At 44.4% G+C, this 70609-nt stretch overlaps 4 protein-coding genes across 22 annotated transcripts in view; 3 read left to right on the top strand and 1 right to left on the bottom strand.

The window, feature by feature from the left end:
* Positions 1-10450, top strand: part of accs (1-aminocyclopropane-1-carboxylate synthase homolog (Arabidopsis)(non-functional)) — a 13265-nt gene extending 2815 nt beyond the window's left edge. Inside the window, exons 2-19 of one of the 2 annotated variants that reach the window (XM_076991733.1) lie at positions 1-330; positions 594-653; positions 761-831; positions 1003-1072; positions 1260-1326; positions 1543-1640; positions 1741-1818; positions 2118-2218; positions 2473-2562; positions 2655-2700; positions 2795-2936; positions 3030-3172; positions 5850-6003; positions 6101-7150; positions 7582-7642; positions 7826-8029; positions 9044-9235; positions 9489-10450. The exon at positions 1-330 is cut by the window's left edge and continues 407 nt beyond it. In XM_076991733.1, coding sequence (XP_076847848.1) covers positions 1-330; positions 594-653; positions 761-831; positions 1003-1072; positions 1260-1326; positions 1543-1640; positions 1741-1818; positions 2118-2218; positions 2473-2562; positions 2655-2700; positions 2795-2936; positions 3030-3172; positions 5850-6003; positions 6101-6528 — 1878 coding nt within the window. In that variant the 3' untranslated portion in view covers positions 6529-7150; positions 7582-7642; positions 7826-8029; positions 9044-9235; positions 9489-10450. Of the gene's footprint in view, positions 331-593; positions 654-760; positions 832-1002; positions 1073-1259; positions 1327-1542; positions 1641-1740; positions 1819-2117; positions 2219-2472; positions 2563-2654; positions 2701-2794; positions 2937-3029; positions 3173-5849; positions 6004-6100; positions 7643-7825; positions 8030-9043; positions 9236-9488 lie in introns of both variants that reach the window. The other variant, XM_076991732.1, reaches the window with a different exon arrangement.
* Positions 10451-22622: 12172 nt separating this feature from the next.
* Positions 22623-29797, top strand: rag1 (recombination activating 1). 2 transcript variants are annotated; one of them, XM_076991702.1, is made up of 4 exons: positions 22623-22783; positions 23856-24197; positions 24346-25478; positions 26440-29797. In XM_076991702.1, the coding sequence occupies exons 2-4, from the start codon at positions 23878-23880 to the stop codon at positions 28188-28190; spliced, it is 3204 nt and encodes a 1067-aa protein (XP_076847817.1). In that variant the 5' UTR covers positions 22623-22783; positions 23856-23877; the 3' UTR covers positions 28191-29797. The 2 variants fall into 2 exon arrangements, with proteins under 2 accessions (XP_076847817.1, XP_076847818.1); XM_076991703.1 differs by lacking the exon at positions 22623-22783 and adding an exon at positions 22886-23025.
* rag2 (recombination activating gene 2) lies at positions 29748-32644 on the bottom strand. 2 transcript variants are annotated; one of them, XM_076991704.1, is made up of 2 exons: positions 32416-32644; positions 29748-31619 (listed from the first exon to the last, which is right to left on the bottom strand). In XM_076991704.1, the coding sequence occupies exon 2, from the start codon at positions 31603-31605 to the stop codon at positions 30010-30012; it is 1596 nt and encodes a 531-aa protein (XP_076847819.1). In that variant the 5' UTR covers positions 31606-31619; positions 32416-32644; the 3' UTR covers positions 29748-30009. The 2 variants fall into 2 exon arrangements, with proteins under 2 accessions (XP_076847819.1, XP_076847821.1); XM_076991706.1 differs by lacking the exon at positions 32416-32644 and adding an exon at positions 31805-31976.
* On the top strand, positions 31867-49710 carry iftap (intraflagellar transport associated protein). 16 transcript variants are annotated; one of them, XM_076991721.1, is made up of 10 exons: positions 32720-33687; positions 33979-34123; positions 34276-34445; positions 38200-38274; positions 38437-38497; positions 43758-43777; positions 44039-44172; positions 44505-44618; positions 45265-46373; positions 46467-49710. In XM_076991721.1, exons 1-7 carry the CDS (start codon positions 33646-33648, stop codon positions 44159-44161), a joined length of 636 nt encoding a protein of 211 aa, XP_076847836.1. In that variant the 5' UTR covers positions 32720-33645; the 3' UTR covers positions 44162-44172; positions 44505-44618; positions 45265-46373; positions 46467-49710. The 16 variants fall into 16 exon arrangements, with proteins under 16 accessions (XP_076847832.1, XP_076847833.1, XP_076847835.1 ...); XM_076991711.1 differs by lacking the exon at positions 43758-43777 and having other exon boundaries at positions 32744-33687; positions 45265-45390; positions 45926-46373; XM_076991709.1 differs by lacking the exon at positions 43758-43777 and having other exon boundaries at positions 32744-33687; positions 45265-45952; positions 46245-46373.
* The last annotated feature ends 20899 nt before the right edge of the window (positions 49711-70609 follow it).

Here is a 70609-nt window from a genome sequence, read left to right as displayed (position 1 = left end):
GGGGCCGCCACGCCCACGGCTGTCTCCGCCTCCCCGTTGGCCGACGCGGAGGAGGAGGAGGAGCCCGAGCTGGGCCCCGCCCCTGAGCTGGGCCCCGCCCCTGAGCTGGGCCCCGCCCCTGAGCCGTCCCCTCCAGGGCCAGAGCAGCGTCCGTCACCCGGCACGTCCGTACTCCCTCGTGCAGTGAGGATGGAGTGGAGCGATGTGGCAGCCCAGCCCAGCGCGTACCTGTCCCGCAGGGGGAACGGTGTCCTGCAGCACCTGGGCGTCCTGCAGGAGGGCTACGCGCTGTACCGTGACAACCAGTACGATGAGAGCAGCAACCCTGATGTAAGTCCTGCTGCCCGCGTGCTGCAGTGGGTTGTGATCCTGGCTCACGGGATTTCTGCTCGTGTGTTTAAATTTCATGCTCCAGGCTCACAGCCAAGAACACAGTACGCCTGTGTGTGTGCGTGTGTGTGCGTGTGTGTGTGTGCGCGTGTGTGTGCGCGTGTGTGTGCGTGTGTGTGCGTGTGTGCGCCTTATTGGGAGTGATATCCAGGGTTATTTTTATAACGTCCATAAGTCTCTGTTGTTATGTCCTTTTCTTTCAGGGCATAATAAATATGGGAACAAGTGAGAACAAACTATGCTTTGACCTACTGAAGGAACGGGTGAGGCGTTATTAAAGTTCATATGATATTTAATAGATATTTGCTCTTATTGTACAAGGAGCAAAGCGGTGTGCTGTGCTCTGATTGGTTGTTGGTTCGTGCCCTAGCTGACCCAACCAGACATGCTCCACACAGAACCAGCACTCCTGCAGTACCCAGACTGGAAAGGGCATCGCTTGTATGAAAACTTTCAGTCTTTTCAAAACTTTTCATGTGCTAATGCCTATAAAATTGTGCACCAAACTGGATTTGACTGGATATAAATTGCTGAGTTTGTCAGATGTCCCCTTCCCTTCGAATTCACAGTAGTGATGTTATTAATGTAGCAAATGACTTCTGGTTTCCACAGCCTGAGAGAGGAAGTGGCCACGTTCCTGTCAGAGCTGTGCTGTTCCCCAAGGCCACTGGACGCCGACAACGTGAGTTCTTCTGATTGGTTCAGTCGTATCAGCAAAAAGTGCTATTGTTATGCTTATATTTCCTCTTTCTTCAAACTTTTCTGTGTGTGTGTGTGTGTGTGTGTGTGTGTGTGTGTGTGTGTGTGTGTGTGTGTGTGTGTGTGTGTGTGTGTGTGTGTGCGTGTGTGTGTGTGTGTGTGTGTGTTAGGTTGTTGTAATGAATGGCTGTGGGTCTCTCTTCTGTGCGTTGGCAGCTGTGCTCTGTGATCCTGATGGTAAGAGCACATGTGGCCAGATTCTTTATCCACACTCTTATAGGAGCATATATAAAACTCTGCTGGTCCAGTCTCTATATTTGTTCAAAATCCAGACCAACGAGTTTGTGAATTTACCTAGTGTGTGTGTGTGTGTGTGTGTGTGTGTGTGTGTGTGTGTGTGTGTGTGTGTGTGTGTGTGTGTGTGTGTGTGTGTGTGTCCTGGGTCTTTTGCAGATGCAATCCTCATCCCAACCCCCTTTTATGGTGCGATCACCGAGGATGTTGCTTTGTACAGTGGTGTTAATCTCTATCATGTTCCTCTTGACAGTAAGGTAGTCATCAAGAGTTCTTTGTATAGTCATTGTATAATCACCACTCAGCGTGCCTTCTTTGTGGAATTGTATATGATTTTTATGCAACGTTTTTCTTTAGCCTCTAGAAAATGACGATAGACCATTTCACCTCACTGCTGAGAAACTAGAACAAGCCCTTCAAAGGGCCAAACATCAGGTGATGCACGAGAGAACCGACATGCTGCTTACACACTCACATGTTCACGTGTCAGAGAACCGACATGCTGCTTACACACTCACATGTTCTCGTGTCAGAGAACCGACATGCTGCTTTCACACTTACATGTTCACGTGTCAGAGAACCGACATGCTGCTTACACACTCACATGTTCACGTGTCAGAGAACCGACATGCTGCTTACACACTCACATGTTCACGTGTCAGAGAACCGACATGCTGCTTACACACTCACATGTTCACGTGTAAAGACAATATGGCTTCTCTCGTTTTCTGCAGGGAGTGAATGTGAAAGCGCTTATCCTGATGAACCCCCACAATCCTCTGGGAGAGATCTACTCTTCTGAAGACATGAACAGCTTTCTGAAATTTGCTAAAGAGTTAGTTTATTGAGTCCAGAACTGAGCAACACTTGCCTGACTACCTGGTCTTAGATCCTGTTTGAAACAGGAAACTTTTGATATTATGGCAACACTTTTTCCAAATGGAATGTTAAAATAACTTGGGAGTTGTGCTGTGGTTGGCCATTCATTTAGATTTTTGTAGTCTGATAGTCACAGTCTGATGGTTGTGGTCTGATCCTTTCTTGTTCAAATCCTCCATTGTATTCATTTGTTTGTTGTGTATGTCACAGACATGTACTACATGTTATCGTGGACGAGATCTACATGCTGTCCGTGTTTGGGGAGGACGATTCCTTTCACAGTGTCCTCAGTCTGGACAGGTAACATGGACACATGACAAGTAGATTGTTCAATCTTTTGTCTTTCACGCTGGAGTGTCGAGACCCTTCATAATAACCCTGTCTCCTGGCAGGCTCCCAGACCCTCTGAGAACTCATGTGATTTGGGGGTTTAGCAAGGTGAGACTCTGTGTCCTGTGTTGTGGGATTCACTCTACAGCAGAAACGCTGAACCACATCTCACTGTGTTTTGTGGCTTTTGCGCTGTCTGCAGGACTTTGCCATGAGTGGTTTGCGGGTGGGCGTGGTCTACTCTGAGAACAGGGATCTGGTGCAGGCCCTGGACCAACTGGGCTGCCTTCATGGTGTCTCAGGACCTACACAGTACCAGGTGGCCCAGCTGCTGAGGGACCACGGTACTGAGTATCTGCATGTCCAGTCTAATCCACATGCGTTCTCCGATTCCCTGTGGGAGGCGGATGTCTAACAGTGTGTGCTGATGGTTCCAGAGTGGATCCACGGTGTGTTCCTGCCGGAGAACAGGCGGCGACTGCGTGAGGCCCATCGCTGTGTGTCGGGTCAGCTGGGCAGGCTGGGAATCCCTCACCTGAACAGGGGCGCTGGTTTCTTTATCTGGGCTGACTTCAGCAAGGTGAGCAGTCCGGGCATCACAGGATCAGCTGAGCTGCAGCGTGCCATCTGAAGGTTATGACAACCCACCTTTGGGTCAGAGGGTGGGGGGTGGAGGAGGGGTGGAGGGGTGGAGGAGGGGTGGAGGAGTGGAGGAGTGGAGGGGTGGAGGGGTGGAGGAGGGGTGGAGGAGTGGAGGAGTGGAGGGGTGGAGGGGTGGAGGAGTGGAGGAGTGGAGGATGAGTGGAGGGGTGGAGGAGCGAGGAGGGGTGGAGGAGGGGTGGAGGAGTGGAGGAGCGAGGAGGAGTGGAGGAGTGAGTCTTATTCTGCGTTCTGTATATGAATCGCATCATTCAGGAAGTAATGTTAAAGGAACTGATTCAACTGGACCACAATAAACCACGACACACATGACTAATGCTTCTAGATTTGGGATAAGGGCTCTTGTAGAAGGCATCATATTGCCACCAGTGTTTCATCCACCTCTCCTTCACTCCTCCACCCCTCCACCCCATTCCTCCATCCCTCTCTCTTTTTCCTTGACTGTTCCTTGCCCCTGTCTTGTGTGAGGGGGTGTCTTGTGTGAGGGGGTGTATTGTGTGAGGGGGTGTCTTGTGTGAGGGGGTGTCTTGTGTGAGGGGGTGTCTTGTGTGAGGGGGTGTATTGAGTGAGGGGGTGTATTGTGTGAGGGGGTGTCTTGTGGGAGGGGGTGTCTTGTGGGAGGGGGTGTCTTGTGGGAGGGGGTGTCTTGTGGGAGGGGGTGTATTGAGTGAGGGGGTGTCTTGTGGGAGGGGGTGTCTTGTGGGAGGGGGTGTCTTGTGGGAGGGCGTGTCTTGTGGGAGGGCGTGTCTTGTGGGAGGGCGTGTATTGTGTGAGGGCGTGTCTTGTGGGAGGGGGTGTCTTGTGGGAGGGGGTGTCTTGTGGGAGGGGGTGTCTTGTGTGAGGGGGTGTCTTGTGGGAGGGGGTGTCTTGTGGGAGGGGGTGTATTGTGTGAGGGCGTGTATTGTGGGAGGGCGTGTATTGTGGGAGGGGGTGTATTGTGGGAGGGGGTGTATTGTGTGAGGGGGTGTATCGTGGGAGGGGGTGTCTTGTGGGAGGGGGTGTCTTGTGGGAGGGGGTGTATTGAGTGAGGGCGTGTATTGTGTGAGGGGGTGTATTGTGTGAGGGCGTGTATTGTGGGAGGGGGTGTATTGTGTGAGGGGGTGTATCGTGGGAGGGGGTGTCTTGTGGGAGGGGGTGTATTGAGCTCCTCTCCTCAGGGGTCCCCACTGCGTGTGCTAGCCGTGAGCAAAACATCCTCCTCTTCTTCCTCTTCTTCGTCCCGCTCCTCCTCTTCCTCCTCCTCCTCTTCTTCCTCTTCTTCTTCTTCCTCCTCCTCTTCCTCTTCCTCTTCCTCCTCCTCCATTGAATGTGCTACTTTCTCCCGTTGCTCCTCTTACCCATTACAGCATGTCTCTCCTTGCAGTCTCTCTGTCCTCAGTCCCTCTGTCCTCAGTCCTGTCTGTCCCACTTCACTATCAGACACTTTTTTCTCAGAACACACTTGTCAGACCTCCTGTACATCTCCCAGTACATTCAGACATCTCCTTCCTCTCCTTTGTCACACTCTTCCTCTGATGATGATGTGTTCTGGCTATTTTTGGACTTGCTGTCTAGGGCCTAGATTGTTTGCTGTCTACTAGTGAGTTTATATTAGTCTCTTTGCATTTAATTCTTTGGCAAATAGTGGATTTGTGAGAATAGTGTCTGCAGTACTATTCTTATTTTATTTAGTATCTTATTTTTTCTATTTTGCCTTTACTAAATATAGCTATAACATCCAGGCTATTGACCCAGAATAAGTATGAGCCGGTAAACCGACGCTCTACCTCGCATGGTCGCCATGACCTCTGGAGTTCTCATTCGTCCTTCACTGAGAACATTTGGCATTGGGTTTGTCTCCAGCGTCTTTGGGTTTCGGTGTTCCTCTTTTATGTTCTGACAGGAGTAGTTGTCCATCTGGGCCCTCATCCTCATAGTGAGCCATGTGACTTTTCTTCTCCACGTTGTTGTCTTTCTCTGGGTCAGACACATCCTGATTCATCCTGACGAGTCCTCACGAGTCTCCCAGGCTTCCTAGCTGCGTCACACTCCGTACGACGTGTCCGTGTTAGTTTGGGTCAGTTGCTGATCCTGTTATCACACAGTTCACAGACTGGAGTTCACAGACTATGAGCTACAATCATGGACAAAAACAAGGATGAAATTAATGGTTTAAAATGGCTGCCTGTTTTTTCAGTTATGAAACATACTCTTCTTCATTTGCATAGAGGGCTTTAAGGGCTTTAGCTGGAGTGTCAGTGTTCCTGTTTCTTTTAATTAATAAAAATAAATAAATTAATTTTGTTTGTTTACAATAAACAAATCAATGTTAAGTACCAGTGCAATGAATATAAATAGTTTTTATTACATCTTGTATGTAATCAGTAACGTAATCTGTAACTAACAAATGCAAATAACAATGTTTTGAATCAGTTCTGTATGGTTCATTTGTAAGCTTTACTATCATAAAATTAATTTGAAAGGCTTGGTTTGGTTAGTACTGACTTCAGAAAGATCCTACAGTACTCTGTGTGTGTGTGTGTGTGTGTGTGTGTGTGTGTGTGTGTGTGTGTGTGGGTGCGTGCGTGCGTGCGTGGGTGTGTGCGTGCGTGCGTCAGTGTCTTAAGGAGCACACCTTCACAGAGGAGCTACGTATGTGGAGGTGTTTTCTGAAGCACAGGGTTCTGCTGAGCTGTGGACGGGCCTTTAGCTGTTCTGTGCCGGGCTGGTTCCGTGTCGTCTTCTCAGAGCAGCAGCACCGTCTCCAGCTTGGTCCGTTCACACTTTTTGTTGTTGTTGGTTCTTATGAACACTGTGGCTCTTCGTAACCTGTTGTTGGGTGGGTGTTATCTGTGTGCTGCTCTCTCAGGCCTGGAGAGGATCAGAGAGACTTTAGAGGAGCTTCGGGGCTCCAGCATCGTGCCTGACCGTGAGGACAGTGAAGGAGACCCAGGACAGGGCTGCAGACAAACAGAGAGGATCACAGAGACAAAGGACAAAAGCCATGGGGACAAAACCAAAGACGCAACAAGTGAGACCTTCAGTACGCCAACAAAAGGGCCCTGTGTTGGAAATGGTGGCGTGCCAAAAACAACATCATTGGTTGATGAAGACTTTGTGGTTTTCAATGGCCAATCCTCATCCAACTCTAATAGCCTGGAGTCCCTGATTGGTGTCTTGCGACACCAGATCCACTCCTCTGATTGGCTGGACAAGAACAAGCCAGAACTGTCTTCTGGAGAAGATCCCACACACGTGACTGTTTTTAAAGATCTGTTGGACAGAGCCAGGATGTGATGGCACCGTACAGTGCAGCGTTCTTCAGTGCCAAGGCCTGTGTGTTTGTAGATCTTTTTATCTTTTTACATGTAATAAACAATGAATCTGATTTTGCAGATTTATGTCTAAATGAACTATATACTTGAGGTACAGGTGATTGTTTTTTTCTTTTAATGTTTTGGTTTATGACTCTTAGGACCTGGAGGTCTTCTAGATATCCTGGAGGTCTTCTAGATATTCTGGAGGTTTTCTAGATATCCCACAGATGTCTTCCAGAATGAAATTGCTTTAAATGATTTGTTTGTACCCTTTACATGGGACTCTTGTATTTCATGAATTTGTGTGATTTGCGTCATATGTCACGTTAGGATACAAATGCTTCAATATCTGTTTAAATTAAAGTGTAGCTCTTTCTAAAATGTGTGTTTTTATGACGTTTCTATTTGTCCTGTTGCGTCCATACTGAGTGTTAGTGTTAACCCTACAGGAAGTAAGTGTGGGTTTCCTGCAAGCCCACTTTCAGAATTTAGAGTGGGCTATTCTTTCCTGTGTAGGTACGCTTCTTGCCATGATGACAAGGCAGCTTACCTCACTGCTTACAAAGTTGTGGCTCACGCCCTTAACCCAACTCATCTCTGCTGTAAGTAATACCATCACACATGGAGGACTGATAAGATAGAGAGTGTGGGTAGTTATACAGTCAAGTGCAGGTAAGTGTGGCTACAGCGTGTGCTGGACTCCACAGAGCAGGTAAGTGTTCCTACAGTCTCCATGTACAGTTGCTTTTCTGAGGCACTTTCTCCCCTTCACAACTACCAAGATGAGGTGAAATATTAGATCTCAGTTGACTCAGATGGGCTTTTGGGGAAAATCAAACCATTGGTGGGTTGGTGGTTGAGTTGGGGAGTTTCCACTCACCGTAGGCTGGGATCTCCACTCTCTGGTGTCTTATTACAGTCATGTGAGGGGGAAGTGAGATCGGTATGAATGATGAGTGTCTGTCATTACCTCACTGTTTCACTCTCATTATCTAAGTGTCACCTTCACTGTACTGTTGCTCTCTGTCGCTAGAGCGTGTAGACACCATACCAGTTCACTATCATCATTTTACTTCACCTGTTTTCAAATTAAGGTAGGAAGTCTTTCATTGTTTTTTGTCATTACAGTAAAATGTGATGTTGACCGATATAGCCATAATCATTTTTTATATGATATAATAGAGCTATTGCACTGGCTGTCTTAACCTATGTTATTTGTGCGGAATATTTATAAAATGATTTCTTATGCAGATCTCTGCTAATCTCCATTATTTTAGTTTTTGTTTGTCCTGCCGTGATGAAAGGACCACAGCTGGTAGATTCCACGAGCCGATTTCGATTCGCTGAATCCTGCCTGGGCTTGGTGGGCTGTGTGTGCATCAGCTACGCCGTGTGGACACCTGACTGGCTGGACCGGCAGGGACTGTGGGGACACAAGAATGTTTCTGCTGTCAGCTGGCCCGAGGAGAACACCATTCAAGGTGAGGGGCTGGTTCTCATCTCCCAGCTGGACAACATATTGTCTGGGTTTGGTGAAGTGTGACCACATCTATCTGTATATCATTGGTTTTGCTGTTTGATAGATTTGATTGATGTGTAGTGTCATGCATAACATAAAGAATACGGTCATGATGGTATAAATGGTGAGAAATTCCAGAAGCTGTATTGAAAGCACTAAATATCATGGGAAGTTTGAAACATGCAGGTTCTGGCTTGTTGAACCACAAAGAGCCGTTAGATACTTCAGGCAGATTAGGAATACATCGCTCTTGATTAAGTGTTTTTCTTCAGTATTTATTTTATAATTTTTTACACATTTGGGGAATGCACTTACCCAGAGCGACTGAACATTTTTCAGTCAGGTTGGCATGTGCAGGGCTGGGAGTCTCCCCCGAGGGCTCTTACTGGTATAGCATAAATCTCCTGCCTGGACGGGACTCGGACCCCAGTTCCCCATGGGGAGGAGGGTGTGTAGCTTCATTACCCACTACACCAGACCATCTTCATAATGCACCACTAAACTATGTTAGTAATATTAGCATGCATGTGAAAGCCTTAGGAAGCCATTTGTTTTCCCGTTACTGTGGCTGCTTTGAACCTTGCGTCTGTGTGTAGAGTTAGGGAAGGTTGGTCTGCACTCACGGACAAGCTCAGGCATGCTGCTACACTCAGGACTTTTGGCGGGACGTCCCGTCTCCACATAGAAAGCAGTAATGTTGACTTTCAGAAACCAGAGTTTTGTTCTGAGTTCTCAATATACTAATGCAGAACTCAACTGGAGGCTTAATTACAGGAGTAATTACAAGGTAATTACTGTCATTTGTAACGAGTCTCACACAGTGAAGATCTATGTGGATCTATGTAGTTTCTTTGATGTATTGTGTTTATACAGGTGTGAATGTCTGACTATAATAACTTTCACTGTAATGTACACAGTGTTTCAGTTGTTTTAGGTAGATGTACCAATACTTCAGGTGATATCTTGTGATTAACAGGTTTGGGGGCTCAGAGAATTTTTGCTGCCCTTTCGTTCCTCATGGCCGTAAGCTCCGGAGTTCTGTGTCTCGTGTTTGCCCTCTGCTGGACATCTCGGACAGTGCAGTCATATTCCAACATGCGCTCCCTGCTGATAGCAGGACAAGGGCTCTACCCCACCACCCTCCTCCTCCTCACCCTCGCACCTACAGGTCAGTATTAACACACCGACCCCTGACCCTGTCTCTCCTAACCTCTCCATGACACTCCCTTGCAAAAGTGAAATTTAAAACAACAGTAGAAACATTTGTGCTTTCCCAGTTCAACTTTCTAAAGTGAAACTTGGTGTTTGTTTAATGCACTGATCCTTCACTCAGAGTACCCATAATGCCCTCCAGAGCTGAAGCTTGACTCCTCACGTCTCCTCACATCTCCTCACGTCTCCTCACGTCTACCTCTTTTCAGGGTTCTTTTTTCTGCTCAGCTGGGCACTCTTCACCCATGAGCACGTTGCTGACATCCGGGATGACATCACACGCCTGGGCTCCTCCTACTGGTTAGGGGCCGTCGGCTGGACGCTGCTATTGGCTGCGATTCCCACCGTGTTCCTGGTGGAACAGTGTGTGGTGACCGACACCCTGCCGGACCTGATGAGGGCAGCTGACGGGTGGTGGAAGGGTGGGGTGGGTGGGGTGGGTGGGCTACCCGAGGTCATGTACTCTCGCTCATTCATGGACAGCCGCCATCATGGGGGCAGGAATAATGACGCGGGGATCAGGCGGCTGATGTCTGCGCTCTGAGCTGAACGACGGAGAGACGTGCTGTGTCAGATTATTACTACTGCTCCAATACCTGCACCTCCCACAGGCACTAGATGGACTGAGTGGGTGTTTGACAGCAGGTAGTCGTGGGGTCAGGGGTCACCTGGGCTTGTTCATGGAGATGATGATGGTCTGGAAGCTCTCAACACTGTGGATGGGCTATTGCACTTTACTGAGGAACCAGAAGCCTGAAGAACAAAATGAATGAAATGTATTTGTGAACTGACATTAAGATACTTATAGAAAACATTCAAACTAAGGGGCTAAAGGTCGTACTGAATACTTGGGTCAATACATTTCCCACTTATCAGTAATAACGCTTCTCTGAATCACTTAGTAAATGGTGAAAACTAAGTTGATCATTTTGAAACTACATTTTGTAAGTAATACAGTACATGTGTACATTAGATTAGACATCAGCATTGTTAGGTATTTCCATGATGGGGGATATTTCTGTCAGGTGAGGCAATGCATTAAACAGCGACCTCATCTGGTTATTTTTGGTTACAACAAGTCCTATTTTTGTTTTTTTACTAGTAACAGAATGCTTTATATTTTATTTGCACAATGATTAAACCAACGAAATAAAGTATCATAGGAACCTTTGCTAAGTCACTCTTATGGTTTTGTCTAACTATTTGATCTATTTCTATTTAAATCTCCTTGAGCAGTGACCCTGTAAGGTGTGTGCTGTATAGTGTTGGGGTCCTGCTCCCTGGATTTAGACCACAACATCTCACTCATCTCCTCAGCTAATTAAAGCTGAGCAGGAAAGACAACAGACCCGTTCCCCAATGGCTCCCCCTGCACTGGGGGCCACTGGCCCAGACAGTGTGTGCCAAACTCCTTCCCAAGGACAGAATGGCTACACCCCCCCCCCCCTCCCAGAGGCATTTCTCTTATCCTATAAACTCATATTTAGAGCAGCACTTTGAAGTAGATACGCAGGACGCCTGCCGTGTGTCACCGCACCGCTCCCAGCTACCACCAGCTGGGACAGAGGGAGGAGACAGGAGACAGGAGACGGGTAGGAACTGGGGGTAGGGAGACAGGCAGGGAGGGAGAGAGGGAGGGAGGGAGGGAGAGAGGGAGGGAGAGAGGGAGGGAGAGGGAGAGAGAGGGAGGGAGAGAGAGAGGCAGGGAGAGAGAGGGAGAGAGGCAGGGAGAGAGAGAGAGAGAGGCAGGGAGAGAGAGAGAGAGAGAGAGGGAGAGAGGGAGGGAGGGAGGGAGAGAGAGAGAGAGAGGGAGGGGGAGGGAGGGAGGGAGAGAGAGAGAGAGGGAGGGAGAGAGAGAGAGAGAGAGAGGGAGGGAGAGAGGCAGGGAGAGAGAGAGAGGGAGGGAGAGAGAGAGAGAGGGAGAGGGAGAGAGGCAGGAAGTCACTGAGCCCATGTTTACTTTTTGATCCTGCCAAAATGGTGAAGAACGAACCGTCTCAGCTAATTCTGCATTAATCAGGTACTCCACTAATTAAAAGGCAGTTCCGCCTTGTTAGCGGTGGCTAATGAGTTTGTTATTAAATCCACTGAGGACCTTTTTTTATTTTATAAATTTACCAACAGGATAACACTTAATTGGGGTTTGAATGGGAGTGGAGTGTCCTTGAAGGTCATGACAGCAGGGTGGTTTAGTGTGTACAGAATGACAACCCAACTGCCCTCTAAATGAGGATCAGAGCCATTCTGTCTGTGCACACAGACAGGACATAAACTACCATCCGTGATTTTAATACGAGGGCAATTTTTGGCGTGACAATTGCCAGAGAGGAATCACTTAAACATAATATCACCCTCTGCATTCACTCATTTATTTGAATAATTTCTGGTTTAGACTGGTGTACCCTCCGCTCAGTCCTCCACAGCACAGCTGTGAAATGTTCTTCCTTGTCCTCTATACCTTTACGAAGACGTTAAGACTCACTGAAGGGTCTTGGACTACTGTACAACCACATGAAACCCTTTGAAGAACAAACATGGTCTGGCTGGCATCACTGTTTCTATGGCCATGTTTGTCTCAGGAGTCCCGGGAGTGCAGGTCGCTGCTGTCCTGTTGCAGGGATAACTCCACCGCACTCCCGATTCTGCTCGTGAAAAACGGAATAATTGTCCGAGATAAAGCAGACATGTTTGAACAGAGCAAAAACCCCCTCCTGGTCCTCGGAAGACTGTGGATATAGATGCTGTTGTTGCAGAAATATGAAGGTTCGCTGGAAATGTGCTGGATAAATATCATATTGAAAGGCAGAGAAAAAAACCTATGCTGATATATGTTGCTCATTACCATAGTAATTAGGGGGTGGGGTCTTCCATTATGACCATCTGTCAGCTTTGACACTGTGATTGAATGGCAGTGAGGCCACACCCACTCACAGTAGGTGTTGCTGAACAATGTCTGGGCTCTGTCGAACTCTTCATATCAATTATAGGCCAATTAGGGAGCCACATCCCTATAATTATTCTGCTAATTTGCATCTCCCAAGAAAAAGAGCTTGTATTTACTGATCGACGTAAATAAAGACACAGACTGGCCTTAATCATTAATGTTGGGGGAGACATAAGTGCATTCTCTTGTGTATCCATTTGGTGGTGCTGTTGTAACTTGTCGAGTAGAAATGTATGAAACGTGAAAAAAGCAGCCCTCCCAATTTCTATCCATTTGACAAATAATGAAATCAGAGTGGGTTGGTTCAAGCCTAAGGCAAATGTATATTCGTTTATATGTGCCTCTGGGTATATGTATATGTTTGTGTGTGTGCATGCATGCATGTATATGTTAGTAACTGTGTGTGAACTGGTTCATCTGTCCAGGCAAATTCAGACAAAATATTCTCACTCATAAAAAGCAGGACAGGATCCAGGAATATGATGAATTATGGGATAAGTTTGCACGCAGACTTGACACTGTTGTATAAACGTAATTGGACTAAAAACGTAACAGCTTGGCTGACATGCCCCTTTGGTTTGGAACACAGAGTGGGACAGACTGAGACTGCAAGCTTTAGCTCATAAATAGAAACACTGATAGGAAGATGAGTGAGGAGAAACTGCAGGTTAGTGGAGAAGAGGGCTGATCTGGGGCTGCTTTCCGGCCCGTGTGTGACCCGTGTGCAGAGAACCTGTTTCAGAACCTCCATTTCTCAATGTCCTGGACTTACACGCAAGACATCCTTCCCACGGGCCCTTCTGATTTATCACTACATAGCCAAAGATCAGTGATGAGTGTTTATTCATTTTCTCTCCACAGCTTTTGTCAAAGTGTACTTTGGGTAACCATCCCATACTGCATTGCTGCAGTCTACACTTCATATAGGAGTATTATAGATTATGGCTTAGGTATGCTGAACCTGCCATTTGCATAAGCCAAAGACTGATGTTATCACTTCGTTGCTTGGCCCACTGATGGACTGAGCAGAACCTTCTACACTTTCACCAGGAAGAGGAGAATCCACTCTGATGTAATCAGATTTGCTCACTCTACAGCCTACGGCTTAATCTCTAGGTATCCATGCAGGACGTCCTCTGCCTGTCTTTACTTGTGGACTGGTGAGTAGAGGTGCCTCACTCTCCCACCCCGGGGGGGGGGGGGGGGGGGGGAGACTGAAGAGAGGGAGATAGCTAATGCCACCTTTGCCCTGGACGTAGCAGCAGAGGGTTCAGGGCTTACAGGCTGTCAAAGGGAGAGGCTCACTCTCTAGACTAAGATCATTTAGAACTTTCCACATCTCTGATTAAAGTAAAGTTTTTGGTAAGTGAGCCTGTTTTGGGCTGGCGATCAGGGAACAGCACACGGCCCTAACGCCGCGTCTCTGGAGGCAGACGGTGATGCAGTCAGGGTCAGGCTTCTCATCCTTTACTTTCTTTTATTTCTGGGCTTTGCAAAGCTCGACGTGTTCCTCTCTCGGAATCTTAAACATGTCTTTGCTCTTCAGGACGGAGGGTCCTGGTGAGGTTAGACCTGCTGATTGCATTCCGTATGGAGACAGAGAGTGTGAAAGTAATCACGGGTCAGCCAGGGCTTTGTGGTTTGACTGTGTATGTGCGTGCATGTGACTCTCTGGAGGATGCTTCACAAAGAGGGATTTCATCCTTAGCTCCATAAACGTGGTGATAATGCTTCAAGTCAAGAATATCCTGTCAAAGAATCTCCCTTACCTCTGCATATTCTTACCACTGTGGACAACCTCAAATTTCAATATAAATTACCCGGTTGAGTGAGAAGTCCTGCCGTACACTCCTGGTGTGCCTGTATACGTGTGCATAACCAACATAAATTCATATCCAAGTGTCAACGCATATATTAAGGACAGGCATAAGCACTAACAGTCCTTTGTGTGCGTGTCCTCAAAACGTCTCTCCATGTGTACGTCTGCTCATCACACGTCCGCCAGTTACAACGAAGCCGTGAGCGTCTTGTTCTCACGGCTCCGTTCACGCTTGGGCACGGATAGACGCAGCCTCTCTCTTATCTCTCCCCTGTGTGACCAGTGAAATTAAATTACAAATATAATCACTCCACACCAGGCTCCTTCCTGGCTACCCCCACCCATTACTCTGCTTTGCATATAGAGTAGCGCCTTTGGAGACGGCCGCCGCTGCTGCTAGATAGCGCCGTTCAAACGTCCGGCGCGAACAATAGACTCCGTCCCACCTGCAGCGTAGCCGCCGTGGGTTTTTACTGCCACGATGAATCGTGGCAAAGCGTTAAAGGTTGGGGGGGGGGTGATGTGGGGGGGGGGGGGGGGGGGGGGGGAGTGGTGGAGGGGGGAGTGCGCTGCTCACAGGTGGAGCTCTCTGTGCTCCCTCCATCTGCACATTCAGTCCAAACACTCCTGTGAATTGCGCTGAACGCTGCACATGCGTGTGAGGGCGTGTGTGTGTGTGGGTGTGTGTGAGGTGGGTGTGTGGGCGTGTGTGTGTGGGCGTGTGTGTGAGGGCGTGTGTGTGAGGTGGGTGTGGGGGCGTGTGTGTGAGGTGGGTGTGGGGACGTGTGTGTGGGCGTGTGTGTGAGGTGTGTGTGGGCGTGTGTGTGTGGGCGTGTGTGTGAGGTGGGTGTGTGGGCGTGTGTGTGTGAGGTGGGTGTGTGGGCGTGTGTGTGTGTGGGTGTGTGTGAGGTGGGTGTGGGGGCGTGTGTGTGAGGTGGGTGTGGGGACGTGTGTGTGGGCGTGTGTGTGAGGTGTGTGTGGGCGAGGTGGGTGTGGGGGCGTGTGTGTGAGGTGGGTGTGGGGGCGTGTGTGTGGGCGTGTGTGTGAGGTGTGTGTGGGCGTGTGTGTGAGGTGTGTGTGGGCGTGTGTGTGGGGGCGTGTGTGTGAGGTGTGTGTGGGCGTGTGTGTGTGGGCGTGTGTGTGAGGTGTGTGTGGGCGTGTGTGTGAGGTGTGTGTGGGCGTGTGTGTGTGGGCGTGTGTGTGAGGTGGGTGTTCGACAGCCTCCGATTTGTTAGACTATTTTCATTAATATTATCATCCCATGACTGACAGGTCTAGAGCCAGGTCTCTCTCTCTCTCTCTCTCTCGCACACACACACACACAGTGTAGACGATTCTCTCCAATCTTCCTCTCTTCTCCGGTGGCCATGACGTAGGATAAAAGGATTTCACATGTAATAGTGTTAGGAGAGTTAAAGATTAAACGGTAACTTGACACAGATCATCTGAAGTGCAAGTACATGCCCTTACACACACACACACACACACACACACACACACACACACACACACACACACACACTGATGGAAATTCTTTGGTACAATGCCTGTAGTTTCAGTTTTCCATGATCCCATAAGCACCTCAAGCAAAATCACATTTACAACAATTGTGTTTTTGGACTGAATAAACAGTTGCTGCTTTTCTCTCCCAGTTCTCTTTCTCTCCATCTGTGGTTGTTTGAGTGAGGGGCCAGTGAAGAGCCTTCATCTCCCCATTAGAGTGATGCCCCCCCTGCAGAGCTGGAGAGGGGCAGAAAGGAGCAGGTGAGAGGGAGGGAGAGAGAGAGAGAGGGAGAGAGAGAGAGAGTGAGTGAGAGAAAGGGAGAGAGAGAGAGAGAGTACAATACCTAGAACTCTCACCCCGAGGGGGAACTCTCCTGGTCCTGGTCCTGCTGTGTGAGTAAGCCCCTCTGAAGGGCACCTCACACCATCACAGCCCCCTGGCCCAGGGCGGGAGGGCTCAGACACATCCTGGCATTTTTCCTCTGATCTCCGCCCACCTAAATCACTCAGCTGAGTGGCTCCCTGCTCCAACCGCTGGCCTGTTGTAGAGTGTTCACGGTCTCCATATGGCTCCGGTGCCGTGGCGCTGGGTCTGACAGATGCTTCTGGGCCCGACCGCCACTGCTGCACTTGTCAGTGTCACGGCGCGCCGAGCCCCGGTCTGGACGGTGACAGTGAGCCCCCCCCCCTCCCCCACATTATAATTACAGGGCGAATTGATTTAAAGATCAGTGTGTTTAAGTGAGGGCGAGATCCGCACCGCCGTCGGCCGCCTCTATTGTCTCCGTGGCTGCGATGTGACATGTGCGCCACTGAAAAGGCCATGACTGCTCTGGCATTTCCTGTAATGGACGTTTTAGTGATGGGACGGGAAGGTGATAAGCTGCTCGGTGCCGGCGGACAACCCCGAGGCAAGGGGCCGGTGGCGGACAACCCCGAGGCGAGGGGCCGGTGGCGGCCACACCAGCCGTCTGCTCCGCCGAGCTGCTCTTTTTACTCACAGACACAAAGGAGGCTCCTTTCAGGCTCTGCCAAACAACACTCACACACACACACACACACACACACACTTGCACACGCACGCTCAAACATATACACACACACGCATGCACACACACATAGCCAAAGGGACGAGGAGAGCTCTAGGTGCATCTGTGTGTGATCTTTTGCATGTGCTAACAGTATAGCACATTAATCTCCAGCCTTAGCAATGCCTGTTTAAACCGGCACCAATCTCACTGAAGAGATGATGGAAGCACATTAAATGGCACATGAATTCGAAGAGTGTCTGTGGCTGTGCGGAGTGTCTGTAGCAGTGTGCAGCGTCTATATGAGTGTGGAGTGTCTGTGTGAGTGTGCAGCGTCTATATGAGTGTGGAGTGTCTGTGTGAGTGTGCAGCGTCTATATGAGTGTGCAGCGTCTGTGTGAGTGTGGAGGGTCTGTGTGAGTGTGCAGCGTCTGTGTGAGTGTGCAGCGTCTGTGTGAGTGTGAAGCGTCTGTGTCAGTGAGGAGCGTCTGTGTCAGTGCGGAGCGTCTGTGTCAGTGTGGAGCGTCTGTGTCAGTGTGTAGTGTCTGTGTCAGTGTGGAGCGTCTGTGTCAGTGTGGAGTGTCTGTGTCAGTGTGTAGTGTCTGTGTCAGTGTGGAGTGTCTATGTCAGTGTGGAGTGTCTGTGTGAGTGTGCAGCGTCTATATGAGTGTGGAGTGTCTGTGTGAGTGTGCAGCGTCTATATGAGTGTGCAGCGTCTGTGTGAGTGTGGAGGGTCTGTGTGAGTGTGCAGCGTCTGTGTGAGTGTGCAGCGTCTGTGTGAGTGTGAAGCGTCTGTGTCAGTGAGGAGCGTCTGTGTCAGTGCGGAGCGTCTGTGTCAGTGTGGAGCGTCTGTGTCAGTGTGTAGTGTCTGTGTCAGTGTGGAGTGTCTGTGTCAGTGTGCAGCGTATGTGTGAGTGTGAAGCGTCTGTGTCAGTGTGCAGCGTCTGTAGCAGTGCGGAGTGTCTGTGTCAGTGTGGAGTGTCTGTGTCAGTGCGGAGTGTCTGTGTGAGTGTGAAGCGTCTGTGAGTGTGCAGCGTCTGTGTCAGTGCGGAGCATCTGTGTCAGTGCGGAGCGTCTGTGTCAGTGTGCAGCGTCTGTAGCAGTGCGGAGTGTCTGTGTCAGTGTGGAGTGTCTGTGTCAGTGCGGAGCGTCTGTGTCAGTGTGCAGTGTGTGCAGGCTCCACCGGGTCTGAGCTTCACTGGGGGAGATGCAGATTTAATTAAGGCAGAATTAAAGAGCGTCGTTGTTCATTGTTATTCTGATTACAGAAGCCCGGCTCCATTTCCCCCAGCACTGCTCCCACGGCCCGCGATCTGCTGTACGCTTTTCATTTCTTACAGTTTACTTAAAGTACATAAGACCCATCTGGAGGTCCTTCTCTCCCTCACACACACACACACACACACACACACACACACACACACACACACACACACACACACACATGCTTCTTAATGCCTGTTTGTTCCAGGGAGCAAACAAAGCTTTTAGGAAGCGTCCCTTTGCCTCAGAGACTCTTTTTCCTCTGCTGGTGGTTGGAAAGGCAAAGTCTATCCTCCATATAGACGGACTGGTGCCACATTAGATGTTAATTGAATGCCTGCTTGAAGGAGAAAGCAGTTGTGTGGTAAAGAGCAGATACTGACCCCAGGGCTTGAAAGCAGACAAAACTAAAGCTCAGAAGGAGTAAGGGTTTTGTTGTGGTGTGGGCCGGTCCTGGGTCAGTCCCCACATGTCCAAGACACGAGTCGAGAGGAGGCAGGGCAGCAAGCTGGACCCACAGAGAGCATGCTTCTCACTGCATTAGTCACCAGAGCGGTGCTGCTGAGAGAGAGAGAGAGAGAGAGAGAGAGAACAAAGATCCCCTCACTCAGTTGGTCCTGAACTACACACTAACACTCGCTAACACACACTCACACACTAACACTCACCAGATTCAGGACCAGGAAATCAAGACCAATCTGATCAGAACCAACCAAATTACAGCTAACCCTATCCCTAACCCTAACCCTAACCCTAACCCTAGGAGAGCACAGAGACTGCTGCACACTCATAGCACAATACGTCATGGTCTTCCACCGTGAGAGGGACAGTGAGTGATCACACATGCACACACACACACACACACACACACACACACACACACACACACACACACACACACACACACACACACACACACACACACACAATCCATGTCGTTGATGTATGTAAATATACATGTGGTTCCCCTTCTTACCTCCTTATGCGTGTATTATTTGATTTCAACTTCTGATTTTATTATTTAATTAGGGAAATGTATTTATGTGTATGTATATATTTATTTTACCTGTTGTTTAACAATTTTGCAGTGTTTAGAGTTGTGAGCCCAACTTTTATCTAGTGTTACTAGTATTGTAAGTGTTCAGTGTTACTAGTATTGTAAGTGTTCAGGCTTTGGCAATACAAATGAAGCAATACTTGTCATGCCAATAAAGCACCTTGAATTGAAATGAATTGAATTGAATTGAGAGAGAGAGAGAGAGAGAGAGAGAGAGAGAGAGAGAGAGTGAGAAAGAGAGAGAGATAGAAAAGATAAGAAACCGTGGGTTATCTTAAGAGAGGGGCACTGCCTCTGTTGTGTCTTGTTTTGATCTTTGACTGTCATGCCCTGCCTCTGTGTGTGTGTGTGTGTTTATCCACAAACCTACTCTTGCTTTGGACAGATCTTACTTTGGCAAAACTGTAAAGAAAATCTGTGATAGTTGTAAAACAACCACTTGATGGAGGCCAGGAGAAAGGTTCTACACTTACGCCATTACATTACATTCACAACAAAGACAGACGGTCAGACAGACAGGGAGAGCGGGTAATAAATGGCCTGCATCCTGATAAGGGCATTAATGATTATTAGGCAGGGCTGAGGGAAGGAGAGAGAGAGGGAGGGCAGAGCCAGCGAGAAAGATAGATGAGCAACCCAGAAGTGGCCAGGACAGCGAAAGAGGCATTCTGGCAGCTACCTTTGACTAATGACACCACACTAGGGGACACAGCTTGGAATGGTAATTTACAAAATAAACTTTGAGGAGGGAGGACGATTGGGGAGAGAGAGAGAGAGAGAGAGAGAGAGAGAGAGAGAGAGAGAGAGAGAGAGAGAGAGAGAGAGAGAGAGAGAGAGAGAATGAGAGAGAGAGAGAGAAATGAGGGCATGCAAAGAATAATGGGGAGTTGAACTTGTTTAACCTGCTGGAGTCTGCCTTTCATTTCCCCAGAAGAACAATTATTCTTGATTTGAAATGATAAACCATCTACTTAAAAAAAAATCGATCTACTACTGTATCATGGGAGGCATGAAAGATGAATCTGGCCCAGAGCTGATGACAGGTACATATGTGAAAACATGACAGGCTGCAATCATTTTCAAGTATGCATGAGAACACACATGTTAATTGTCCAAATATTAACTATATAGTATGAGCAGAAGAATGAGACATATTATGTTTGATGCTGGCAATATCCTTATCCATCTGGCAGATCTCACTCTAAGGTTTATCGTAGGAATACTGTATTCCATCCATGTATCTTCCAATGAGCTATACCATATTAGAAGCTTATCTCCTAACACCACCATGGTGATTAACTTCTACCTATATCTTCCAACAAAATTTACCACTCACATCAATGACTTGGGAAACGTGTGCACTTTCACTCTCACTCACTATCAAGCATCGTTTCTCAGAAGCGAGGACATCGTTTCCCCTTCTCTTACTGACTCCATCACTACAGAACTGACCTCAGATCAGCATTTAAGGGAAAACTCCAAGACTACTCAGCAGGTGTCCTGTTCAGTTGGTGATAACTGTAACAAACCCACCTAAACAACAACCCTCCCCATCTCCACCTACCCCCAACAAGCACACAACAACACTCTTCTCCACGCCAGGTGGCTGCCAACACAAGACATTTTTCCCATAAATCAAACTGCCGGTGGGCTTATCAATAACAAGTCAATTAGTAGACAGGGGGGATAAGGAGGCGGGGTCAGGGGGGATAAGGAGGCGGGGTCTCTGGGGGCACCGCGTGTTTGCTAGGTGGACATCTGTAATTTTGTATTCTTCATCACAAACGTAGGCCCATCACACCTGCTTCTCTGGGGAAATGATCAACTATTCAGTGCCTAAATCCGTCTTGCATTCTGAACACACCCACTTTGACTAAAGAGCCTGCCCCCTGTGTCTGCCCCCTGTGTCTGCCCTCTGTGTCTGCCCCCTGTGTCTACCCCCTGTGTCTGCCCCCTGTGTCTACCCCCTGTGTCTACCCCCTGTGTCTGCCCCCTGTGTCTGCCCCCTGTGTCTGCCCTCTGTGTCTGCCCCCTGTGTCTACCCCCTGTGTCTGCCCTCTGTGTCTACCCCCTGTGTCTACCCCCTGTGTCTGCTCCCTGTGTCTGCCCCCTGTGTCTGCCCTCTGTGTCTGCCCCCTGTGTCTACCCCCTGTGTCTGCCCTCTGTGTCTGCCCCCTGTGTCTGCCCTCTGTGTCTGCCCCCTGTGTCTACCCCCTGTGTTTGCCCTCTGTGTCTGCCCCCTGTGTCTACCCTCTGTGTTTACCATCTGTGTCTGCCCTGTGTCTGCCCTCTGTATCTGCCCTCTGTATCTACTCTCTGTGTCTACCCCCTGTGTCTGCCCTCTGTGTCTGCCCCCTGTGTCTACCCTCTGTGTTTACCCTCTGTGTCTGCCCTGTGTCTGCCCTCTGTATCTGCCCTCTGTATCTACTCTCTGTGTCTACCCTCTGTGTCTGCCCCCTGTGTCTACCCTCTGTGTTTACCCTCTGTGTCTGCCCTGTGTCTGCCCTGTATCTGCCCTCTGTATCTACTCTCTGTGTCTACCCTCTGTGTCTACCCTCTGTATCTACTCTCTGTGTCTACTCTCTGTGTCTACTCTCTGTGTCTTTCAAGTTATTTCTACCGTATGAAGGACGTGACAATAATGATATGAGGCAAAATTGGCATTTCCACAACTTGTTCTCCACAGTTTATAGACAGCTATTATGATTTGGCCCAACATACTCACTGCAGCACTCTCCTTAGCTTATGAATCAGCTTCCCTCCAGCCCTACAAATATCTCTGAGTCAGTCTTTTAGACAGCGAGCTTGTCATTATTCCTAGGTCCTCGTGTACAGTAGTAATGAAGCGCAACAAAGGCTGTGACCAAAGGCAGAGCCTGCAGCCCCCAACTGTGCACCTAATACGTTGGCTGACAGATCCGGCAGAGCAGAGCGCCGTCCTGCAGAGAACAGAGCAGATTCATCCGCCACCTGAATTCAAACACGGCTGATTCTTACGCAAATATACCCGTCGATCTGCGGAGACAAACGATCGAGTCATTCCCTCTCATTAACGTTCGTCCTCACCACCGACATGAGCACAATGCCGCTAGGAGCGGAAATGGAGCCTCACACAAATGTGATTTTCGTGTAAAGGAGCGCGAAACAAAAGCGGCGCGTCAGCGTCAGTGAACGCTGGTAACAATCAAGGAATTTGTCAAACACTGCCTGTATAGGTCATTAGAGAGATGACACTTCTGGGATACGATCCATCCATTGTGAGCAAGTGTAGAAACTAGACTGTGATATGTAGGGAGAACTGTGTACCGGTGTCGGGTGATTCTGAGGTGCAGTAAGTGCGCTCTGCGTCAGGGCCGGAGATGATGAAGCAGGCCCAGACGGTCCGGACGGGCTGCAGGAGGCTGGGCTGGTGTACCGAACAGGAGCTTCAGGGCAGTTCCATTCATGTGATGCTCCTACATATGTCTATATGTCTGCACTTAGCTTGCACATTTGTGTTTGCGTGTGTGCGATAGACAGTGTGCATATGTGCAATGAGGTCAAGAGGCACATGTTTATGTTATGCTTTTGTGTGTGCGTGTGTGTGCATGTTTGTGGTTAGGGCTATCACTCCATCTACCCCATGTCATTCAGGTGGCAAGTGATGTCAGTTACAGTCTCCACAGTGAGGTATAAATGGGGGTCTCTCCCTGTCATTGGGAGACACAATCCTTTGTGGAAACACTCAGATCCAAATAGACACACAGAGCGGAGAGGAGCCACTCAGACACCCACACACACACACACACACACACACACACACACACACACACACACACACACCTCTTCTTTGGGCTCCTGTGCAGAGAAGACCCCAGGGGACAGTACACCAGCTGAGCCTCAAAAACAAGGTAGGAGAACCCAGCTGACAGGCAGACTGGGGCCCACTCAGCTGTTTTCATGTAGCTGCCTGTTTGTGCGTGTGTGTGTTTGTGTGTGTGTGTGTGTGTGACAAAGAGAGAGAGAGAGTATGAGGAGCTCATAGAGTTGTGCCTGATGCTGACAGCTAGAGAAGCTTGGAATGCAGACCGAGACTGTGAGGGAGAGTGAGGGAGAGCTAGGGCCGATATGCGGTCACCGTGGGACCTCCGTGGTGAGCTCCTGCTGAATTATTGATTGAACGGGATTGATGGCATTCTGGTGTCAGAGATGAAAGCTGCGTGTCACATCTTGGCAGAGTTGTTTTGGAGGGCTGTCAGTCGTTAACAACAGTTGGGACTCTGCTGGTTTAATGCTGTTGTGTTCCTTTGTCGATTCTCAGTGTCCCGCATTTGTGCACAGTTTATGGTTGAAGACACTTTGTCTTGTGATTTTGGTTTAAAGTAGTAGTAGTACTGTCTCCCTTCCATCAGAATCTGGGTGTTGTAAGTTTTATCTTCTCCTGTTGGCTGCTCTTAAAACGCTGCGGCAGTGTTCCTGACTCGGGCTCCACCGGAGAAAATGACTAATATAATTGATTGACGGCCCTGAAGGGATAGAGGTGCCCATTTAGCAAACTTGCCGTACCCATGAAGGGAAAAAAAGGACACAGTTACTCCCAGTCTGGGAGTGTAAAGGAGAGCAGAAATGAAGTTTTCAGCATCAAATCGATTCCTGAATGCTTGTCTCATGCATTTTACAGAAGAGTTAAATGCCACTTACGGAATAATGTGTCAGTGAGGGTCAGAGTTGAATGCTTCCTCTTGTGCTGGGATTTCACAGCACTTTGTACAAAACATTCCCAGACTTAAGTAAATCTCCCTGATAGTGCCATAGGACTCAAAGCACAGCTGTGTTCAAACCGTTTTGTGGGTTTATAAGTCTGAACCATTTCAGTTATGCACAAGAAATATTCCACAGCAGCCAAACTAATCTCCTAGTCTTACAGATAGCAAAGCTAATCTCGTATTGCTTCTCTGCACTTGGTGCTTGTCTCCTCCACAGACGCAGAGACCGTGTCCGTACCATGGAGACTGAGCTGTGCATTCCAGCAGACGCACCGAGAGCCTCCATGCCAGATGAACTGTGTCACCCTTATTCCAAGTTCTCCGACTGGAAGTTTAAGCTCTTCCGGGTCCGCTCCATGGAGAAGGTCCCCCTGCCGAGCGGGCCCCTGCAGGAGACGGAAGCGCAGCTTGGGGAGGATGAGGCTGGGGGAGGCGCGGGCTCTCCTGGCAGTGTGATGAAGCTCTGCCTGGGGGGCAAGAGTAAGGAGAGGATGGAGGAGGCCGGCAGACGGGTGGATCTCAAGCTGCAGGAGATTGACACGCACATGAACCATCTCAGGTAGGCTGATGGTTAGGTTAGATATCACAGGGTGAACCATGGATGTAGCTATTAATTAGTTAGTTCGTGTTGGGCTGAATCATTGAATCTGCCTCAACACTAATGTAGTGGATTGAAAGGAACCTGCTCACTTCCTCCTGTTTTTCAGGTCTTTATGCCGCTTATGTGGCATGATCCTGAGGAAAGCGAAAGGCCCTGAGCACGAGGTGCAGGGAACCCTGGATGAGTCCAGCAGGTCTTCCCTGCGTAGGATGGGCTGCAGGGCTGCTACCTGGCCCGAGGTCATCCTTAAGGTCTTCAAAGTAGATGTGGATGGAGACATGGAGACCATTCACCCTTCTTTTTTCTGTCACCGTTGCTGGACTGTAGCCATGAGAGGAGGGGGGTTCTGTAGCTTCTCCAGGACTCAGGTCCCTGTGTGGAAGCCCCACACCTCACAATGCCTCCTCTGCTTCCCCAAGAGACTCGTACTTCAGCGTAGAGGGAGGAAGAGAAACAAACCACTACGCAGCTCCCACGGCCTGCCCAAGAGGACCAAGAGAGATCCACCTTCCACAGGGCCCACGAGACTGTGGAGACAGCCTGCAGACACCCCTGTAGCAGCTGGTCTGAGGGCATGGGTGACTCCAGCTGCTCAGAGAAGCTTGTGGGTGAAGAACATCACTCGGTGCCAGAAGGACCACCTAAGCAGCAAGCTTCTCCCGGGCGACCTCCCGAAAGACTTTGTGAATGCTGTGACCTGCCAGGTGTGTGATCACCTGCTTTCCGACCCAGTTCAGTTGCAGTGTCAGCATCTCTTCTGTCGCACCTGCGTACAGAAGTACTGCCGGGCCCTGGGTCCCCAGTGTCCAGCCTGTGGCTTCCTGTTCAACCCGTGTGACCTGACCGGCCCTGCCAAAGCCTTCCTCTCCGTCCTCCACGCTCTCCCCCTGCTGTGCCCCAGAGACGGCTGTGGGGAGTGGGTCCGCTTCGACTCCTTCGGAGACCACTGCCTGAACCACTGCCTGGAGCCGGACGGCGGGGACGAGCGGGGCGGGAAGGATCAGAACCTGGACGGCTACCTGCCCGTCAACAAGGGCGGCCGTCCCCGGCAGCACCTGCTGTCGCTGACCCGGCGTGCGCAGAAACACAGGCTGAGGGGGCTGAAGAGTCAAGTGAAGGCGTTTGCTGACAAGGAAGAGGGCGGAGACGTGAAGTCCGTGTGTCTGACGCTCTTCCTGCTGGCCCTGAGAGCAGGCAACGAACACAGACAGGCCGATGAGCTGGAGGCAATGATGCAGGGTAAGACACATGGGTGGAGGCTCGTGGGTGGAGACTCGTGGATGGAGCTGTGAAAGCAGCACAGTTTTTTGGAATAACACATCTCTCCTGTATTTTATAACATCTACATTTACAAAGAGTGATATAATAATGAGTGAATATTACTGAATTATTAGCCAAGAATATGAAACATTCTATAACAATTTACCATAATATACACAAACATATGTTACAAAAAAACTGTGTAAGCGATACAGTTTAGCTGAGAGTTTAAAAAACTGTGCTACATACTGGGCACTACATTTACAAAGAGTAGTCAAATTTATAAAATGTGTTGGACTTATATCTAACATGCACTCATCTGGTACATTACACTCAAAAGAATGACATCGTCTGCTTGTCATTGTGGCTGGGTGGTACATGTAAATGACTGTCAGCACCAAGTTATCCGTGTCCCTAATACACAATAACATCTCTTGTCAAGAATGTGTTAGAATAAAAACAACATCAGTAGCTCTTGTAGCTGTAAATGACACAGGCAGTGCTGTTTCATCTCTGGGGAATTAGGGCCAGCTGGTGTCTGTTTTCATCAGCAGCCAATAGATCAGTTTTGCCAGATCTCCCTAGTCACCTCTGTTCTTCTTCTAACATTAAATAATTATCACAAATCTAGCAATAATTAGAATATCCTGCAATTTGAATGAGATATTTTGAATTTGCTCTATGGGCTTTTGTGTGTGTGTGTGTGTGTATGTGTGCGTGTGTGTGTGTGTGTGTGTGTGTGTGAGAGAGAGAGAGAGAGAGAGAGATATGGAAAGAGAAAGACAATATGAAGATCCAAACCATCACTAATATTTTTCTTTCTCTTCCCATTCTCCATTCTTGCCACCTGCCCCCCCCCCCCCCATATAGTCATGAACTCCTTATTTGTACCTTCGTCTGACTCACACTGGTTTTGTTTTCTCTCGGTCTGCTCATCCAGGCAGGGGGCTCGGTCTACATCCTGCTGTGTGTCTGGCTATACGAGTCAACACCTTCCTCAGCTGCAGCCAGTACCACAAGATGTATCGCACCGTCAAGGCCACTAGTGGCCGCCAGATCTTCCAGCCCTTACACACCCTACGTAGTGCTGAGAAGGAACTTCTTCCTGGCTTCCATCAGTTTGAGTGGCAGCCTGCACTCAAAAATGTGTCCAGCTCGTGGAACTTGGGCATCATTGATGGGCTTTCTGGCTGGACAGCCTCTGTAGATGACGTACCTGCAGACACCATTTCCAGAAGATTCCGCTATGATGTGGCACTTGTATCAGCCTTGAAGGATTTGGAGGAGGACATCATGGAAGGACTGAGAGAAAGAGGGATGGATGACAGCACCTGCACTTCAGGATTCACTGTGGTCATTAAGGAGTCATGTGACGGTATGGGGGATGTCAGTGAGAAGCACGGAGGAGGCCCAGCCGTCCCAGAGAAGGCAGTGCGGTTCTCTTTCACAGTGATGTCTATCTCCATTCAAGCGGAGGGTGTTGAGGAACCAGTCACCATCTTCCGGGAGCCGAAGCCTAATTCCGAGCTGTCCTGCAGACCTCTGTGTCTCATGTTTGTGGACGAGTCAGATCACGAGACGCTGACCGCCATCTTGGGGCCTGTGATTGCAGAGCAAAAAGCGATGACGAATAGTCGCCTCATCCTGTCTGTAGGTGGCCTCCTTCGTTCCTTTCGGTTTCACTTCCGGGGCACCGGCTATGACGAGAAGATGGTGAGAGAAATGGAAGGCCTGGAGGCCTCGGGCTCCACCTACGTCTGCACCCTGTGTGACTCCACACGAGCTGAAGCCTCTCAGAACATGGTGCTGCACTCTGTCACCCGCAGCCATGACGAAAATCTGGAACGTTACGAGATCTGGAGGACCAACCCTTTCTCAGAGTCTGCAGAGGAGCTGCGTGACCGGGTCAAAGGGGTCTCAGCCAAGCCCTTCATGGAGACCCATCCCACGTTAGACGCCCTGCACTGTGACATTGGCAATGCTACAGAGTTCTACAAGATCTTCCAAGATGAGATCGGGGAGGTGTACCTGAAGAACAGCCCGTCCAAAGAAGAGAGACGTCGCTGGCGCTCAGCCCTCGACAAGCAGCTGAGGAAGAAGCTCAATCTGAAGCCAGTGATGAGGATGAATGGAAACTACGCACGGCGTCTTATGACCCGTGACTCTGTGGAGGTGGTGTGTGAGCTTATTCCTTCAGAGGAGCGTCGCGAGGCTCTGAAGGAGCTGATGGAGCTGTATCTCCAGATGAAACCTGTGTGGCGCTCCAGCTGCCCAGCTCAGGAATGCCCTGACCAGCTGTGCCGATACAGCTACAACTCCCATCGCTTCGCCGACCTCCTTTCCACCATTTTCAAATATCGTTATGAAGGAAAGATTTCCAACTACCTCCACAAGACACTGGCCCACGTGCCTGAGATTGTGGAGCGGGATGGCTCGATCGGTGCCTGGGCTAGCGAGGGCAATGAGTCTGGGAACAAGCTCTTTCGTCGCTTCCGTAAGATGAATGCTCGGCAGTCCAAGACCTTTGAGCTGGAAGACATACTGAAGCACCACTGGCTGTATACATCCAAGTATCTGCAGAAGTTCATGGAGGCTCATCGAAACTCTGCAAAAGCGCTGCAAGCCACGATTAACCCTGACGAGATCCCAGATGATGACTGTGAGATGACACTGGACGTACCAGAGTTTTAAAACAGTGGGAGTTGTTTAAATACCTTGACTTGAATATTCTTGGACATTTCATTGCTTTACTTCTTGTTATTGGAGCCTTGATATGACAGAAGCACTGATATTCTCTTTAAATGAGCTATAACATCACACTGAATTACTTTATTATATATCTTTTTTCCTCAGTGTCTGTAAAGTTGGAGTAAATTTATGGCACAGATAAGTTTAGGAGGAGATCGCTGTTCTTTCTCCTCAGGCTTTGCCGGATTTTTTTCCTTGGTTGCTGGTGAAATATGGGATAGTTTATTGTATTGCTGGGTTATGACACATTCATGAATTTATACAGAAGGATTATTTATGGAACCAGATGAAAGCACTGCAAGTCACTGAAGGGGAATTGGTTTAAAAGAGCGTACGTTTATGATCGCTGTATTAATTTATCATAGAGGGCAGAAAGAAAATGGAATTAGAGAAACTCAAATTGCTTCGGTTTCAGAGGAGCTAGCGAAGAGGATTATTTTAGTGTCACATTATCAGGTACCTCTTGAAGAATAGCATCCAAGTAAAAACGACTTTGAATGACCTCAATACTGTATATTTACAAGACTGTAGGTTCCAGGACATATGCTACGATTCTACCTCCATTTAAACATAGCCTAATGATTTTGCACCATGCTGAACACTTAACAGATAAATCAGTAATTTTGCACCAGATACACTTATCATTATTCTACAACAGATGGTCAAACAGTTCTTAAAATTGTTGTCACAGTGCTATTTTCTTCCACTTTATTAAGATTATTTTACCTTGTTTTGTCGTAGTTATAGATTTACTTGATTTATTTGATGAGTTTTTACTTTAATTAAATAATATACTTTATTGGCTGTATATATGTTTGAAGGGTTATATCAGTTCAATATGCAGTATTATACACAGACGTATGTTTTTAATTACTTTTGGTTACATTGTTTCAATATGCACCACTTTGTACTTTGTTGGTGTATTTTATTGATTGTTTATTGGCAAGTAAAAAATTAGCATGGAACATGCAGTTGTAAACCAAGATGAATTTGTTAGTCATGCCCTGGTGTTAAATGGTAGTCACTGTTTACTGTGGGTGTTTATGACATGTCAGTGTCTACATGCTCTGTGTTTTTGCTAATATAGGACAACTTACTTTTAGCCCTTGTGCGTCTCCATTTTGACATAACTCATTAAATGATGGATGTGTTCTGTGTTAAATCTTTGATTTTATGGTTGTAGCCAAAGAGCTTCAGATACATTTATGAGGGTGTCAAGATTCTGTGTGTCATAAACAAAACACTTTCTTGCACAGTTTATACTCAGATGCAATTTAATTTTACTTTGTTGATTTGCACACTGACACAGTCCCTGTTCTCTAATCAGTTTTCTTTCTTATGAGAGCATAAATATGACTGTTTAAACATGAATTCATTATTCTTGCTTACAGTAATGTATTTCAGACATCAACTTTTGAAAAAAATGTTAACATATTTTGGACATAATTCTAAAACATATTCTAGATCATGAAATGCTTTGTCAGTAAATAAAATGCTGCATTGTGTTTCTTGTCTTTTATATATTTCACATCTTTATTTTAATAAACATGAAAAATGCCTAATTTTGTCTTTATTCTCTCTTTATTTCAACCAGTTAAGAAATACATTTTGCAAGTTTTCATTCTCCAAAAACAGTGATATAATCTGAAGAAACATCAGTACATAAACATATGCAAAACTAAACACTGATCAGGTGTTCAGTAACACTTAATTTCATGTACATCCATTTTAGCTTAGAAACACCCGCAACACCAAGAGCAGCTCAGTCAAACAGCCGTCTGAAAAAGCTCTTCTTGGCAGGGGTCATTTTCAGCATGATGGGGGCTTTGCGGTGCGGGGCCTTAATTGGCACTCTCTTCACAGGCATCGTGTGCCGTGGTGGGGTCTTCTCTTGCCTGGGAAGGCCTCCATGGTCCACGCAGAAGTACTTGCTGTTGCCCTGAGATAGACTAAGCAGTAGGTTCTCTGAGAGCTCCATGCACTGAGCGTGGACCCAGTGTCCACCTTCACCTCTGGAACAGAAGATCATGGCTGGCCGGTTGAGCTCCGTGGAGTAGAAGGGCTCCCAAGTGTTCATGTCTACCTGACAACCAAGGCAGCACCTGATCCAGTAACCAGTCTGAGATTCATCTTCTTCATCCTCCTCATTGTAGGTATCTCCCTCTCTATCGCTGCTGTACTCCATCTCATGGGGCTCACGTCCGAAGTAGAGCTCCTCCGAGTCCTCTAGAGGAGCTGAATCCTCAAACTCAGTGGACTCTTGGCTGCATGTCTGGTTTGCATCCTCTCCTTCTGCCTCCAGCTGAAAGCTCACTTGGTAAAAGTAATATGCATCGTGAGATGCTGAATTGCCCTCCGATGGAACAGCAATCAAAGCTCGGCCCTTTTCCAGGCTTCCCCCAAACCAGGTGCGGCTTTGGCTAATCTCACTGCTCCACTGTGGTGGCTCACGAGACTCGAAGTGTATACCCACATCATCCAGTGCAACGTAGGTGCATTGCATTCGCTTCTGGGAGTCGGACTGGTAGCCACCGAGGATGATGTACTCATGAGCAGAGCCGGTGGGAGTTGCGATGGAGCTTGTGAGGGAGAGACCATCATCGAGGATGTCACAGGAGAGCAGTGGACTGCCTAAGAGAAGCTCCACACGCAGCCTGAACAGACGAGGAGGTCGGCAGTCGGTGGAGAGGATGTGGCCACCCAGGAAGTACACGCAATCCTCTCGTGCCAGTGCCAGGTGGAACGACTGGCCGTCTGCAAGCTCTGAGAGGGTGTGTGCTGAAGTGCACCCGAACTGCAGGTCAATGAGGTACACCAGGGGTGGACAGTCCACTACAGTGTTCCAGTTCTCTGTGGTTCTCTCAGTAGATGGCAGGTAACTCCTGCCACCAAACAGCACACATGCCGTTTTCCCCCTACTGTGGACGACACTGATGGTGTGGCCATACCGGGGCCTGGGAGTCTCCCCAGCCAACTCTTTCTCCTGGCATCTCAGTGTGACCTTCCGATTACATCCACGACTATCCACACTCAGCACGTAGAAGCTGGAGGAAAGCTCATTGTTGGGTGTTCGGCCTCCGTGAATGAGGTAGCACTCAGGGCTTACGTCACTAGCTTCCAGCCGACAGACTGCTGGGCAGCGCAGTGGTGGAAGATAGCAAGAGGTGTTAGAGAAGGAGATGGCACGGAGTTTGAGCTCTCCCTGCTTGATGCGAACACCAAACATGCCGGTTGGACAGGATCGCTTAGGCCAGCCTTTCTGACCAAACAGGTAAACATCACCTTCTAGATGCAATAAGGAACATCCAGGCTGCAGAAGATTTGCACAGTTTATGGCGTTGAGGTGTTGCAGGGACATTCTTTTTCAGAGAGCTGTTTAATGAGAAACGAAATATCAGTTAATTAAACTAATTTGTGATTACTTAGTGATTATTCTTGGAATAAGACATTTAGAATTCGCAAAGAGTTTCAGGTTTACATGTTAATGAAGTTAAAAACGTGCAAAGACAGAACCATAATTTAACTCTGTTCCTGAGGTCACTGAATGAACGCATTACTAGTGTTTATAGCGTGTAGTCCGTTTCCGGTCGCCGCCCCGTTCATTTCACTGAAGCTGTGATGTCAAAGCATCGCTACCCAGCATTCATTGCACACCGTTGCCTGGGGAACGTTAAGTTGGTAAGTTTCCCCACAGGTCCAGCCAGCTGCTAGCTTGTCCTGGTCTGGTATATTTCACTGTTGCTGCGATCTTACTCATTCATTCATTCTCATAGAAATAAAATACATGCCACGCGTGAATGTAACACAGTAGTTGTAGTTCGGTAAATGTGATGATATTTTCACCGTTGCTCTACATTAGCTGGCAGGCTAGCAGCAGTAGCCCATGATGCTACTTCACTACATTCGTGCTTAAGGTACCCATCGCAGACTATTAAACACTTATTTGTCACTTTCTGTACAGCAGTTAGATTAATTCGTGTTTTTTTCTTTTGGTCAAGGCAAAATACTTTTTCTGAATTGAACTGTTTGCCTGGTCAACGTTAATAGCGATTAAACTAGCAGTTTGATCACAAAACAAACAAAACAAACTGGCGGTTTAAAGGTCGCGAGCTTTACCGCCCGCGCCACTTCTGTCCGCGTGCACGAGCATTACGGGGCGCGCTCTTACCTCCACAGTGTCCACAGTGTCTTTATTTCACGTTTGCTCGCTGCAGTTGTCCCAAATATGTAACACGAGGATGTCTGTCCAGCTGGCTGTCAGTAGACTTGATTAGGGGCGCAGAGCTGTGAGGGTCGAGAAGGTTGTGGAGGTTGAGAAGGTTGTGAAGGTTGTGAAGGTTGTGAAGGTTGGGTGATTTTGGTGAGTTTCATATTGAGGTTAACCGTCTCCAACAGGTGCACAAGACACCCAGAGTCACAGAGGATGAAAACTAGCAGTACGTTAATTTCCCACCATCACATTTGAATAAGAGAATAAGACATATTCACAACAATGAGCCTATCAAAAAAGAAACATCGTGATAAAATGCAGCCCCAAGTAATGTTTGTTTTGTTTATATTAGGGTGCAGTTTGACAATTGAGAAAATCAAGAAGTCTACATAATTTTTGTGTATATGTTTGTGTTTTTGTGTATTTTTTTACACATTTGCTTTTGAAAGAGCAGAGTAAGCTGTGTGAGATGGTAGAGTACACATGATAGCCTTAAAAAGAGTAAAAGATGGAGAGAGTGGGTAACAGCTGTTTTGAGTTAGCGTGGTGTTTTTTGTGATGGGGGGTTGGGTTGTGTATGTGTGTTTTGGGAGACTCTGTGAGTGTGAGCAAAACAAAGCTGTAACCACGAGTGTCTGGAAGAACGTTGGAGCTCAAAAACACAAACAGTCAAGCACCTGTGTCTCTGAGCTTCTGTGTCTCTGAGCTTCTGTGTCTCTGAGCTTCTGTGTCTCTGATCTTCTGCTAAGTCGCAGGGCAGGAGAAGGGGTTTAATCCACTCCCCCGTGCCACTGTGAAAAATAAGATGCCTCTAGAATTTTAATCAGCGGTGGGTCCCCCCCCCCATTTGTTTTAAATTCATATAGTCAAAGTTCTCACTTTCACCGTGAAGAGCCATCCTACATGATTCTGTCGTCTTAACGCCATATCTCACTGCAACCATGAGAATGATATTGGCTAGTACAGTACAGATGTGAATTAGAGCAGAGACAAATGTGCACTGGGTAACACAAAAGACTGCAGTGCACAGAAGGCCTGGGGCCACGCATGTAAATGTGCTGTTTAATTGATGGCACGGGGTAATTAGGCTCTAGTGTAGCACCTGTTTCTTTCCTAAGGAATGTTTCGCTACCTGTCCACCCGGAGGAAGGGCTTGACAAACGACACGATGGCGGCTCAGATGTTGTGATGATGGCGGGGCATGGTGGCTCGTTACTCTTTAATGTCACTGTAATCATTCTCCTTCCTTACTGATTGTAATTGAAGTGAACTTTAAAAAGATAATTTCACCTTAATCAGGGCTAATGTGGCTTTAATGTGTATTATTGTGTGATTAAGTGACCCAACGAGTACAGAGTACAGCAATCTTACTCTCCAATCTATCTTCCTTCTTTATTTTCTTTGTACCTATGCCTTCTTCCATTTGAATCTCTCTGATTTTGTTTATTGTACAGTGCTTAGAACATAATGATGCATGAGAAGCTCGTATTATTAACCATATTATATCTTTCTTTTTTATAGGTATTGAGGGGAATGGCCCGTTTACAGAATAACCCTGGTTATGTCCCCTATGATCAGACCATAACGGAAGCTCTTGAACTCTTCTGTAATGTTCCTGAGCAATCTTATGAGCAGTTTATGTCCACCTTCACACATCTGACCCCAGGTCAGTACCTTTGTCGGTACAGACACCTCTCACTTAGCAAAGTCACGCAGTAAATCAGAGCATAGAGAGGTGCACTTAACACCACATTCAGTAGTTACAGATATGGTTAGGAGTTTACCTTTGTAATTTTGCTTTCTTTACATCTTCTGTAGACAATGTGATGGGGGCATGTTTGAATGTTCTTAGGGAACATCACACCACCTCACATGGAGAAATGGGCAGACCAAACAGAAACATCATGGACAGTGGAGTGGATGCAGTGTATAAGAGAGGATCTTCCCCCAGAGGACAGGGGAATACACTCAGTACAGATCTGGAAGAGGTCAAGACCTTATCAAAAAGTTCATTTTGTAATATATCTGCAGGAAAACTGCAGGTGGTCAAGTTGTCTTGACTGATGTTTGGATGCTTGATGATGTGTCCTTGATCATATTGTGCATTTCCTTCTCCAAAATTTCATAAAAACTTGATCATCAGAAATAAGTTGGTGTTATAAGGGATTATGCTATGCTCTGGAGGACTGTGTAGTCTGATTCAATGCCCTTGGCCTTGCAGACCATGATGCTACAGGTGCGGATGCTTTCTCCTGTAAATCTGTGAGTCTACTTAGGAGACAGATGTGCTGTTGTATGTCGTTATTAAGGGTAGTAGTATCTTTGGATTAGGTGACGTTTTCCAAGTTATAAAACCCCATGTTGCTGCAGGCTGGAAAAAAGGGTGAATGGATGTGGATGCATCTGCTTTGTTCCAAAGTTTGTGATCATTATTTTGCCTCCTTGCTGCAGCTTTTTGCTCATGTAAAAGAAAACTTGTTGATATTGCTGATACATCCAGTTTTAATATCAGCTGGCAGTCGTCAGTTAACTTTGGGGTGAAGGTGGTGCTGTGTAAGGCCATGAAAATGAGTGAATAAATGATCTAGTCTTGATGAGAAGGTAGGAGCTGAACACAGAGCCCTGATCTTGTCTTGATGAGAAGGTAGGCGCTGAACACAGAGCCCTGATCTTGTCTTGATGAGAAGGTAGCGCTGAACACAGAGCCCTGATCTTGTCTTGATGAGAAGGTAGGAGCTGAACACAGAGCCCTGATCTTGTCTTGATGAGAAGGTAGCGCTGAACACAGAGCCCTGATCTTGTCTTGATGAGAAGGTAGGAGCTGAACACAGAGCCCTGAGCTGCTCCGTTGTTGTTGGTGATGAAGGACTACAATGTGAACTTCCTGAGTGTGCAGTTCTGTGGGGATTTGTTAGCGCAGTGTTTGGTTAGTATTCTCAGAATGACTGATAATGAATGATGTCCTTCTTTTCCAGGTGCATCATATCTCCATAGAGAGTTATATGTGCTGGTCTGGGTGGCTCAGTTCAGATCAGATCAGATTCACAATTTTACAAGTTCCAACCACTTGCAACATTAAATTCTTTACAACAAAAGCACATGATAAACCCTTATTAACACCAACTGAAATATAGAAAAACCAGGTGGCTTTTTCATGACCATAATTTCTTTATTGTTTACAATAATAATAAGTTTATAATATCGTCTGGTATATCAGTGGAATTGTGTACTAACCTTGGTATGATAGTGTTGAATAACAACACTAACCTTGGCTACTCGTTTAAAGACTGTAATAGCTAAAGCTACAAGTCTAGACCTGTAAATAGCTCTTGAAATTGCAAACAGGAGGTTATGCTAATAAATAAGCATAACTTAATGGATATTGTAAACAGTTAACTGTAAACTGTTGAATTGTAAAGACACATGAAAGCAGGGCAGACCTCAAGAGCATAGCCAGGTGCCTTGCACATGCCATTAGGTCTACAAATGTTGTAAGGGCTGACTCGTTGACTCGTTGACTCGTTGACTCGTTGACTCGTTGACTCTTTGACTCTTTGACTCTTTGACTCGTTGACTCGTTGACTCGTTGACTCTTTGACTCGTTGACTCGTTGACTCTTTGACTCTTTGACTCTTTGACTCGTTGACTCGTTGACTCGTTGACTCTTTGACTCGTTGACTCGTTGACTCTTTGACTCTTTGACTCGTTGACTCTTTGACTCGTTGACTCTTTGAAGGGTCTTCCTTACATCAACACTCAACAGGAGTGGCACCTGTTCGCTGGCTACAGAAGTGCCTTTCTAGTTGCCTCTGTGTTATCAACCTCAAATCTCGTAAAGAAGTAGTCCAGCATATATTGGGTGGGATACACTGCGTTCACTGGGGCTCCTGAAACAGGTCCTGCCCTTGCAGGCAGAAATAGCTCAGAAGCCCTGCCAGAACCACCTTGGGCCTCTGTGGTAGTCTCTGCCCCCTGGCCTGGCTTTCTCTGTAGAAGCAAAGATTTTCTGCACTGCCCAGAGAGCAGGTTGATCACCTGGTGTGGAAGGCTGCAATACAGTCTCTCAGTACTTCACTGTCCTTGCTGGCCCTGGTCTGATGGTTAGGGTGACTACTGCATCATGCAGCAACACATTTGCTGATGCAGGCTGTCACAGATGAATAGTAATCCTTAATGATAATTTTGCTCTGTGTAGCAGCTACCATGAACACATTTCAGGCAGGTTTTTGTAATAGTCTTGGACTGCCATTTCAGGACCTGAGGGCAGTACTCTGATTTATTTTAAGGTGGTGGTGCCTTATTCTTCAGTAATTGCTGTGCTGGTAACAGAAATTTTGAATTTTGATCAGATTGTTCATGATGATGCTGCTGTTACTGTATTCTTGGCGTGAAATTTAGTATTTCATACTCTGAAAATTGAATCTGATCTGCCTGACCAGATCTGCCTGAGGATTTGTACACTTCAAAGTCTAGTCTAGTCTAGTCCTTCAATGTCGAAGCCTAATTACCTCCTTCTTTTTCTGTCCTCTACACATACACACATGCTCACACACAAACACCATCTTTAATGGCTTTGTCCATGTGTGTGCACTGTGTATGTGAATGGTGTTTAGGACCGCTTACTGTGTTACACATTTATCACTGTGGGGTTCAGATAAGCAGGCGACCGGCAGCTGTCAATACCATCCAGCACTTACGGCAGCAGGCCTGTCAATGCCATGAGTGCTGGAGCTGTATTTAGCCCTCTGTCCCACAGGCTGGATAAAGGAATTGTGATCACAGCGCAATGTTTAGTTTCCAGCATACTGATGTAGTAATGGGTGGCTGACATTAACTGTATTTATACTCACAAACTTACCGCGCAGACAATATCACACTGAACATGAACGATTGGATTTACCCGTTTGATTTAGTCCAGATTCACTTGATTTATTAATGGACTTTTAAAGACATTCTGGCTGAGGTAGAGTTCCAACCTTTAAACTATGATGACACTTTCATCTGTCAGTAACTACCTTGCTGTCTTTACTCTGTTGCATTTTAGAATTTGATGATTTCAGTTTTGAATTAAGATGACAGTTCAAACAGAAGTTTTACAGAGTTCAATTTGTCAGGATAAGTAAATTTTTTTTGCCTAAACTGTGTGGTTTTGCTTTGACCACATGGTGTAGCTGAAACTTGATTAGCCTGAATAGCTGACGCTTGATGTCCTTTAAGTGGATTGCAAAACCCTTGGTGGTTGGTGATTAGTTCTGTTGAATCCAGGAATCTGACCTGGGTCGGTCCTGCCTGTCTGCTGTCTGTGTGGAGTTTGCACGTTCTCCCACTGACTGTGTGGGACAGTTCACTTTCCTCCCACAGTACAAAGAAGTGCATGTTAGGTGGATGAGTATCTCTAAATGGACGTGGTGTGAATGAGCGAGTGGGAGTATGTGAGCATGTGCTATGTGATGGACTGGGCTGCTGGGATAGGCTCTGGACCCTGATGACCCTCAACTGGTTTAAGAGGTTTTAGAAGATGAATAAATGAATGAATGTTATTAGCTATTATATAAATAATAAATGAATGAATGTTATTATTACCCTAAAGCAGGGTCTGCTTGATTGTATATTTTATGAGGTGTAGCTGTTTAGTTTAGTTTTTTTATTCACAATGAGTAATTATTATTAATGCAATGGTACCCTGCATATAAACATTGTCAAATAATAATATCTGGAATGGGTGTGTTGATATGGCTGCAGTTGGAGCAGGATGGGAGGGTTCCAGCAGGAAGACTTTCCCACAGAGCGACATTCCCCTCACATCCGCCCGGGAAGGTAAAGAGCTTAATGCGAATTTGCATTTGTCATTACTGCCATAGCCACACAGTAATGATTATGCTGCCAGATCTGAGTGTACGGCGTGCTTAAGCAGCGTAACAAAAACATGCTGGTATGGTCTAATTAGATTAATGGGCTTGTTGTTCTTATCATCATCAGATACCTGATAACTGCGTAGATGATACACAGGACAAAGAGGAACCCTTGCATTCCACCGAAGGTGCAGTATTGGTTTGTCAGAGTCAGAACCCAAATGTATAGTCTTCAGAATATTAAGTATGAGTATGGGTGTTATTGAAAGTAACTTCTATTATAATGTTTATGCATCTTGTACAATCTTTAAAAAAAATGCAAATTTTCAGATTTGCACTCTGAGGTTACCAAGGTTTTTGTAGGGTTACTAAAATTCTATACTGAAGTGGCACAGTAATTACATAGATATTCTTCCGATGTGCATATGTAAAGCATTTATGAGTTTACCTTACATTTAATAGGCTTTACTGAAAATCATGTGCATGCTATTTCTGTAATTAGGGCCACCATCCACCTGATTTAAATATATTACCATTTATTACACATATTCAATTAAGAGGGCAGGGTAGCTACTTTCTTGACATGCTTTAATGTGATCATTGAGCAGACGTGTAATAGGAGGAGCTTGTATCATCCCTCCTGTTCATCTTCGTAAGACTTTAGTACTAATGACCTCTAATTGAAGGAAGCTGGCCCACAGAAACTGTGTTTTTGAGGACAAACTCGTAGGACAGAAGCAACTTAATTCACCTAGCAGCGGTTTTCTCTGCTGTTGTCTGGTAATCTGCCCTGGGGAAGGTGGAGAGAGGATGAGGGAGAGAGTGAGAGGAGAGGGGATGTGAATAGGGGTTTAGGTGGCTGGTGCCAATCTGTGCAAATCACCCTGCGCAGTGACTGGGGTATCAGTCGAAGGTGCTGACTAACAGAAACATGGTCTGAACTTCACCCTAATTAGCACGAGTAATTATGTAGCTGCTGTGGTGTGTAAAATAAGGCAGACAGGGACATAGAGAATGTTCTGGAAAGCACGAGGCTCAGTCTGACACGGAGAGTAATTGTCTTTACTGCAGGTTCAATGACAAATGGCTGGTGTCCAGATGAATCCTACAGCAGGTAGGGTGAGAACGTGCCCTCACGTGCTCCTGGTTCAGTTAGAACAAGACTCAGAGCGAGCATGGGTTTTAATAGTTGTGCGGAAGGATTTTATTCCTTCGGCTGTTTATGTGCCATGAAGACTTTATGTAGCAAACTAACAGCAGCTTTCCAATTCATTAGCGGGATGAAGGTTCTCTCTGGGTTGCTTTATTGTGATGGTTAATGATCTTGCTTTTGATGCTGCATTCCTTACACCAGCTCCTTAGAGTAGGTATGTGGATTTCTGAAATCGTGTGGATATTACAGGCCATCATGTCACACCAAAGGTGTGATAAACCCCACTGACAGATAGACACGCGCACACACATACATAAACAGACCCTCACAGATGCTTGGGTCTCTCATGATAGCCTAAGGTATGAATTCTCACCATGTGAGTAATTAGCTGTTTAATTAAGATCAGTGTGGCTTGCAGCATGGCCGTGGACACAGACACACACCCCCATACAGACGCATGTACACTCTGAGAGTGCAGCATAGGAGAGAATATAGCACATGCTACACAGCAGGTCAATATCTAATCATCTTTGCCACTTAGTGCGTATGCATCACCATTTTACAACATCTCTAGAAAATGTGTTGTGTGCTGCTTTGACAGTTGTTGTCAGCTACTCAGTAGACCTACCATTACAGTTAGCTGTGATATAACTGTAGTATGTATGTGTATATATATATATAATAATATATATAGAGAGAGAGAGAGATTGTAGTAAAGAGATCGCACAAAATTATTACACAAAGTTTCCAGAGAAACAGGATGTGAGGTCTTTCATCAGCGGTGCAAACAAAAGCTTTTGATTTAATAGGAGGAGGAACCAGTATGTACATGAAAAAGTGGATGTTTAAATCATCATGTTCATACCATGGGGTTCTAAAGTTTCAAGAGTGGAGATCAGATCATTTTCTTTGAATTTCCTAATTTTATTGCTGCCATAGGTACAACTGGCTATGCAAACAGATACGTCATTAATACAGTGTCCATTAGTGTTAAAATGCCTTGACACTGGAAATGACACAGTCTTACCCTGATTGTCTGTAGGTATTTTAGTGGTTGTGTTAATACATTTACATGTAGCATATCTAGATCAGGTATGTATCTACACTTTTACACCCCAATCGAAATTTGTCCTCCGCTTTTAACCCATCTGTGCAGTCAGAACACACACACACTAGTGATTACTAGGGGATTGTGGATCACACGTGCCCAGAGCGGTGGGCAGCCCTAGCCCGGCGACCGGGGAGCAGTTGGGGTTAGGTGCCTTGTTCAAGGGCACCTCAGTCATGGTCATTAGACCAGTTCCCTACCACCAGGCCATGACTGCCCCTAGTATAATATTATCACTGTTTTATTAGTGGTGTAATACGTCAGCACCAAATTCTTGTTGTCTCAGTAGATTGTTTATAGGTCAGTGTGTCCACTCTCTGAACAGGTAAAACACCAGCAAAAGAAGCATCTATGACTTCTTTAGGAAAACCACAGCTTTGAAAATGTTCACGCAATACTTTTCTGTTACTACAAATGCGTTTAAGTCTGAGTTGCGACTTGCAAGTGAGGATTTGAGTTTTTGCAGGTCTTGGAATGGGAAGAATTGTATTGTATGATAGATAGAAATGATAGTCTGTAGGTTTATAATGGATAGTGGTATTTAAACAAGAATTAGTAAAATTCACTGAAGCATCCAAAAAGGTTATCTTCATGCTAGGATTTGCTATGTTCCATGTATATCCGAGAACTGGGAGGAATTGGGAGGAACTGGGAGGAACTTGGAGAATGAAGAATGAACAGTAGGAGCTCTTCTAAGGTGCATGTAGCAATACCAAAAACGTCATCAAAATATAAAAAAAATTGTAAGGGTACATGTCCAGTGTGTTGCTCAAAAAATGTTTCTCAACAAATCCACCAAAGAAGTTAGTATAAAAGTCCCATTTAGTGCCTGTACTAACTCCTCTTATTAGCATAAAAGTCCCATTTAGTGCCTGTACTGACTCCTCTTATTAGCATAAAAGTCCCATTTAGTGCCTGTACTGACTCCTCTTATTAGCATAAAAGTCCCATTTAGTGCCTGTACTGACTCCTCTTATTTGAGTAGTACTGACTCCTCTTATTTGAGTAGTACTGACTCCTCTTATTTGTGAGTAGTACTTGGAGTCAGAAGTGAAGCAGTTCAGATTCAACACAAGTTCAGTCAGTCTGAAGAGAATCTCTGTCAGAGAGTTCTTCTCAGATCTTGTGACAAGAAAATGTTTATTAAAGCTCTCAAATCATCTTCATTAGGCATGACACAGGTGTGCACAGACTTTTAATATCCATGGAAAAAGCAAAAAGTTAACAGGTAGTGTTTGGTTTGTCCATTCAAGTGTTTAAGGATTTGAAAAATGTCTTCCAGAAACTGGGATATTATTTCTGTAGGTAAGAGCAGTCAGATACAATGGGACATTCAAGATTATTTTCCTTATGAATTTTTGGGAGAAGATAGAAACTGCTTTCATACAATATAAGATTGTATGGCGAATCAGGCAGGTCTCCTGAAGTGGCATGATTAATAATAGCCTGAAGAGAAGACTGAGTTTGTGGTGTCATGTCAGAGTTGTTCTGCTTATAGAAGTAGTGTCAGGAAGCTGGTTGATTGCTTCCTTCTTATAAAGGTCTTTTTTTCCAGACAACAACAGGTTCACCTTTATCAGCTGATTTAATAACAATGTCACATTTTTAAGGGCCGAGTATTCTTCCTTAGGTAGACTATGTTTCTAGTAGGTTTGATAAATTTTATGTTACTAATTTCTCTTTCACAGGAATTAATATAAAAATCTAATGCTTCAAATTCACCTGTAGGAGCTGTCCAGGAAGATTTAGTTTAGTTAAATTTAGAATTTTTTTTAATTTATTTTGTATTTTGAGAATTTTGGCCATTTTTATTAAAATTGTGACACTTGAAGGAAGGAGGCACGACGAGCGTCGCAAGGTGCAACACAAAACGTTTAATCAGATACAATTCACACAATACGGTAAAGCTCAGAGCGGAGCGCAAACACATTCACATGAAACTAACACAGGCACAAAACTTTAGACAAAGACGAGCACAAGACACTGCGTGAACGCACATTAAATAGGTGATCAACACGTACCCTCGTGATCGCGAGACATGGCACAGGTGAGACTACGAACATGCTCACGGACAACCCACACCCACGGAACTACATACATGGACATAGCGACATGCAGACAACGTAGTGGCACGCCCACAGGGAAAGGTCCGGAGCCTTCATGTAAGACTACAAAACATGTAGTCTTAAACTTTTGAAAAAATCTTTAGTGTCATTAATAGACTTAAATTCATTAGTGAGAGACCTTGTAGGTATAAATTGTAGGATTTGGATAGAGCAGATTGTTCAGGAGAAGGTAGTGTTCCAGATCACCGGGAATAGTGACAACCTTCTTACAGTTTAAATTGGCATATATATCTTGTGGTATAAACTATATATATATGTGTGTGTGTGTGTGTGTGTGTGTGTGTGTGTGTGTGTGTGTGTGTGTGTGTGTGTGTGTGTGTGTGTGTGTGTGTGTGTGTGTGTGTGTGTGTGTGTGTGAGAGAGAGAGAGAGAGAGAGAGAGAGAGAGAGAGAGAGAGAGAGAGAGAGAGAGAGAGAGAGAGAGCCCTGAGTAAAGAGCTGGGTGGTAGAGAGAGAGAGAGAGAGAGAGAGAGAGAGTGCTTATGTAAGTCCATGTGTGTGAATAACACATGTCAGCACAGTGCTTTTCACCTGTCTCTATAATCAGCCTCAGCTCAATTAGCATTCAGGCAGAGAGGTGATTATAGCGCCCCCTTGCCTTTAATGCCGATGATCACTACAAAACATTCAATATGTCTGTCAGAACATGGTCATTGTAAAGATAAATAAAAAACATTGTAGTAAAGTTCTCAACATTTCCAGAGAAACAGGACGTTTCAGACAGAGGTCCCTCATCAGCTGTGCAAGCAAGCTGTGTATGTATATGTAAATGTAAAAACAAAAACATTTACATATATATATGTAGATATACATATGCATATATATTATAGATATATTTTATTACATATATATGTAATAAAATATATCTATAAGTGTCTATAACTGTGATATGAGTGTGCGTGTGTGTGAGAGAGAGAGAAAGAGAGAGACAGACAAGACAGACAGGGTAGAAATGTGTACTTGAGGGTGATTTTTAAATGTTTTTGTCAGTTCCAAGCTTCCATTAAACTGGCACAGACATGGTTGGTGGCCACTTTAATGATGTCTCTGTCTGGGGTGGAGGTTGCTTTAACAGGTCCAAGGTGAGCAACAGCAGTTGTGTTGGGGCTGTGGTGGTATTTCAGCACATTGTTGTACTGCTGTATGAACTGACTGTTTTACCGACATTTAAGAATTTTGAAATAATAATAATACAGTGATCTAATGCTTTCATGTAAAAAATATTACAGTACTGTGTTCTGTGTGATACCAGTTCTTTTTCTGAGATGCCCAGCCGTATGTTCTATGGCTACATGGGTGTGTGCTCATACGGGTGTTGTATCCTGCTGTCTCCTTGCTGTCAGCTGTCTGTGTGTTTCCTGGAGAGGTTGAAGAGGATTTGTCGGCCTGTACTCCGTCTTTCTGTCATTATACACTGCTGGATCTGTCCTCTGCGGGCTTGGACCACAGGACACACACTCCACTGACTGAGTGCCAGGTACATACACTCTTAGACATTCTTTCCCTGCACCCCTGTTTTGTCTTTCATAGACACTAACTTTTCACTAGGTTACATGCTGTAGGGCTCAGCTTGATGTAGAAGCACTGGAGTGATATAGCAGTTTACCAAAATTGTGGTTTTAACAAAATGACACTAAAGTGAAACATCAACTGAAGTAAACGGATTCGAGCCCCTTGGAATGGGTTTCAGCAGTGTAATTTAGTTTAATTGTGTAAACACACTGTGAAATTCCAGTACAGCTTGTGCTGAATGGTTTAAATCTACAGAGCTGTGATAACTAGATTTTTTTTATTTTTTATTTTCCACAGAGTGAGTCTGATGAGGTTGTTCCTTTCAGTCTGGACGACAACTTTGATTATGACAATGTAGCGCTGCATCAGAAACAGCCCATCCAACGATGCACCAGTAGTTCATCTTGACCTGTAAGTGCCCCTAGTTGGAAAGAGCATAAAAAGTGTCGTTACGTTATTTACAAGCTCCTCCTCTTCACAGTTTTTGCAGAGCCACTGAACTGTAATGCATTATGCCTCACCAATCTTTTTTTATTTTTTTAACTTCAGGCCATAAGCGTCTGTAATGGGGTTGTGATGCTCTAATCGGTATGTTAGCACAGGGTATTTTCACAAAACAGCCCATCCATGCATGACGTACCTGAGGTCGGCCAGCTTGTTGCACAACACCAGCGACACTATTCTGTATGCAAGAAACTGGTGTGCCGCTTTTTCCCACCCTCTCACTGAGCACGCTCTTGGGAGAGTGATTAGCTTCTCGTTGTTACTAGCTGCATTCCACCATGCTTTATTCATTGGAACCAATTGCTTTGGGACTTTTTTGTTACCCGTTTTGTAAGCATTTGAAAATCTGAATTAAAGCTTTGTGTTTTAGTCTCTGGCCGAGCTTTACCCTTTTGTTCATGGTTTTTTTGACATTTTAAAGAAAATGTAAAAGTGTCTGTTGTTGAGCACTGTGAGTTATTTCCCACTGCGTTCTGTAATTTTTCACACCCTTTCATACATGGTGCCCAGCATGCTGTATTTCTTTCTTTCTTTTTTCTTTAACCTTTTTCAGATGTTGTACGAATGTGAGTTGTGGTGTGGGAAGGAGCTACTCAAGTGAGGCAGGACCATGACTGTTCATTCACCTCTCCAGAACATTAAGAAGATTCTGAGCATAATTCAGCTGCCTGCTCTGTTGGTGACCATGCATCTTTAATGCCCTTTTCTGTCATCTACCGTTTAATTGGTGGGCAGAAGGGTTGGAACAAGTCAGAAAGAACGAGACCTTTTCAGTATACGGAGAAGCTCTGTTACACGGTTGAATTTCAGGCAAAATGGTGAACTATTAGCACAGTTACATTTGGGACGCAGAAATTTTGCAGTGTTATGACTGTGTGGTGCAAAGCTACCGAGCTGTCATTTTATTTTAATTTCTACGTATACTGCTTTACAAAATTGACATAAGTATGTACTTCATGTAGGCTAATTGGCCATTTTCCTGATGATTTCCTGTTGCTAAGCAATGATGGCCAACTCTGGCCAATAGCGTTTGAGCGTGTGAGCGTGTATGTGTGTGTGTTTGTATTTGACAGTTCCAGGGTGCGTGTGAGCGTGTGAGTGTGTTTGTATGGATGTGTGTGTGTATTTGACGGTTCCAGGGAGCGTGTGAGTGTGTTTGTATGTGTGTGTGTGTTTGTATTTGACAGTTCCAGGGTGCTCTGTGGTGTTCCCAGCAGGTGGAGATGGCGGCTCTCCTGCAGGTGGGCAGCTTCGTTGCTCTGTTAGGCCACGTGTGTCTTTACCACAGCCCTTCAGTTAGAGCAACACCAGCACTGTGATGAAGAGCACGATAAAGAGGGCAACCCCGTGTGTGTCTGTGGGTTCTTTTGTAGTTATGCGCTAACAGTCAACCCCAGGTGATGAGGTTTCCAAGAAGTTTTATACAAAAGATACAAAATGCACGTTTGTCCAAATGAGTTGTCATAAAGATATTTTAATGTAAATATCAAAGCATGTTTTGTAATAAGGACAGAGCTTGTCCTATGCTCTCAGATCCAGATTATGGAGAAACTCCAGAGAGAGTGTAATAAAGACGGCGAGTCCCCTGGGCCCCACGCATTCACAAACACACGTACATATGTGGTTGTGTTTGTTTAGTGGTGCACTAACGGTGGTTCCCAGGTGAGCTGAACATCTTCATCTAAATTAAAACTGTTGCAAATTATATCTTTATTATTATTACCTTTATTATTATTATTGCCATTATTTTTGCAGCAGCTCAAAGTGCTGAAGTTCCCTGCTGAGGCACAAATGTCCTGTGTGTGCGTCTGTGATCCTGGGTGGACGGGATTGGCTCATCACATCCTGCTTTATGCACGTCGGTGACCCGTGGCCCCAGGCTCAGCCCAAATTGGCGAATAATGAGATTATGTCATGTTCATGGAGGACACGCTCACTAGGAGGGCTTTGATGTTGTATATCTCTGAGGTTTTTCATGTGTTGCTTGTAGTTGGTTTTAGAGTCTTAGGTAGACGTTGAAGTAACGGTGCCAAGTTCTGTGTGTCTAAAATATGGCTGTGTTGAAATGTATAATTATAGTTAGATGGTTTTAACTTTCAGACGCTAATGAGTGGTCATGACATTTGTATCATCTGTTATGCGAGGGGGGCTTGTATTGTATTCATAAGGGTGTTTTCACCTGAGGGGGTCACTGTTGTGTTGCTAGTTGGTCTTCTGGCTTTTTTCCAAGAACCTCCTACAGTTTTCTTTCTGCAGTGCTGCACGCACATTTCTATAAAGTTACTTAAAGAAAGTAGTAGTTAATATATAATAGTAGTAATAATTGCAGTTGCAGAACATAAGATGTTAGCCTACCATTCACCATAAAAGCTGGACTTTTAAAACCATAAAGTGAACATACAACATTTCCTTGACTAGTGTGAGGGTTCCCCTGTTGTTGTTGAGCGTTTGGTGAGCAGGAGAATACCCAGGTCAGCATGGCCTCACCAGCTTGTGCCTTTGATGAATCATCCTGTTACTCACCTCATTCGTGCAGACACATAATTCGCATGGTGACACGTCTACCTCAGGAAGTGCCCCAGTAATGATTTGTCTGGAAAGTCACAGAGAAATCCTGAAGCTTGTAGGAATCCTCCGAGCACTAGGAGAGATTTTGATCAGAAAGACGTGCCCCAGTAGTCAGGGCCGTCCCTTCTGTCTTCTCCCCTGGGCTGCGGAGGACTACAGGCAGGGTGGGCTGCTTGTGTAAGGAAGAGGTGCTTTTCACTATCCTAGACACGACTGAGTGGAGACACTAATAACCAGCTTACAGAATGGTGCTGCATGTACACAGTTTTTGCAAGTGCGACACACAACAAGTCACAAAATAAGTGAGTGTGGGACTGAGGCTGCCTGGGAAAGTCTGTGTAGAATGAGTGCAGAGACAGAAGCACCAAAGTTGTGACTTTCAAGCTTTATCCAATTAACCAATTAACCGCTATAAATAAATGATCTGACGAGTGGCAGTAAAGACAAGGCACGATTGATTCAAGGTTGAGATCTCTCTTCCAGCTAGCAGGTCTGAGGGTTGAGGATGAACAATGCCTGTTTTGTGTGTGTGTGTGTGTGTGTGTGTGTGTGTGTGTGTGTGTGTGTGTGTGTGTGTGTGTTTGTGTGGTCGGTGGATGTCCGGATGCGAGTGTGTTTGTGTTTTGTGCACCCTTCTCTACATTGTAATTATTCTGGTAATGGGTCTTGATACCTCTGCTCTTGATGGATTTCAGGGGGTAGCAGGGATTAATAGACTAGTAGTGTCTAGGGTTTCATTGATTTACAACAAGATGAAATGATGCTGTAATAAAAGCATATGATAATAAAGCATCATCCTGCAGAGATGGAAAAGGAAGGAGGTAGGGAGGGAGGGAGAGAGAGAGAGAGAGAGAGAGAGAGAGAGAGACAAAGTGGTAGAGAGGGAGAGTGAAAGAGAAGGAGAGGTGAAAGTGCTGCTGATCTCTCTTTATGCAAATTCTCTGGTGTTCTCCTTAGGGCTCGTCTAAGGTTGAGATCTTCTCTTGTCTTCATCATGGCCAGCTCCAGCGTGTCAGTGCTACTATGGCTCTGCTGCTGAGACACAGAGACGTGACGACACAGACAGAAGGATTTACAGTGGGAGGCAGACTGAACAGTGGAGAGGCAGTTTTGGAGAGAACCTACGACAGGGGCCGCGTCCCGCACCAGGTGGGGATGTATGATGACACTGATTCAGGGACTGTATCATCCTGTATATAGCTTAACTACCGATGTAAACCTTTCTGGACCTCTGTCTTTCTACCCAGAAGTTGTGCATAATGGTGCGTTGGTTATCAGAACAAGTCCTCTGCTAATTGAAATAATGATCACTATATGTAGTCAGCCATAATAAAATGGGTCAGGAGAAGGTCTGGCTCTTGGTACTAATTCTGATGCTTCTTGGAGTCAGCAGGCCAAAACACATGAGCACTTGAGTACAGGTGAAGGGGACAGGTTGTCAGCATGTCCTTGTTTTCCTAACATGTTTGAATAAATATGTTCTTAGGGCTGATTTGCCTTTCAGTAACCTAGATTTTCAGTAAGATTGTTCTAGATTTGAGCTCTAAATTAGTGTGAACACACATTCCTGTCCTGCTTTGGAACATTAGTTATTTGATTTTACTAACAACAGCATCTGCGGTGGATGTGTGTGTTTCATAACTTTGCCAAAGTGATTGTTTTTAGAGATCTGTCATCAAACCAAATTTCCTCTGTTCTTTAATTGATTAACTTGTGCTTGTAGTCAGAAGACCACATAAATAAAGCATTAGTTTCAAACAATCTAGGACAAACCGGTTCCTGACAGACATAGCTGCTATACTAAATCTTTTGAACAGTTCATTGTTTGCCTAGATTGTAGAGTGGTGTGCTGCATTTCTTTAAATAATGTAAATCCAGATTGACATTTTGTCATTATTAGCCTATATTTTGATATCACTCTATAAAGTCTTAGTAAACACTGAACGCTTGAAGAGGAGGGAAGGCCAGGTTTGACACGCCATTCAGCATGTACTGGCACTCGCACAGGGTGCACGGGGGCACGTTAATGCCTTTGAATGTCTGTTTTAACAAGTGGTTGAGCCTAAGGAATGATCCCAGCTTTTATCTCTGGAGAGAGCCCACTCTGTGCCTGACTAATGAACACGATTTCCCCTGCCTGCTGAAGGAATGAGAGGAGTCAGTGATTTGAAATGATTCACCCCAGACTCTTTCTTTCTGTACCTTTCACACGGCACCCTGGAGCAAAAACAATTTGTACAATGGTGTGAAAATAGCATGCAGCTTAAGAGTAAATAACATTGCCATCTCCTGGGTTGAAAAAAACCCCTTATTAGAATCTGTATCATGCAGCGTGAAAACCGTGTAAGCAGCTAGTGTCTTGGAAACATAGAAAAGAAAATGAAAAAAAAAAAACCCCAAAAAACAAACAAACAAAAAACAGCTCTTTTTACCCCCAAATTTACATGTCTTTAGTTTGCCTGGTGATATTACTAGTTAGCAATTACACACTAACTTGACCACCTTGAAGCGGAGATAGACGCTTCACACTCCTACTGTGCAAATGAATATCATAGAGGAGAGGTGCTGATATTGGATGACAGCAGAGAAAGAGAGACGTTGATGTAGTGGTTTGAACTCCTGGTTTACAGTGTGCAGTATTTCTGCTGAGTGATGTGCATCATATGTGGAAGACTCCCTGCCTCCCCTCTGCACACGCTGGAGCCTGCAGGAAATTACACAGCCCACTTTTTCATTTCCCTTTCTGCACCCCCCCCCCCCCCCCCCAACACTGCCACCCCCTACAGCCCCCCCCAAACCCAAACACAACCAGTCGCCCCCGTAGTCTCCATGGTAAAAGCAAGACCAGAACCATAATCACATCTCTAATCTGGGTTGTATATTTTATACATGTAGGCCGTATCTGTTGGTAAATGTCACGTTCTTCGAGTTGTTGAGTGTCCTGTGGTGATGATGGTGCTATGATTGATCTCCATCCTTGCCACAACAGTGGACTGATTAAGAAACATGACTGACAGTGGGGGTAGTAGTGTTTAAATGAACTGAGTAGTGTTTAAATGAACTCTGAGTGATGAAGTAGTGAAGTTGAGCAGCACCCCCCCCCCCCCCCCCCCCCAAGCCTTGCTTGGACTTGTTTTCATTCTCTTGCAAGCTTTCTATCATCCGCGTGTGAACATGATTCTGAAGGTTAAAACACATGTGGAGGCATGTCATGTACTCTATGTGACTATTATATTAACAGTCATATATATATATATATATATATATATATATATATATATATATATATATATATATATATATATATATATATATATATATATATATATATATATAGTGTGTGTATAGCTCGGGTGTTTTCCCAACCAAATTGCACAGTAGGGGGCGAGAACCCTGTTTTCAAACCTGTGAATTAGACTACCACAACAAATCGTATGTGTGTTTACATGGATGCAGCCAGGAAGCTGCCAGGTTTGCTTCATGGAAAATTAATTTTTAAGAAGGTTCCTAATGGAGACATTGATGAGACTAAAGTTGTTTGCACCTTATGCAATGTGGAATTAGTTTATTGTAGGAGTTCTACCAGTCTGAAGTACCATTTAAATACAAAGCACCCGTTTGCTAATGCTGCTGACGCTGGGTCAAGCACTGATGCAGCCCAGGGGAAGAGTCACCACCGCCGAAAACAGGTTAAATGTACTAAATGTTGGCTTACATTTCAAATCTCATGTTTAGCTGAATAAACATGTTATCAACCCCTTTTAATGTGCAGTATGTATGCTTACAAAGTCATGTTTAACTGAATATGCCCTCTTAAAGTATGTATGCATACAGTACTATTTTCATGTTTAACTGAATAAACCGTTGAACACGAGTAGCCTACATTTTATTGAGCATGTTTTTTTTTCTTCAAGTATCAAAGTAGAACAGCTCTCTCAAGCAGTCATAGATGCATTTTGGAAACAGGAGATGAGCCCCTGGTCTAATGCACCCTCTGTATTAAGAAACCCTATCTCAAAAACTGACTTTTAGTCATTACTTGGGTAGCACGCATATTCTGAATGAGCCATTTTTATCAAATTAATTTCAAGATTTCAGTGAGCTTAATCTAGATTAAAAAAAATCTATGCCCACCCCTAATATATATATATATATATATATATATATATATATATATATATATATATATATATATATATATATATATATATGATCAGTAGCGAACCGTGACCATTAAACCTGGGCCCGCTCCCATCCCCCCCCCGGAAAAAAAAATTGTTTCCTTTCCTATTTTTTTATAAAACAAAAAAAAACTGAGACGACAGTACAGCTTTAGAAATGCAATAAACAATAACATCTGTACTAGATAACTTCTTAAGCAAAATAAGGTTCCAACAAAATAAGGTTCACAGCTCCGTGTTCCTCGGGAGCGGAATATGTAAACAACGCACACGAGGACATCAAAGGACTGAATCGAAACTAGCTAGCGGTGGTACGCTAACGACAGCTAGCGTCGCCACAGTGGGCGGAAATTGGTCAATGATTGGTCAATTTTACTGTCATTTTAAACTGGTATTGCGCTGAATTATAACTGCCTGGCCCTCTGTAAACGAACAGCGGGCATCACAGTCCTGATAGGGGGAGACACAGGCTCACATATATACACACACACATATATATACACACATAGTGGTGGGACTTTAACGCGTTAATTTCGATTAATTAATTACAGGAAAATTAACGCACTAAAAAAATGTTTTACGCATTTAACGGACGAGACACTTTTGCACCGTTGAATGTTTCTCAGTGCACGAGTTCCAGACATACAGATTATATGGACGCACAATAAGATCATGATGGAGATGACTGAAGAAGCTACGCTGGTGGATGGGAAATTTAAATATAAACTTCCAGATGGAAGTAGGCTACAAACAAAAATAGTGTTATTCAGAGCCGGAGTGGCTAATCGGGAGGTTCGGGAGGATTCCCGATGGGCCGGCTCATGTCAATCTCTAGTTTGGGCCGATTGGGAGGGAAAAATAATTTTGGGCCGGATTTGGGCATGAAACTCCCGGGCTGAAAAAGTGTCCCACTCCGGCCCTGGTGTTATTTACACTTTATGTAGGAAGGAGTTCGCTTATCACAGGAGCACTTCCACCCTTCGTTACCACCTCAATGCAAAACATGTTGCGGCTAAAGCTGGGCGTACACTGTGCGATATTTTAAATCGTGTACTCAGCTCCAGCTCAAACTGTACGACTAAATCGCAGGGAGAGTTGGCTCGTGGAGCTGCTTCAACAGTGCGATACTCTCACGAGGAGCGATTTGAATTTCAAACATGTTTGATGTTCTTGCGATGCTGCGATTTCTGATCGGGAGTTGTGAATCGCTCCTCGTATACCTGTGTAAACTATATGATGCACGACACGCGATTGAGCCGAAACGAGTGAAAAATCGGCTGAAAATGGGCCAAAAATCGCACAGTGTACGCCCAGCTTAACGCGCAGGTCAGTAATGATAACTTAGCTGCTAAATGTATTCCTAGTACGATAGGGTGACCAAACGTCCGTAATTCACATCCTGTGAGGAAATGTCCTGGTTTTTAAATGACCTTCATTGGACCATTAAGACTGGATTAAACTTTCGCGAGTGGCCGTAGCACGCGACTCCGCACGCGTTTATACATGATGCGTCACATTATTTGTGTTGTCCGCTCTCAGTGGTCGAAGATAAAGACTTACAAGAAGCGCTGCACATTGCGTCAACTGATGCAAGTTACGAACTACCGTCCAGGGGTGAGTTTCCCAAAACGTTCTTAGCGCCAAGTACTTCTTAACCTCGTACGTAAGAATGAGGTAACGAAGTACTTGGCGCTAAGAACGTTTTGGGAAACTCACCCCAGAAAGACAATGTCGAAGAAAATCCAGCAGCTGTATGATGAGGAAAGAAGTAAAACAGGTTATTGTGAAGAGCGCCACAAATGTGGCTCTGACTGGGGATCACTGGACCTCTGTTAGCAACAAGAATGATCTTGGTGTGACAGCTCATATAGATGATGAATCTATAGATGATGAAGATCCAGTCATTTGCTTTGAGCATGCAGAAGACCACTTCTAGGCACTATGGAGATGCCTGTGGCAGAAGCTTGGGAAATTAAAGAAATTGCTAAAATGCTATTAAAAAACATCTTCTGATTTACTTCAATTCTTCGAATATCCTGAGCAAAACTCCCAAAATTAAACAACATTTTTGATCAGAATTTCCAATGTTCTGAACTGTTTTCTGCACACTACACATATATTGGTCTGTGTAGTAGACTGGTGGAAAAATAAACAAGATGTTGAAGTTTATGATTATGTTCATTGATTCATTCATCATTCAAACTTAAATTAATATTTCTCATGTTAAATACTGAAATGCGATTAAAATGCGATTAATTTCGATTAATTAATTACAAAGCTTCCGATTAATTCGATTAATTTTTTTAATCGCGTCCCACCCCTAATATATATATATACATACACTATGCGCACATTCAGTTGAGTATGTCTTTATGTTTGTGTGCTGAGGTACATGGAGCTGTCGGGTGTGAGGAGGTAATAGTTTTAATAATCTATCATCTCTGTTAGCCTGCTGGCATCTCTCACCACCTGCACTGCTTCACAGCTCCACAGTGGGGTGAGCTGAGCACAGCGTGATGTTTCTGCTCCCACAGACATGACGTGGCATCATGGGTTAGGCTGCCGTCCAACACAACAGAGACGCAAAACTTTTGAGGTGTTCACTCCTCAGCTCACGGCACTGCAAACAGAAATCATGTGAAATATATCTTGCAGTATTTAATGTAATTTAATTTAAGGGCCATCAACAGATTGTGTGTGTGGGTGTGTGTCTGTGTGTGTGGGTGTCTGTGGGTGTGTGTCTGTGGGTGTGTGTCTGTGTGTGTGGGTGTCTGTGTGTGTGGGTGTGTGTGTGTGTGTGTGTGTGTGGGTGTGTGTCTGTGTGTGTGTGTGTGGGTGTGTGTCTGTGGGTGTGTGTGTGTCTGTGTGTGTGTGTGGGTGTGTGTCTGTGTGGGTGGGTGTGTGTGTGTGTGGGTGTGTGTGTGTGTGTGTGTGTGTGTATTACAACACCAAGGCAGAAGAACATTGTTCTGTGTTGGTGAGATACTGACACACTTTCTGACTTTGCAACTGAGGTCAACAGGATGTTTTGTTGGTTTGGTGCTTATGAACCTTTGAGTTGAAACGTAGGCTACACAGTTCACACTTCTACTGTTTCTTTTTATTTCATTCATTTTTTAACTCTGTCTCTTTAAGAGTGAACAGTTTGTGAACAGTACAGTTTGTTCATTTAATCTTGCATAGTGAACTGATTCAGTGAAACTGGTTTTTAAAATAAAGTCTGAAATTATTTTATGATCACTGCCTATTTAAACTAGAAAAAGTACATTCCTAATTTGAGTGCAGGCATTGTCCTGTTTTGCAATTCATCATATTGATTGATAAGTAGCAGAGGACACTGTGATATTTAGGTTCAGGCATGTGTGCATGTGCACGTGTGTGCTTGTGTGTGTGTGTGTGTGTGTGTGTGTGTACCTGTGTGCGTGTTTGCGTGTATGTTTGCATGTGTGTGTCCGTCCGTGCGTGTGTGTGTGTGTGCCTGTTTGCGTGTGTGCGTGTGTGTTTGCATGTGTGTGTGCGTCCGTGTGTGTGTGTGTTTGTGTGTGTGTGATTGTGGGCAGACTGGCAGCCAGGCGATGAGAGAGGTGTGCGGCTACTCCAGACCTTATTGAGAGCAGGAGAAAATCAATCATCAGTCTTCCTGATTGACAGGCCAGTGAGATGTTTTCTGTGGAGGTGTCAAGTGCTGCACAATTGCGATTTCTCTCACACCACTCTTCCTCTCCTCCACTCCTCCTCTCCTCCACTCCTCCTCTCCTCCTCTCCCTCTTGCCATCTCACTCCTGTGCGTCTTTCTATTATTCACCCATCATTATTTAGTGGATCTCTCCAAAATTTCACTCAGGTCTCTCCTCATTATTTCTTCACCCCCCCCCCCCCCCCCAGTGTACTCTGGGCTCTCTCCTCTGGGTTCTGGAGAAGGAGCAGGTCTCTTCTCAGTGGCTCCACTTAAGGCAGCCGCCTGACACTGCTTTAATCTTGCTGCGCCATAACCTTCACCACAGGATGAGACGCTGTGGTTGTGAGGGTGTCTTCCTACACACAGCACACAAATAGTCCCTCTCTTCTGTTCTCTGAGATCACGTGTTTACAGTCATTTGTTTTCATTAACACCAATGCATACATATGGATATTGCAGCCCAGGAAGAAGTAGAGCCCGGCAGAAGTGTCTTGACTTTTGAGATTTTTACTCAGGGAGAGAGTAGCAGCCATCTTCAATCATCGCTTTTACCCAAATTGGAATGGAAGCTTTAATCTTCCCAGGCCACACTTACCATGCAGTATACTCACGTACCACAGATGATTCATTATTGGTGAAACGTAATGAATTACATGTACTTAGTTTGCAGTATTTCATTTTTTTCTAATAATTTGTGCTTTGCAGATTATTTTGTGTATGCATTTTTACTTGAGTATAATGTGAATCAATTGTTCTATTTTACAACATATTTCATTAACTGTTCAGTGATTATTTCCCGTAATTAACTAATAATTCATGAATGTGCATTTTTGTTTTACATATTGACAAATACTATTATTTTTCATTTTCAAAACATTTGATAAAATCTAATGTCTAAAATTTTCGCCCCTATAAGTCCGGTTTGCTGCCTTTTCTTTTTAATGCATTTGTAATGTTTTATGTTCCCTTTTTTGTGGCTTGTAATGTCCACCTGTCTGCTACATTGCATTATCCTCTAAGTCCCAATTCATTCCTTGCTTTGTAACTCTGTAAAAGTTGACTCCCTAATTCCTACTATCAACATGCATAATTCTCCTGAGAGAACCTTTGGCAGTTGTCCTGCCTGTATTGTTTGCATGCGAGACCTTTGCATCTGGCATGCAGGGACACGGTCTGTCACTCAGCCGCTACTTTAAGACAATGAGCAAATTGGAGTCTGCCCTTGTTTTCTGGCCTTGAGAAGCAGCGGAAGAACCTTGGTGTGCCAGTTGTGATGGGAAGTCAAAGTCTTCACAGCACAAGAAAGAAAAAATAGTGACTCATATTTGCTTTCAGTAGCTGACAAGAGGGATCTTTTGAGGAATGCAACATTTGTCTTTTCCTTCTTTTGGGGGGAGTTTAAAGTAAGCAGTCAATTTGACAGTCGGCTGGAAAACACTATATAAAGCAGTACAACCTTGGCAGACGCTCCTTAGCACTCTTATCAAGAAGTTTGACAAGTGTTGCTTTCATTTTAGAATAACAGGACAACATTGCTCCATTGAGGTTTGAAGCCACTATTTTAAACAGTGTCATTGCAGGGCTGCAAAGAAAATGTAATAATTGGGCATCTACTTTAATTAATTATTTATATTTATATATATATATATATATATATATATATATATATATATATATATATATATATATATATATATATATATATATATATAATTTTAGAGGTGTATTCAACTAAGGATTTTCATAGTCGAATCTGATTCGTCAGATTTTTCCTTTAGTCGACTAATATGGAAAAGACTCCGTGCCAAATCGAAATGTAATCGCTACTAGGCAAAAATGGAAATGCAATCCACAAAATGCATTGCTTTTCCATACAAACATGCAGAATATGTGCCACAATGAAATGCAAAAGCACTATTACATTACGTTTCAATGCACTTTATCTCTTTATTGAAAAACAATACACAAGAATTACCATTCAAAACCAAAACGCTGAATTTGTGCCAGAATTGAATATAATACAGCTCGAAATGTAATCACGGCACCGAGGTATTGCTTTTCACCATACGGTATTTCTGACATAAATGTCTCCTTTAAATGTAATGATCACGAGATTGATTTAAACACTGATGTGATGAAAACATGCCACAATGAAAAGTAAAAGCTCCAGTGTGTGTGGATTTGTATTTAAAGAAAAAAAATGATGATAATAATAATAATTATTATTATTAAAAAACGAAGTTTCAAAAGGGCACTTTCGTTGATAAAGGGCAGAGTTGGTGGTGCTTTAGCACCACCTGATGTCTATGTGTGCACGCCACTGCTCAAGGGTGTTAATTATTTTAAATAAAATACACACCTGGTGCTAAAGCACCACCTGATGTCTATGTGTGCACGCCACTGCTCAAGGGTGTTAATTATTTTAAATAAAATACACACTGGCTATACGAAGTTCACCTCTGACCACGACTTTGCAGTATTACAGCAGTATTATGTCTAAATATCTAGTTAGTTAGACAAAACTAGAGTGCTCAATGAACTAAGTTAAGTTAAACGAAGTCATGAAGATGCGCGCGCATATTGGCAACGGAAGTGTAGCATTTTATCATTGACTTGCGTTAGCATCAGCGCGGTTTTTTAAAATATGTAGTGTTGTTCAAAATAGAGATGTCTGGTTGTTGTGTATATGGCTGTTCGAACCGTTATTCGTCGGGTAAAGGTTTAAAGTTTTATCGAATACCATCTGGATCGCGTCCATTTTAGAGCAATAGGAGACGGCTATGGCTGCAGGCTATTAACACGATGGACTGGACAGAGGACATCATAAAGAATGCCCGCGTCTGTAGCGCCCATTTCATTTTAGGTGAGGTGGATTTTCGTACATTTATTTAATTCAGGACGTCTGGTTATAAATGTCAATTACTCGGCGAGGGCTTAAAATAAAAATGGGCTTGTCCGAAGTGCTATTGCTAACTAGCTAGTGCAAGCACTTTCGGATTTCATGTATGTATTTCATACATTGTATATGCATTGTCTATTGTATATACACATATGAGATGTATAATTTCATTTGCCACGTTTATTAAACTGAGTACAGTAACAAATAAAATATTTTTCTACAATATCATTGTAGCATGTTCACCAAAATAATCACCTCATTTCATCCAGTGACTTGTAGGCGCGCAGTTTCTCTTTAGTGTAAACGCTAGGTTTCTCAATCAAATAAGTAAAGATATCTGGCCACTGAACTGGAGGCCATTCTGACAAATCATTCTCCCATTCTAATATTTTGTAAGGATCTGGAAGAATTTCTCCTGTCGGCAGGGTGAGTTTGCTCATATAATTGATACAATCTTGATTATTAAGCTGACTGACGTAGAGACTTACAGTAGATTCGGCTATTATTGAGAGACTTTTATTTTGAAAGATCTAATTAAATCTAAATCCCTGCGTATATTCATCATCATTGTGTGAGGATAATAGTGCAATTATGTCTTGCTACACATACATACAGTGCTTGAAAATAGTAACATTTATTATCTTGTTTATATGGTAAAGAATTTGGATTTGCACTGTGGTCCCATGGGACAAATCTCCACTTCCGTTGCCAAAATGCGCGCGCATCTTTTTGGTGACGTTGCTCATGAAACCGTCTATTGGACAGTGATTAGATTTCATACTGGCACGATTACAGCTTCGTAGAGAGACACAGTGGAATACAATGACGTTCAGTCGATTGCATTTCAAGGTGGCTTCTGGCACGAATTCAGCGTTTCTTTCTTTAAATACAAATCCACACACACTGGAGCTTTTACTTTTCATTGTGGCATGTTTTCATCACATCAGTGTTTAAATCAATCTCGTGATCATTACATTTAAAGGAGACATTTATGTCAGAAATACCGTACGATGAAAACCAATACCTCGGTGCCGTGATTACATTTCGAGCTGTATTATATTACATTCTGGCACAAATTCAGCATTTTGGTTTTGAATGGTAATTCTTGTGTATTGTTTTTCAATAAAGAGATAAAGTGCATTGAAATGTAATGTAATAGTGCTTTTGCATTTCATTGTGGCACGTATTCTGCATGTTTGTATGGAAAAGCAATGCATTTTGTGGATTGCATTTCCATTTTTGCCTAGTAGCGATTACATTTCGATTTGGCATGGAATCTTTTCCATAGACTAATAGTCGAATCGGGTTTTTAAAATTTATTTATCTAGAGCACCTTAAACGGGACCCTGCTCTCATTCAGGACTTTTTTCCACTTCAAAGTAATAACCTAAAACACTCAGATAAATGAATAAACATGGTAGGTTGGCTTTATTCAGCTTTTATTTATTTACTTATTTATTTGTTAATGAAACATTAGAGAACATTAACCGTCAGTGCGCATATCGAACTGTCAGACAGGCACTGCAAAATGTCAAAAATATCAAAAATATTTTAAATAAAATATGCCTGCCTGAAAATATTTTAAAAATTGCCACACAACAGCAAAAAATATATAAGTAAAGGTTCAAGTAACGGGGTTTAAAAAGCAAACAACAACAATAAATGTTTATAGGCCTACTTGCCGAGACGCGACGACACGACCGAAATGACAAACGGCTGAACTGTTTTTTTTCCCCTGAAGCATTTTAAATGGTATGTCATGTTGCTTGTTGTCGTGCGAAATGAAAGACGTTGATGACATAACTTGCACTTTACTTTGTTTTATTCATCTTTATCTTTTTCAAAATACTTTTGAAGTTTTTTAGTAGCCATTATAATCCCGGCAGATGTTAGCGTGTTCAGCTCCGCTCATTTGGATTGTGCAACTGCAGGGTGTGATTTATTAATGTGTAGTAAGGAAGATGCCTATTGTTAATGCGCACACATCATAAAAATATTTATTAACAGAAATTAGGATGACAAAAGGCTATATATAACGAAAACAAAGACATTTAATGTAACTGTGACGGGCAGGTGTGAGCAACAAAAAGGAAGCGATCACGCCAAGTCTCAGGGAAAAAGGGTGGTTTAATATAAAGTGTGCAAACCTAAACCCGTGCAATAGATCCAAATTAAGGATATAATGACCAGCGGTCAACTGGTACAAAGACAAGACATATATAGACAGACAAACGACCATCAGGTGGGAACGGATCACGGGCTCCGCCCACCTGAGGGGCGTACACGACGTCACAAGACAACAACAACACAGCCGCTATGGACGGAGGCGGCCGGTAGGGGGCCGCCTCACCGTGACAGACCCCCCCACCAAGCCGCACTCCCCTCCACTGGGTGTGTGGCACACAGCGGCTGCACAACAACACGAAGGGGCAGGAAGGCAAGGACAGGCAGGGACACCTCCTGCAGTCCACGAGCTGAAACACAAAACACATAACATTAGTCAGCTCACCTCCCTGGGCGGGACCCTGGACCGACCGGGCCGTTAACAACACAAAACCACGCCCCGGTCGGTCACAGGGCCCTCACGCCCTAACCGGCATTCCGCTGGTAAGCCCCATGGGTGTGAGGACGAGGGGCTACGGCTCCTCTCTCGTCCCTCGTGTGTGTGTGGGTGTGCAGGCTACCTCTCCAAGGCGTGGCTACTTCACCTCCTGGACCTACCTCCTCCCAGAGCTGACCCCTGCCTTCTGCTAGGGGTCACCCCAGCCTCCTGGGGAGCCAACCCCTCCCGGGGCCTCTCATCTCAAGGTGGACTCCTCCACCCAACCCAGGAGCGCCAGAGACCGATGCCCAGAGCACCCCCGACGCGGGCTAGGGAGCAGCCCCAAGGGCCTCCTGGTCACCCCGGGCAGGAGGGAGGATCTCCATCCCCAGCAGGAGCTTTTCAGACCGGAGCCCCATGGTCCCCAAACATCCGGGGGCCCCAGCCCTCTAGGGAGGGGCTCTTCACGACCGGGCTCCGGTCACCCCACAACACAAGGGGTCTCCTGCCAGGTGGAGACCCCCACAAGGTCCAGGAACACTGCCAAGGAGAAGCACCTGCACAAAGAACACAACCTCACACACACACACGCACCACACACATATACAAACACGAAACACAAACGCGCCCTACCCTATTCAGGGCCTCCCTCGGGAGAGACGCCCTCCGTGCCACACCCCATGGCACGGGACCACAGCCGGTCCCCCCCCAAACACACATTTAAGGGGAGGAGCATGTGTGGAATTACATTTAACATTTGACATCACGCTAGGACAAAACACACACGCAAATACTAGACAAACAAAAAACGGTGTACAAACAGACAGACGGAACCCATCACATGCGCGCTCTGCTTACACACACACACAGTGACGCGCGCCGCTCAGAGCCGCAGTCGCTCCCCACATTAAACACACGACACACGGGGGGAGCGAGGCGACAGTGACGAGCGGCAACCGCGTCACACATAAAACATTCAACATAGAACAGAACGAGCACGCACACTGGTCCACATGTCCGTCACCCGTACACACATACAAAACACACACGAGAGTCCACCAGGCAGACACCCTGGTGTTCGCCGTGCCACATACACACAAGCGCACGGCGAAACTCCCGCAACATACAACGGACACGAAGAGCTGTCTCAGGGCAGACTGCCCTGGTCCTCGCCGTGCTACACACACACACACACAAAACACAAAAGCACGGCGGAGCTCTTCAAACAAAACACCACGCAGACAAACACTTACCACGAGACATGACCACGAACGAAGGAGAAAGAAAAAGAGACTCGGCGGCTTCCGAAGAGTGGCTGGTCATTCTGTGACGGGCAGGTGTGAGCAACAAAAAGGAAGCGATCACGCCAAGTCTCAGGGAAAAAGGGTGGTTTAATATAAAGTGTGCAAACCTAAACCCGTGCAATAGATCCAAATTAAGGATATAATGACCAGCGGTCAACTGGTACAAAGACAAGACATATATAGACAGACAAACGACCATCAGGTGGGAACGGATCACGGGCTCCGCCCACCTGAGGGGCGTACACGACGTCACAAGACAACAACAACACAGCCGCTATGGACGGAGGCGGCCGGTAGGGGGCCGCCTCACCGTGACAGTAACAACTAATGCTTAGCAGCATCCTTGGGCACCCCCATGCAGTTAGAATGGTACATTCGACTATGACATTCATAGTCCACTAGGGGGTATAGTCGACTATAGTCGAATCAGCGACTATTGCAGGTCACCCTGCAATAATAATATATTATATATATTATTATATATAATATATATATGCAATAATATATATATATATATATATATATATATATATATATATATATATATATATATATATATATATAAATTTGGGGTGCAGCAGTTGGAGGTGTTCAAAACCATATTCAGGATGGTTTTACTGAATGTGTCTCTTTTACAAACTTTTTTTTTTCTAATGAGCTTTTAGATTTTTGGACAACCAGTTTAAAGGGTTGAGTAAAGCTAAACGAAATCAATAATGGTGCAGTGACATTTGGTGCTTTTAAATCTGGGCGTTTAAAACATCACTGCTGGTTTTAACCCACTAAATAGAGCTGTGTTCCTTAACTGAAACCCTTTATCCCTAAAAACTGATGAAGTGGTGGGTGTGAGCGAGGGGGAGACTGCGGAGTGATGGAGTGATGGAGGAGAGACAGCTCTCACACTCCAGTTTTCATCCTGACTGTCTACTCTGGGATTTTGCCCTGGCCCCTGAGAGCTTCTGGATTACAGGCCCTTTGAACAAGAAACTTAACCTCGGTTTCTTCCTGGGGTGATAGCCACTCTATTCTACTGTCTCAAGGGCATTTCACTGAGAATGTTTAGAAGATGCATGTTCAAAGAGATTAGTTTGTTTCATGTAGCCATGAATGATCCAGATGTGTGAAGGCCAATTTTCCCCTAAACTTTTTGTATTGCTCCTTCATCAGCAGGATAAAGCGGCAACAGTGGAAAGTGCCCCTGGCTCTTGATAATAATGAAATGGAATTCATGTTCTTCTTTTAATTGAAATCCCTCTGCCATCACTTGCTCCATATAAACTGCACATGACTCAAATGTCATTGCAGTAGAGAAAGAGCTGTAATTTGGGGGCTGTAGCTCTTTTTGCCACTTCTGCAGATTAAAGGCAATGATGAAAGGTTATCTGATGTGGATCTGGGTCCAGCAGAGAGAGTTAGACAAATTACTACCCTACCTTCCCCCCCAAACTAGAAATTCTTTCTTTAATCTAAGGGAGGAGGAATAGAATGTCTTGTATGACATGTAAAAGGCACAAGATTTAAAACGGTTGAAAACAAGGGTGATTGGTATCAAACCTCTTAGCCTTAGTGTGCAGATCTAGATTCTGCCTTTCATATAGTAAAGAATATGAACGTGTCTACAACACGTCTTCTTTCCCTGCTGTGCACTTCCAGGTCATTCAAATCTAAGGAATCGTCACTAATTGAATCTGACTGGAGATATGCATGGTAGGGTGTGATTGCATGTCTAGTGTATAACAACTGGCATTTCTATATGTATTAAATTCAATATACTTTCTCACCATGAGCAGCTTGTTAAAATACCTGATTGTGTTCCTTAAAAGTCCTTTTCTTAATATTCCTTTCTCACACTTGGCTACCTGAGGACAGGTAGAGAGTATTTGTGTACTTGAATTCATTTCTCAATCAATTGAGTTTACTCTCAAAAATGTTTAACTAAATTTAGCTGTTTCCCGAATACTGTTGACTGTTCTAATAATCTGTTTAGCTTATGCACTCTAATAGAATATTGTGGCATTTCTCTAATCATAAAGATGTCTGCAGGGGGTGTGAATGTGTGTTTGGTCCAACACATTCAACCATTTTTTTTACATTTCCACAGGCCGTGAGACAATTATTTAATATATAATAGATTCATCTGTGCTCTGACAACAGAACACAGCTTAAGTGTTTTCCCCCTAAGAACTAGTTGATTGTGTTTAGCCTTTTGTACACTGTAAATGGATGAATTGTGTATATGTGCTGCATTCATCATCAACAAACAATGAAAGATACAGAAAGATGCAACAATGCAGCTGTGAACTGATAATTTTTATACTCACAGTATACGAACACTGAGGAGCTGAACTGACACATGACAGAACACTCCTCATGACATCCATAAGAATATCCATAACACCACATGCACTTCATATATGAAGTAGCATAGAGAAATGCATTATGTGAACCATTCATAGTATATCATGTCAGGCATGTACATGATTTAGACATATTTGTGCATCAGAGAGTTAAAAAGAGAGAGAAAGTCCTTAACAAGACCAGGGTTAGAAACATTGATTCAAAACGTTCATGAACTATTGGGCAAGAGAGCATATTATTGTCACAACTGGCTCCGCCCCCAGATGTCAGTCAAACCATTGTTTTCACTCCATGTGCTGTTGTGTTTCGGTTTCCATGTTCACACCTACTTGTTTTGTCTCATGTCCATTGTTATTAGCATCACCTGTTTCCAGTTAGTCCCTTGTTATCTCTTGTGTATTTATACCCCTTGTTTTCAGTTATTCGTTGCTGGTCGCAAGCATCTTCACGTGTTATACTACATCTTCATGTGTTATACTACATCTTCATGTGTTATACTACATCCTCACGTGTTATACTACATCTTCATGTGTTATACTACATCCTCATGTGTTATAATACATCCTCATGTGTTATAATACATCCTCATGTGTTATAATACATCCTCATGTGTTATACTACATCTTCATGTGTTATACTACATCTTCACGTGTTCTACTACATCCTCATGTGTTATACTACATCTTCATGTGTTATACTACATCCTCATGTGTTATACTACATCCTCACGTGTTATACTACATCTTCACGTGTTATACTACATCCTCATGTGTTATAATACATCCTCACTTGTTATACTACATCCTCATGTGTTATACTACATCTTCACGTGTTATACTACATCTTCACGTGTTCTACTACATCCTCATGTGTTATACTACATCTTCATGTGTTATACTACATCCTCATGTGTTATACTACATCCTCATGTGTTATACTACATCCTCACGTGTTATAATACATCCTCACGTGTTATACAACATCTTCATGTGTTATACTACATCCTCATGTGTTATACTACATCCTCATGTGTTATACTACATCTTCATGTGTTATACTACATCCTCACGTGTTATACTACATCCTCACGTGTTATACTACATCCTCATGTGTTATACTACATCCTCACGTGTTATACTACATCCTCATGTGTTATACTACATCCTCATGTGTTATAATACATCCTCATGTGTTATACTACATCCTCATCATCTTCACGTGTTATACTACATCCTCACGTGTTATACTACATCCTCACGTGTTATAATACATCCTCATGTGTTATACTACATATTCACGTCACGCAGATTCCTAGTTTCTGATATTTGTTAGCCTTCCATTAGCACTATTGTCTTGTCATTAAATTCTCTTCATGTTTGTTGTGTGTGTGTATATAATTATCTAAAATAAACTTTGATATAAAGCTGTATAAGCAAAGCAAAGTATAATAATTGTGGTTAAAGGTTTAAAGGTTTTAAGTCATGTTCAGGAATGAGTTCATGTTCTGACCGATTAAAAGTTTTGTAAGAGTCTTTTGTCTAAGCACACTTTCTTGGGCTGTACGTTCTTATTACTTTTGTTTTCAAGTTCCACCTTGGCACTATTGGAAGATCATGAATCCAACTTGAAGTGATAGTTGTTATACTACATCCTCACGTGTTATAATACATCCTTATGTGTTATACTACATATTCACGTCACGCAGATTCCTAGTTTCTGATATTTGTTAGCCTTCCATTAGCACTATTGTCTTGTCATTAAATTCTCTTCATGTTTGTTGTGTGTGTGTATATAATTATCTAAAATAAACTTTGATATAAAGCTGTATAAGCAAAGCAAAGTATAATAATTGTGGTTAAAGGTTTAAAGGTTTTAAGTCATGTTCAGGAATGAGTTCATGTTCTGACCGATTAAAAGTTTTGTAAGAGTCTTTTGTCTAAGCACACTTTCTTGGGCTGGACGTTCTTATTACTTTTGTTTTCAAGTTCCACCTTGGCACTATTGGAAGATCATGAATCCAACTTGAAGTGATAGTTGTGTGGGCTGAAATGTTCTCCACTTGTACCTCACTGCCTTCGAGAGGCTCGCTGGCCTTGATGCTGATAGGCAGAGACTCTAGTTGCATTTCGTGTCTCTTAAAGGTGACACACTCTGTAGAAAGCTATACAATCTGTTAACTGTGGAATCTCTAGCACTGTGTAGTTACTTACGATGTGGTGAATGCTGGCTTGAAAGCAGTGTTTTATATAGGTTCATATAGGTTCATCTCTGATGGAGATGGTGGTGTGTTTTGCTTCATTCATATCCTGTTTTCTGAAAACAGGGACACTACGTGCATATACAGTGCCTTAGGGGGCAATACCTGAAAGAGTGACATTAAGATCACATTGTGAACACTAATGTAATTTACGCTTCTCATCAACTAATGCAGTGCAAATCCATTTTAAAGCAAACAGGAAGGCCCACGTACATTAGCGCGATAGTAAGGCAGAGCCGTGGGGCCAGCGTGTGATGGGAATGTAATTACAGGCTCCCCATGTGACACCCTCCCCCAAACAGGAACTGACACAGAACCCAAAAGCAATGCATGTTGTCATGGGAGACACATCTGCATTTTCATGTATAGTAACTGAAACTTCACAACATTGGACCCGATACCTCAAGCTAATTTTATATAAATCTACAAGTAATTAGGGAAGAAAAGCAACACACACCCAAGAGGTTATCTATGTGGGAACTGATCTTTCTGCATGTGTGATGCTTCACTCGGCTTTTCAAGGGAGAAAGAAAGCCAGTTTTGTTTTTAAGAAGGGATGCGTAGTGGGTGGAGTATTGCGTAATATGCGAATAATCACAAACAAAAATGAATAACTGAGCCAGTGGGTAAATAGTCTTATCACTAAAAACAGGCATGCAAATACTCTCCCAGCACAAATATATTAAACATACCCCAAATTCAGATGCAGATGGATATTTATAATTAAAACTGGGTGAAGGGGCAGCAGAGATGAAATGTTTATCACTCAAGTGTATTTAATACGTAAAGTGTTTATTTTATTTAAACAGCCCACATCACCAATACTTTTTACATACTGTAGAAGAACGTGTATTCACAGGTATTTATGTCCTGCAAACTATACAGTCAGTTCACAAGTCCATGACTTTCCTACTTTTCTTTTTTGGGCAGCTATCCTGGGGTTCCCGACAGAAGAGAGAATAAAGACCTTACTAGAGTTCCCCTTCCTCCTTCAGTTGGGGGACTGTTTGATTCAGTCTGATGGCTGCCATGTTCTGTGTTTCTGGAGGAAGGCCGACTGACAGGTTCTCCAGCTGAGGGCTGAGGGGGAGAGACAGTAGGGGAGGTTCAGAAATAAATACTCATAACTGACATCTGGGACACAGCCATTGATTCTCAGTGCATGGAAGCATAGCTTCATTAGCTTAAATGCCCTCTCTGGGGAAAAAATACATTGTTTTACTATAGTCTTTTACGTCTGTTATTTGCCTTTAATGGGTGGCGTTCCATGTCTCCTCTCCTGTTCTTCACCCCTCTCCTCCCCTGGCCGAGTACATGTAGACCCAGGAATGGTAACTGTAGATCTGAGACTGGGGGTATTGGAAAATATGGGTCAATCAGTCAAGTAAATGTAGTATCAGAGCACACTGGCTTTATCATATATGAACTGAACATGAATTGCCCTCCTGACTAGCAGGAAGATGTTCAATATCAGCATAGCTATATGCAGTGAAATAAAACAGTGTCATAGTGTTGCATCAGTATAATTGACATATCTCACTTATTAAGCATCTTACAGGAATGAAGGCTGACACGATATGTTTCCCATCATCCTTAAAAATTCTTGAAATGTTGTGAACGTCTGGAAGAAACAGCACCTCTTGGTATTTGCTTACTACAAGTATGATCTTGAATATTACTTGTGTATATTACTTGTGTAACCTTTATGATTACATGAGATTGTGAAAGGTGAAACATCTAATGTTTCAAATACATTTTTATTAACATACAATACCACATAGCCAAGCGAGATGCCAGGTGTTCTCTGTCCTTTTCATGTTGTCAGTGGCTCTTGGAAACAGAGGTTATGCAAATAGGTTCTTAACGCCACATCACACAAGCCGTATTCTCATGATTTTGTGCATAATATGATAGCAGTGTTTTGTTTTGGAGATCCTATGCTTGTAAAGTCCTTACATTTGATGTTGGAATATGCACAAGGCTAGACATATATTTAGCTTCTTTTGTAATCTAAAACTTTTTTGGAGTTTTAGGAAGCTTAATCTAACAATTTTGGATGGATCAATCTTGTCCAAACCATCTTGCTTTTAAAAATTTCCCTCGTTTTTTCTCATCTTCTCGGCCAGCCATTAGCATCCCCTGTTTGCTGCAGAGTTGCTCTGCGGGCTCATTAAAATGGAAGTGCTGTACAGGCTGCTTTTGTTCGCGTGTCCCCAGCTGCATGGATGTTTTGGTCTGTAGAGGAATGAGAGAAGCGTCAGTGGCTGTGGGTTGTCTGGACAGTTGGAGCTAAAATCCTGGAAGCTTGAGAGACTGGAGAAAGATCTTGGCTCACCATAGACTTTAGTCCAAATAAGTGCTAAGCTAATTACCTAACCAGTAACAGAGGGAAGGGTCCAAGTACACATTCATTTTAGACAAATATGCAGCTGCCTTTACACCCCAAACCAGCTATTTGTTAATTATGGTAATAACGTAAATTTAGAATTTTTTTGTTACAATTATATACACACACTGTTTTCTGATCTGGTTATGCCTCTCTCTATCTGCCTTTCTTTGATGTCCTGATATACTTTTTTGTCACTTTTTTGCAACTTTATATCTCTGTTAGTTAGATGCCGGTATGGCATTGAGCTTTCACTGTGTAAAGGACAGCAAACAAGCAGCCTCGTAGAGTCTACAGGGGATGATTGAAGAACTGTCAGTAGCAGCTGTGTAATAATGGAAATATGGAGATTCCACACTCACCATTGGGACTGGACTCAGCTACACTAAAGGCATCGGAGCCATCAGAGAGGCTGAACAGGTCTGCTCTACAGCCGGCACAATACTCGACGTTCAGTTCTCTGGAACTTCTTTTCCAGAAAGAATTTGCTGGAGCAGCATCATGAAGTGTGAATAAAGGATTAATTAGTGTTATGTTCCTGAGGTAAGAGAAACAAGGCATTGCTGATTACTGCTCATTACTGATCATTTGAGTCAGTAAATACACTGTGTCAAATTTGTACACTGTATTATTTTAAACTTCAGTTTCACAAAGAAGCATTACTTTATTCACTCCATTTATAAAGTCAATTACTTTTTTATTCTACAAATACCGACTAGCAGGTGGTTCTGAGCAAATGAGTGATATTGGGCTTGGATACAGGGCACCTATAAAGGTTCTGAAATGAGAGATGATGTTCTGGAGATTGGTCATTTTCTTCAGGCTGCAGTATTTAACAGTAACAAAGACATTAGCATGCCGACTCCAGGAAAGTATGAAACATGTTTCACCTGCTTAGTTACATATTCAGTAAAACGTAGAGTATCAATTTCGAATAAAGTCTATTGCCTTGCATTCTGAGAAATCTTCCAATTTAAAAATCAAATAATATCGGTTCAGGGAATATTATCAAACCTGGCAATACAAATGGAGAATAAAGAGACAGCATTTGTTTAGTGGTGAGTCACTAACTAACAACAGTACTGACCTTTCATGATAATAAACAGTTAATCAAAAGACAATGATGTGGATTTCAATGTACTCTAACTATGAAAAATATCCAAAAAATGTAAGTCTCATTACTCTCTTACTCCTCCTTTGCATTGAGCTAAAAAAAACCATAGTATGCAAGCAGTTAAAAGCAGAGAGTTTGTTTATAAATCAAGTTGTTCATAAAGAATGCTTTGTTAGTTATTTCCCTGACATACTCAATTTACTCCTTTGTGTGGTTGAGTGAAAGGGTTTACAGTAATAATGACAACATAAAGTAGTATTGTAGCATGGGTGAGATGGGAAAAAGAGGGAAACAAGCTTTTATTTATGTTCGAGGTGAGTGGGAGAATAACACCACAAATACACATAAGAACTCTGAAACTACTCAACACTGCACACACATCATCATTAGTGCAATAAACACAAAGAACACAACATTAAATCGTGTAAATGAACAACCAAAAATGTCATTGTTGGGTAAGCAGGGCTTGGGAGTGCACTGCTGGAGCTAGGGTTACAGTATCTCCTGTGTGAACGCAGTCAATTCTAAAAGAGATTGAAAAGAAAGTGGTAGTTTATCTATTAGCTACTATAGTTTATCACATGAACTCTCTTTTTGTCAAGTCCAGTTC

The sequence above is a fragment of the Brachyhypopomus gauderio genome, unplaced genomic scaffold (genome assembly GCF_052324685.1).
Source record: "Brachyhypopomus gauderio isolate BG-103 unplaced genomic scaffold, BGAUD_0.2 sc85, whole genome shotgun sequence".
NCBI classification, from domain to species: Eukaryota; Metazoa; Chordata; class Actinopteri; order Gymnotiformes; family Hypopomidae; genus Brachyhypopomus; species Brachyhypopomus gauderio.
This window is presented reverse-complemented; position numbering and strand designations above follow the sequence as displayed.

Bases quoted from the DNA above. Each gene is read 5' to 3' on its own strand.
- rag1 (XM_076991702.1), top strand. From the start codon at position 23,878: ATGGAGACTGAGCTGTGCATTCCAGCAGACGCACCGAGAGCCTCCATG. The intron at 24,198-24,345 runs GTAGGCTGATGG...CCTGTTTTTCAG, and splicing joins ACGCACATGAACCATCTCAG to GTCTTTATGCCGCTTATGTG. The intron at 25,479-26,439 runs GTAAGACACATG...CTGCTCATCCAG, and splicing joins GCTGGAGGCAATGATGCAGG to GCAGGGGGCTCGGTCTACAT.
- rag2 (XM_076991704.1), bottom strand. From the start codon at position 31,605: ATGTCCCTGCAACACCTCAACGCCATAAACTGTGCAAATCTTCTGCAG.
- iftap (XM_076991715.1), top strand. From the start codon at position 33,646: ATGATGGCGGGGCATGGTGGCTCGTTACTCTTTAATGTCACT. The intron at 33,688-33,978 runs GTAATCATTCTC...TCTTTTTTATAG, and splicing joins CGTTACTCTTTAATGTCACT to GTATTGAGGGGAATGGCCCG. The intron at 44,173-44,504 runs GTACATACACTC...TATTTTCCACAG, and splicing joins CTCCACTGACTGAGTGCCAG to AGTGAGTCTGATGAGGTTGT.